The sequence below is a fragment of the Sebastes fasciatus genome, chromosome 4, assembly GCF_043250625.1.
Source record: "Sebastes fasciatus isolate fSebFas1 chromosome 4, fSebFas1.pri, whole genome shotgun sequence".
Classification (NCBI taxonomy): domain Eukaryota; kingdom Metazoa; phylum Chordata; class Actinopteri; order Perciformes; family Sebastidae; genus Sebastes; species Sebastes fasciatus.
Genome location: NC_133798.1, coordinates 6,748,172 through 6,801,636, shown reverse-complemented (window position 1 = coordinate 6,801,636; position 53,465 = coordinate 6,748,172). Strand labels below are relative to the sequence as shown.

General features: G+C 41.0%; 2 protein-coding genes across 3 annotated transcripts; one reads left to right on the top strand and one right to left on the bottom strand.

The window, feature by feature from the left end:
* The first annotated feature begins 1,821 nt into the window (after window positions 1-1,821).
* Window positions 1,822-8,239, top strand: LOC141765606 (uncharacterized). The gene is made up of 6 exons (XM_074631702.1): window positions 1,822-2,023; window positions 3,295-3,402; window positions 4,262-4,401; window positions 5,537-5,633; window positions 6,190-6,314; window positions 7,829-8,239. The coding sequence occupies exons 1-6, from the start codon at window positions 1,939-1,941 to the stop codon at window positions 8,003-8,005; spliced, it is 732 nt and encodes a 243-aa protein (XP_074487803.1). The 5' UTR covers window positions 1,822-1,938; the 3' UTR covers window positions 8,006-8,239.
* A 10,490-nt stretch (window positions 8,240-18,729) lies between these two features.
* On the bottom strand, window positions 18,730-53,222 carry vps9d1 (VPS9 domain containing 1). 2 transcript variants are annotated; one of them, XM_074631701.1, is made up of 17 exons: window positions 53,088-53,222; window positions 51,164-51,236; window positions 47,755-47,964; window positions 47,439-47,604; window positions 45,655-45,766; window positions 42,013-42,075; window positions 40,515-40,567; window positions 39,521-39,608; window positions 39,125-39,210; window positions 37,778-37,926; window positions 36,439-36,801; window positions 36,151-36,280; window positions 33,487-33,692; window positions 31,787-31,871; window positions 26,987-27,091; window positions 22,389-22,505; window positions 18,730-19,252 (listed from the first exon to the last, which is right to left on the bottom strand). In XM_074631701.1, the coding sequence occupies exons 1-16, from the start codon at window positions 53,178-53,180 to the stop codon at window positions 22,394-22,396; spliced, it is 2,094 nt and encodes a 697-aa protein (XP_074487802.1). In that variant the 5' UTR covers window positions 53,181-53,222; the 3' UTR covers window positions 18,730-19,252; window positions 22,389-22,393. The 2 variants fall into 2 exon arrangements, with proteins under 2 accessions (XP_074487802.1, XP_074487801.1); XM_074631700.1 differs by lacking the exon at window positions 53,088-53,222 and adding an exon at window positions 52,041-52,422.
* Window positions 53,223-53,465: the final 243 nt, after the last annotated feature.

Genomic DNA, 53,465 nt, shown 5'->3' with positions numbered 1-53,465 from the left:
TCTAGTGAATGTAGAGTGGACGTTTGTGCAGAAATAAATGCTGCAGCTCCTCCAGACCAACAGAGGTTTTCCGTGTCTTGTGAAGTGACGGGGCTCCTCAACGAGTTACGTTATCGTCTCGTTACCGACCGGGTGCCGGTGTCCTCGGCTGCCGGTTACGGTTGGGAGGCGATAAAGTAACTCGTTGAGGAGCCCCGCTGCTGAAGCCTGCACTGAGCAGGAAAAGCCAACACTGGGATCTGCGATGATTCATGGAGTATTCAGACCCTTTTTCATATTCTGACTGGTCTGCTAACATTACTGCCAAGCAGTTGAAATATAGAGTGATATTGTGGTTTTAGCTGACGTGTGTCACCTCCCTGTTTTGAGCGATGCTCGTTGATGTCTATGTAGAGCGAGCAAGCGCGAGCTCGACGCTGACTTTCGTTGATTTCAAGGCCACAGGTGTCGCTGTTAAGCAGCATTTCTGAATCTTACAAATAGTCCCTTTAAGAACTGTAAATTGCGTATATGAAAACAACCTCGAAAAAATAAAGTATAAAAAAAACTAAATGCTTGATCAGAACTAATTTTAATTGTAGATAAAGGGAAATAGACGGTAACTAGTAATGGTGTTACGAAATTAAGGCTGCAGTGGGTAGAAATGGAGCAAATATGATTAAAAATTATATAAAACAGTCTCTATATCCTGACAGTAGTGCATGAGACAGGTAATCTGAAAAAAAAAATGTTCCTCTGTGTCCTCCAGTGCTCCTAATGGCATCTGCAAGATTTCACAGACCGGAGGAAAACAAGCAGTCAGAGCTGATCTGGAGTCTGCCGTCCAGCTGCCATTTATGAGAGCCGACTGTCAATCACTTGCGAACTCCGATTAAACGGTCAAACTAGATATATATAGATAGATAGATAGATAGATAGATAGATAGATAGATACTTTATTGTCATTGTCATTGAAAACAACGAAAAACAGTTTAGCAGCTCTTTGCAGTGAAAAACAAACATTAAAACATTCAGTCACAGAACAATAAATAAGTGGATCATCATCATAAAGTGCAAATTATTTAAATAATTAAACTAGGCAGCGTTGATCAAATATGAATCAATATTCTGTTACTGTAATGCCTATTTCTCTCCTCAAATGTTTCAGAAACATCTTTTAGTGTACTATTTAGCTTTAAAAGTTTGTGACCCGGCAGCCATATTGAGATCTGTTGAGGAAATACAAGCACCGCCCACCAGCTGGAGCACAGCCAATAGGAACGCTCTCTCTCTCTGAAATGACCTGTGTGACGACCTCTCTCTCTTACTCTACTGACTGAGTGCTTTGCTGCAGCCTATGATTGGTCAAAGTCTCCCGTCACAGGCAAGATTTTTTAAAGCCTGAAAACAGAGCCATGAGGAGGTGCAGAAGTCTAGTTTTCTCTCAGAACACTTGAATTACAATATACTGAAATATTATTATGGAATTTTTGCAAAATGATGCCAAAAATATACTGCCTACTGCCACTTTAATCAATAAAAAAATACCAATTTGCCTGTATGGAGTTTATACCAGCTTTCTCATATTGTCGAAAAGCGCATCATCCGCTAGATGGCAGCATTTCATCTTTGAAGCGCTCTGCTGGCCTCAACGTGATTGCATTGTCGTTAAAGTCAGTTCTAATAAGCGAGTAAACACACACACACACACACACACACACACAGTAGTGAGCCTGTTTTGTTGAGCTGCAGGCGTGGCTTCAGTGACACCGGTAGAAGGGCGGAACTGTGGCCCCTGAGTTTAGTTTAAAGCATCCTGGGTTGGCCAAGATGCTCTGCACAAGTCAGGAGCTTCACTTCCAGCACACACACACACACACACACACACACACTCTCTCGCACACGCAAAGTCATCCTCCATCCTCCATCCTCCAGCAGGCCTGTGCAGCTGCAGCCAGCATGTCTAACTCGGACCGGGTTGTGTTGGCTCTAGGAGGAGCAGGCACAGTGGGCTCTGGGATAGTTAAAGGTCTGCTGGACAAAGGTAAGCTGCCCAGGGGCCACCTGGAGAAACAGAGGAAACCTTTCTACTGCTAAGAGGCTGTTTACCAAAAATGCTCACACTATAGTCTTTGAAGCAGATGAAGTTATTACTCTGACATCCGAATTCATTTGGAGACTGTCTAAACAGTTTTACGCACAGGTGACTGGTGGATTTTACGCAGGGAGAATTCCATCATGATAAACTATATTTGTATGGTATTTTAGTACTTTATGAGCATTTTCTGGCTTTGAATTGTAAGATGACTGACTTTTAATCCGACGTCTATCTGCGTGCGTAAAGTTGTAAATTGTTCCTATAATCCGGAACAGATCCAATAATCAGGTATTTGCTTTGCTGTACATCCTGGTGCGTAATGTGCCGGTTGGATTCTCGAAATCTAACTTTTAAATAATGTTTAATATTTGTGTTTTAAGTGTGTGTTGTGAGTTTATGATAACTTGTGCTTTTTGGTTTGATGTTCCTGCTGGTGGCTTGATCAACAAAGTCCCATACACTCTGATATTACATTACGTCTATTTTTATCTATTTTTATATTTAATGCTTCTAGTTTAACACTTCTGTTTATATTCATTTATTACATCTACTTTACCTGTTGTATTTGCTTTATAACTATGTGTGTTTTACCTGTTATATGTTTTATCTGCCTCCTTTAGTCTTGTCAAGTATTGTTTATTTTAAAGCACTGACCAGAAGTGGCAACTGTGAATCTCGTTGTATTTAATACAATGACAATAAAGCTTTCTATCTATCTATCTATATTAATTGATCCAAGCTCTGGTTTCAGACTCTGTATTATCATCATCTTTTTTCTTCTTCTTTTTTTTATAAATTACATGTTATGGTTGGAGGTAGTTGAGTGTAATTTTGGTTTTACTATCTTCATCCCTGTTTAGAGGCTGTTTCAGTCCCAAAGCTGCAATCTATTTGTCTTATTCATTGTGATCTGCTGCCTCTGCATGAACCAGCGGCGGAGACAGTGCAGGATGCTGCATGTGATGAGAGTGCACTGGTTTGGGATTTACCATGCACGTCCATAGCTTTGCTGCTTGAATTGAGAAGAAATGTACCATCTGCTGCTCTGTGGTGTTTACCCCTCTGATGACCTTGATAAACAGATTTGGACAATGTAGGCCTATTAGTGAATGTTCATTTTCATGTGAAAGGGATTACTCTATGTGTATGTGTTAAAGGTGATGGTTCTGTCTGTCTGCACAGTAGATTAATGTAGTATCTGCTGTGTGTGTGTCAAGGTTTCAAAGTCGCAGTGATCGCCAGGGACAGCAGCCGTCTGGAGAGGCTCCAATCATTGGTCTCTCCCAGCACAAAGGATAACCTCACCACTATAGTGGGGAATGTGGGTAAGTTGGGTTATACGCATCCTCCCATTCATATAAAGCTGTTTGTCATCTATCCATTCATCCACTGAACCCACCAGTCACTTCTGTGAGTGGAGAGGTGGGGGTTGTTTGCTCTTCTCCATCTATTTGAAGCCCTGCTGTCCTCTCGAGCTCCTCTAACAGAGATATAAACATCATCTATTTTGAATTTCACACCAGTCTCACTGAGAGGCTTCACTATTTCAAATTGCCCTCGTGTGAGACTGTAATGGATATGGCAACACACTGTATCATGGCTGCATTGCAAAGTTCATTACATCAATACAAAATTGATGGATCCAATTGTATGAAAAATAAAGATGATTTTACTATGCATTACATTAGCACAGTACCAGTAGTAAAACAAGTGTAGAGACTAAAGTCATGTTCTGCGAGGCTGTACTTTGCAAACATCAGCATACTAACATTCTCACAATGATAATTTTGACATCCTTATATTTAAAGCTTCAGTAGGCGACAAGTTTTTGGCATCATTGGGCAAAAATTCCATGATAACCTTTCAGCATATTGTGATTCGAGTGTTCTGAGAGATAACTAGACTTCTGAACCTAATGACCTTACCTTGACATAATATGTCAAGAGGAAACAGTGAGGTCAGGGGGTCGCCAAACTTGTTATATATCATACTCCAAATTCTATTGGCAAAATATAGCAGCTTAGAGCAAAAACAATCAAAATCAGCCTTTAAAACCCTATATTAGTCGAACCATAGTCACACATATTGATCTAAAATGCTGTTTTGAAGGCCTTTCTACTTACAGTCTAGCTGGACCACCACTGGACAAGCCTTTCTTCTCCTGAATTCTTCTCTCTGTTCCAGGGTCTGAGGAGGGAGCAGAGCAGGCGAAGCAGGCCCTGCTGAAGGCGGTGGGGAAGGTTACGGACATCGTCTCCTCTCTGGGCTTCAGTTGGTGGCAGGGAGGACCCCCACACACCCAGTCTCTCAAAGAACTACACTGGGTGAGCACTCAAACATAAACCAGACATCGGCTAGACCAGGGGTCATCAAACTTTTCTATCAAAAGAGCCATTTTAGGCAAAAAAATAAATAAAAAATCTGTCTGGAGCCGCAAAACATTTGAGCATTGTGATGAAGGTAACACAGTTTAGTCTAAGTATATAGTATATAAGTTTAATGCAGTGAGGACCAATGTGCAAATGTATTACGGAGTATTAGGGCCACATTGAGGGGAAAAAATCTGAGATTTCCAGAATAAAGTCGTAATATTACGAGAAAAAAGTCGTAGTATTATGAGAATAAAGTCATAATATTACGAGGAAAAAGTCATAACTTTACGAGAAAAAACACCGGAATATTACAAGAATAAAGTCATAAATTTATGAGAAAAAAGTCGTAATATTACGAGAATAAAGTCATAACTTTTCGGGAAAAAAAGTCGTAATATTACGAGAATAAAGTCATAACTTTACGTTAAAAAAAGTCGGAATATTATGAGAATAAAGTCATAGCTTTACGTGAAAAAAGTCGGAATATTACAAGAAAAAAGTCATAACTTAACGAGAAAAACAGAAAATAACACATAAAATTACTACTTTAAAATATTATGACTTTATTTTCATACTATTACGACTTTTTTTCTCGTAAACCTATGACTTTATTCTCAAAATATTACGACTTTATTCTCGAAATCTCAGATTAATTTTTTTCCCCCCGATACTCCGTCGTACCGTTGTACCATAGACCTACAACAATGATAAATAAAAATAAAATTGTAAACAAAAAACAGTTATTCACTTCCATTTTTAAAAATCCACAGGGAGCCACTGGAGAGGGGCTAAAGAGCCACATGTGGCTCCGGAGCCGCAGGTTGCTGACCCCTGGGTTAGACCAATACATGAGACCGCTATTTGATTAAACATTGATTTTTCTTATATTCAGGAAAGCATATTCACATTTTATTACTTGTAATAGTTATACTGGTGACAGTAATGACAGTTGTAAGAGTAGTCTTAGTAGTTGTGATAAGCATGTCCTGGTTCTCCTGTGACATCGTGTCTGAATGTTGTTGCAGAAGCTTTTCCTCTGTTGCAAGAATGAAATTCTGATTCTTTTCATCTCCCATCAACTCTCCAGGTAATTGAGACATTACTTTTCAGCACCTTTGTGTCATGGAAGGCCTTCTTCCCCCTGGTGAGGGACGACTCCAACTGTACCTACACCTTCATAACAGGTGACTCCTTTAGCAAGTTATTTCTACTAATAGCAGAGCCTCTGTCAAGTGTGTGTAATGTGGTATAGGAGGTGAGAAACACTGAGAGAACTGAACTGCTGTTTGGTTTTTCTACATACAGAAGCCAGATACAAAGATGCAGAGTGAGGGGGCAATCCATAGCCAGTATAGTTTAGGCTACTAATAATAAGCAGGTAGCATATGTTAAGGCCACCTGGGGACAACCGCCATATTTTTTTATGCCTCCACGCACACGAGCCATGAGGAGGTGCAGAAGTCTAGTTTTCTATCAGAACACTCAAGTTACAATATGCTGAAAGGTTATTATGGAATTTTTGCCCACTGATGCCAAAAAAGTGTTGCCAATTTAAGTCTTCATAACAACATAAATAATACTAATTTTTACTTCTTTCTCCGACAAAAAACAAGAACAATTTTTCATAGTCAATAAGTAGGAGTGTGTTGTGGCCTCTAGTCACCTCAACCACAACCCCAGCACACTCTGCCCAGCTGTGTATTGATATAGTTGTATGCCCTCTGCTGCTCTGTGCCACAGGAGGAGCAGGTGAGAAGCTGCTGATGCCTGGTACTGGCTTTCTGACAGTAGGAGCTGCCAGCACCCTGGCCTTCTGCCAGGTACTACGAGAGGAGTATCCCGAGGTGCCCTGCAAACTCAACCAGGTGAGACTTTAATGGGATTACACAGCAAGAGTTCAATTAATAAAGCACCGAAGCTAATGTAAGATATCTACCTGACCGCCGGCAGATAGCCTCAGACCTGTTTATTTAGGTTTCGCAGCCCAGTACGAGATCATAAAAGAAATCCTTCCGATTTCATTTGTGGTTCTCCCACAGAGGCTTTAAATAAGGAATTCAGACCTTTTAAAAACATGACATTTGCTAGATAATTGCTGATTTGTCTTTTCACATAATGCAAGTTGTAAAGGACTTCTCTAAACACTTAAAGTCCATCTGAAATTAAAGGAGACATATTATGTTCAATTTCAGGTTCATACTTGTATTTTGGGTTTCTACTAAAACATGTTTACATGCTTTAATGCTCAAAAAACACTTTATTTCTCTCATACTGTCTGTCTATATATGCCTTTATTCAGCCACTGTCTGAAACGCTCCGTTTTAGCGCCTGTCTCTTTAAGACCCCCTCCTTAAAAAGCCCGGTCTGCTCTGATTGGTCAGCGTTTCTGGTCTTCTGTGCTGTCGCCATCATCACCATAGACATATATACATAGACGTTGCATTGACTCCTGGGTTGTACGTCAACGTGGCGCCAAATTGGACCAGGCAAGACTGGCCCGTAAACACATGCAAGTGAACGGGGAAGCTGCCGTTTTTCTGGATAAAAAGCACTATAACGTCTAAATTTCTCAACCGATTTCAACGAGTCGTTTTATATTCAAACATTTATGATCTACGAGGAGTAACGTTAAGTTAACGTTACGATTTCTTTTTCTTTTCCCAAAGATTTTGGTGAAAAACTCATAAATACGTTAACGGTTCATGGATCAGCAGTCTGTCCTTCGATATGGTGGGATTCAATCAATTATTAGGTCATTATTAAAAACTAGTACTATCATATCACATTTTCCTTTAATCATATTTCACATAATCAACTGTTCAAGTTAACGTTACATCTTTACAAAACATTTGCTTCTGTAACATCAGATAAGAGCTAGCTAACGTTCCTTATTGTTAGCTAATCGATATCAGTTAATGTTAGCTTATTGATGTTCATATCTAACATTTTATAGGTGTTTAAAACATGAAATGTACGATACGTATTAAAAACAATATGTGTCTAATATTGCAAACAATAAAACTGATGGCATGTCTTGGTTAACAATTACGCTATTAGATTATTTAGTTTTTTATAATTGCTGTATTATCACCATTATTTCAATAAATTCATATAACTAATATTATTATACTAATATTTATTATTACCATTATTTTTTTATGTAGTAATATTTGCCTATTATTCTGATTGCTCTTATTAGTAAGGAAGACATTTCATTTTATTATATTATATTATTTCATAAAGGGACCTGTCTACAAGTATTAGCCTTAAACAAGGAAAATAAGCCAAAGCCATACAAACTTGAGTTTTAACAATTCCTTCTGATAAATGAATTATTTTCTATCACGTCAGTAACTCCTTTATTGATTGGTCCTGGCAGGTGAAAATCAACACAGGTGTAGCCACTCCAGAGCGCATGGCACCTGGTTACCTGAACCACCTGGACCTGGGCGAGGCTGTTGCCACCCTTGTGGAAAGACGAAACACGTCCCACACTGTCTTCACCGTCAGCTGCCCTGCAGACTTAAAAACTGTCCTTCTGGAGGGGAACCTTTAGATTTGGAAACCCCTTGCTCCGGCCCTACCTTGTTGTCACAGGGACACATCTACACGCCCTCTGCTCCTATACTCTTACTGAACACATGTACCCCATTCATGCCCAACTTTATGTAAATTATCTGTTGTTTCAACTAATACCGTATATTAAGCTGCCTGTTCTCAGATTGTTAGCGACTGTTTTCTCTGCATGTGCTGTTGTCTGTAAAAACATGCATACAGGATTTACAATACACACCTTCTCATTGTTGCCTGCTTCTGTACAAAAATGATCGCGCAGTTCTGTTCTATCGTCGGAAGACATTATACCCAATGTAATGCCACCAATTTTCCATGGATCTGCTAAATACTGTATACTTGGTATAAAACTAGATCTCTTAAAGGACTACTTTACCCCAAAATGACAATTTTTATATCAATTACTCAGCCCGTGTAACCCTGAATTTGTGAAGAAAACATAGTTTTTCTGGCATGCCTCCACAGTGAACGAAGAGTAAAACAACAGAGAAAAGTCTTGATGAATTGAAGTAAATGGGGGCCGCGTTTAACAACAGCAAAACTATATCAGAACCTCTGTTTACGAACTCTCACACAACCTGTGCAGCATAATCCAAAGTCTCATTTATCCAGTCATATGCTCACTACTTCCCAAACACATGCGTCTTTGCTAAAACCTCACTATTTAAAACACTTTGTACAGTGTGATCACTCAGGTCAAGGCTGATGATCAGACCATACAGTGTGATCACTCAGGTCAAGGCTGATGATCGGACCGTACAGTGTGATCACTCAGGTCGCGGCTGACGATCGGACCGTACAGTGTAATCACTCAGGTCGTGACTGCAGATCGGACCGTACAGTGTGAGCACATAAATCGGGAGCTTTGGCTTCACATCCCAAACAATCTACAGTAGGAGTAGGAAGTACACAACAACATGTCTAAAATTGTACAGTGTATGCCCAGCTTAAGTGTAACTGTGTTTACAAGACAACTCCATGGGGTACCTTTAACATGTTGGCATAAAGTGCAACATGGTTGAAGAGTGTAGGAACACTTTGTGGCCCGAGATGATTAGGACTTTGAGATACTGGGGATGTAGCTGATGGGGAACTTGTACGTTGAGGATTTGACATTTTTTGAGTCCTGAGATGTTGCAGACTTGAAATGTCTTAAAAAGTTGGAGATGATGTGGAGTGTGCATTCTTTAAGGACCTGACATGTCAGGAAAACAGACATTTGCAACCTTCTGTATTGGGGACATTGAAATGTTAGGGAAATGATGAATTCATTTCACATCCTGTTACCTTTTATGGTTGCAGTATGCTTGAAACGAACACATTTGCTCGATGGCGTCGTCCAATTTGCTTACACCTGATCTGAAGGTCACACTCAATGGCAGAGCAAAAAAAAAAGCCTGCCATCATAGCCTCCACTGGCTGCATCCCACTGCCTCCCCAGTCTCTCTCCAAGAACTCTGTGGCTTCAGCGAATCTGTCTGAACTCTATAAATTGGGTTGTCTCACAGTCTCTCCTTGAAGACATTCATGGTGCTGCAAAAAACGTTACACTTTGTTGAAGAGTGGGGGTTTCAGATACTCTCAGACGAGCACTTCCTTTAACTGACCCCTCACGGATGGAGACCATGGCTCTGAATAGTGAGAATCGTTGTCATGGCATGACTCATTACGGATATAAAGGTAACACAGCATGTTCACTGCTCATTTTAGCCTCTTTGTAGAGCTTTCACATGCAGTGTTTTCACATTCAAATACCAATAAAAAAGATATGTGCCACGTTTTTGATCCTGTGTGTTCATTTGGCAGGAAATGTGTCATTTTAGCAATGTTAAAGACAAGGTTATCTGTCTCTACGGGGACATTGCAGCACTGAAATGAAAATAATTCAAATAATACAGAGCAAGGTTTATCTTTGGGGCGGGGTGGGTTTGCATACTTGCCAACTCTCTCGATTTTTCCATGAGACTCGCACCTTTTTTTTCTTTTCGTTATCTCAACCTGTTTCTGGCTCTGTACAGCGTGTATAAGCTCTACTGTTTCCACCCAGACGACAATACAGCTACACCTAATGCTGTTCCTCGGTGGAAGAGAGCTGTTTGCAACACAACACAGTTTGACACACATCACAGCGCGCAGCACCCAAAGTTGGGCTTTGATCGACGCAGTGAAAAGCAGAAATAACAGGTTTGAGACACTTACCTCTCACGTTGTGTCTGAAAGGACCTTCAGTGAGTGAGAGAAGGAGAGATAAATGGAGAGTACTAAGAGAAAGAAATACTAAAGCAGGGGCAAAACAAATAATAAAAAATGATGAATATTAGTTTATGCCAGAGATTCACACAAGTTCTCACCAGAGGGGACAAATTATTCAGTTTTCTTTCCTGAGAATTAAAAGTAAAATTAAAAGTTGGCCTATTTGACATAAAAATGCTGTTGCAGTGTACTTAATATTTTGTTATTTTCATTCTTTAAAATTCACCAGAACGCAGGAAACAAAGTCTCTGAAACTCTCATTTTCCTGTGGGATGACCCCCGGACCCCCTCTCAAGGTTGGCAAGTATGCGGGTTTGACACATTTACCGTACATCCCCCTAGCGTGACTCTCTGTCCCGTTCACAAGCACCGACCCCCTATAGGCCCCTTTATCTGCCGCCCGTTATTTGGGCCAGCATGTCCCTTAGATAAACTAAACAGAAGTTTGGAGGCCACAGCAGACTGCTGTATCAGAAGGGGCATTGTTGTCTTGTATACTGTCTGGTTAATCCATACATGCTGCTACAACAAGAATGTAAATTTGTCATGAAGATGCCTATCAGGGGCCGTACAAGACATAATTCATTCTTGCACTCACACACACATACATTCTCCTTTCACGTACATACATTCTCCTTTCACGTACATATATTTTCACTCGCACATACATTCTTCTTTCACACACATACTGTATATTCTCCTTTCACATACATATATTTTCACTCGCACATACATACATTCTCCTTTCACATACATATATTCTCCTTTCACATACATATATACTTTACTTTTCAACACATACATATATTTTCACTCTCACATACACATATTTACACTTACACACATGTATTCTTTATTCTCACCAGTGGTGGCTGGTGACTCAAATATATATAATACATATATTCTTCTCACACATACTTATATTCTTCTCACACATACATATATTCTTCTCACACATACATATATTCTTTTGCGAGTGAAAATATATGTACGTGAAAGGAGAATGTATGTGTGTGTGAGTGCAAGAATGAATTATGTCTTGTACGGCCCCTCATAGATGCCTGTACTGAAGATTTGGGCTTCATTTGGTCCCTAGAGGATGATGACTGGGATCAGACAAGAAATCAAGAGTGGGGAAAGGGAGAGTAGTGGTAGTACGGGGGGGTTGTCAGTCACAGTTTTTGTTTTGAACTTGTCGCCTGACAGCTCAATTAGGCCAAATTATAATTAAACCGCGAGGGAGAACCCATTGGGCCCCACTTTCTCTTCCTCTTCATTGCCTCCTCCTTCTCCCTCCCTTTCTCTCCCCCTGAAAAGGACGGAAACAGGCAAACACACCCACACAAACGGCCATGCTCGCCCTCTGATGATGACTCATCTCATTCTAATAGGAAAAGAAAACTGGCTTTTGTTTAAGAGGGATCGAGGGGCCAAGGTCTTCTAAACGAGACTCAGTGGAGTGGGGATCAGTCAGAAAGGACATGTGGATGAACAAATTAAATGAAATGAGAGAAAAACATTGTGAAACATTGGCTTTGATGTAGGAACAGGAGAGCAGTGTGGGTCTCCTGGCAGTTTCGGGTGTAGCTAAGGTGTGTGATGTGACGACACGGAGAGGCGACTGTTCGTTCCAAACAACAATGGCGGCTCCTAAAGAGATTATTGTAGATGCTGCAATAGCATCGGTTATATCAGAACTGGAGAGTATTTCTTCATTGAAGGAAGAGCAAAGAACGGCACAAAAGGCTTTTCTCAATGGAAATCTTTTTTTCGCTCTTCTCCCGAGTTTGGTTGGCGGACAGTTCATCCAGTCACCTGCCAAGTATTTTTTGCAAATTGTCTGCTTTTTTCCAAACAGTTTCCAATTACGGCTTCTCAGATGGTTCTGTGAAACAAACCGTCTGGTGGGTCGGGTTATACTAGCTCCACCATGTGATATTTTAGTTTTTTAGTGAAATGTCTTGCCAACTTTTTGATGGATTGTCATGAAATTGTGTTCAGATATTCTTGTTCCCCTGAGGATGGATTGTAATCACTCTGACTTTCCATCTAGCGCCATCATCAGGTCAAATTTTGAAGTTTTGAAGTTCAAAACTGATGACATTGACATCAGCCTCAGTTGTATTTTGTGTTTGGTGCTAAATATCAAACGTTAGCACTAAAATGGTCCAGTCCTGCTCTTCACCTGATGATACAACAGATTATTGTTCGAACACGTAAATGATAGCAACGAGGGAGGAAGAGCGGTTCAAGAGGTGGGTGTCAAATAGCTCCTCTGCTTTTGATTAAAAGCTGGAGTAGCTGAGACGAGACGGATTAAAATTTTAAACTAGATGGAAAAACAAGCTGTGATTTTGGCAGTATGGCGCTCTGCCTTTCGTGAGAAAGCAGCGAGACCTCACCAAAGCTGTGATGAAGCTTTCAGTTTCTGGAAAACCGACACACCACATATTGACTCACCAGGCCACACCACAAGACGCAGTCTGACAGGCTGATTGACAGATGGTTTAGTTAGAGAGGCGGGGCAGGCGTTTATAGCATTGTGGAAAAAGGGGATAGAAAGTCGATCAGCCCATAAATGTATAGTATCTATTTCATAACAGCTGGCTGCACGCTTGTTGCTTTGGAAATGATTGATATAGGCTTACACACTCCAGAGGCTTTTGTCATATCAGCGGCCAGCTTTGAGGTCAGGGAAGCCGAGTCAGAACTCTCAAGTCACGCTATCTCTACCAGGGTGTGTCCCACAATCCCCGACACTGCAGTAAAACACAACATAAACACAGATGTATGCCAGCACACAGAGTAACTCAATTCTAAACTAATTGGTTCAAAATGTGATCTTGTAAATTGGATTACACGGTATGACAACAGGGTGAGAGAACATTTTACTGCACCTGCCATGTTTGGAGGAGCAAAAGTGGAGCATTTGTTCCTTTCGCCATGTTTCACATTTCTATCAGGACAGAAAGGTTTTAAAAAAAAACATATGTTCCCACTTCTGTAAGTCCACTCTTGTCTCTTATATAAAGATCTAAGTTGGGGTTTAACATGGAATTTAAAGGCCCTAATAAATAAGCACAAGCAGCAGGAGGGACAGAAGCAGAGAAGCTGTAATCATAGCCAGGCCATTTTAAATATAAACAATGTAACTTTTGCAGACTTAAAGGGAAAATTCGCCACCTTCTATGTGGATGTCCAATCAGTGCTGATGGTAAATGTAGTCCACGGAAGAAATAAATTCCCGGGAAAGCTGATCTCTCTCGCTGCGGAGCCGTGCCGACTGTGCATACATGTACCAGGATGCATTGCGTGCGAGCGACAGGTTCAAGAGAGAGAGAGAGAGAGACAGCAGTTGTGGACAAGCAAGCTATAGAGTGACTAAAGTGAGGGAGCGGCGTTAGTGAGAACAAAGCAGTAAATCAGAGAAACAAAGCTTCATTTTCTGTTTAAAATGTTATTTTTTGACTGTAACGTTCTAAAGCACAAATAAACACTCGCACACCTCCAAACACCTCCGCTCACCCCTGCGGGAAGGTGCCGCGTTACCGGATTTTGAATGAATGCAGCCGAAGGGCAGGCTTCATCCACATACAGCAAACCTGTTCTCATCCATCAAATACGGCCGCTTTGCATCTGATAGAGCTAAAGGGGACCTTCTGACTCAGGATCAGGCATCAAGGGGCGTGACAAAGTGGCGGTATTTGACATCCTGAACGGGATGCACACCCTGCACGCTGTTATTGGTTGGGGTTTACACCGCCAGGTGGGGCCCCAAAGGCTCTTTGCTTATGCCCAGGAGCGTCGTGCAAAATAATAAGAAAAGAGAAAATGTAAAAAGGTGTTTAGCTATAGTTGTTACTACTAAATATACAGCTAATATAATTGAAACTGTTCACTGTATGCTAGTTGTGTAAACCTGAAGCAGGAGGCGATGACCCCGCTGACCTGGAATGGACCCAAGGAACTCTGAAACTGCATTTCAGTTGGTACGCGGGTGACAAGGTAAGTGAACTGGAAAGGGACAAAAAGAACACTCAGTGAGACAGAAAAAGAACATTCATGGAGAGAAGGAGCCAGAGACTGTTGCTCCTGGTGCTGTTCTGACTGATTCAGAGTGGCATGTTGTTTTTTCTTCAAGTTCACAGGCTTCTGCTGCTATTCAGCCATGTGCCCATCACAGCCTCCTGCATCACCCAGGCATCATCCCCACACAGACACCCTAGCAGCTGACAGACGAATAAAAAAACAAAGAAAAACATGTCACATCAGTTCCTGTTAGTAAAGAGTCCGTTTCTTTTCTTTTTTTAAGGATATTGAATTGTTTGTCTCGCTTTACATTTGGTGGAAAATCAAACATGTCCAGTTCCACAATTCTTTTCTCTCAGTAAAGAGCAGACATCCCACGTGATGCCTCTCTGAAGTGCCACTGTAATAATGGTCATCTTCTGTCCGTTCCTACTGAAGGTATCTGAAGCTATTGTCCTTGTTACCAATTAGAAGTAATGAAACCTCAGTGAGGAAGATTTTTATTACCATTGAAAAGAGACCCATACGCCTTTTTCACAAGAGACATTTTATTACGCAGCGCCTACAATGGGCATGTGAGCATCAGAACTGGACCACGGAGCAATGGAAGAAGGTGGCCTGGTGGTCTGATGAATCACGTTTTCTTTTACATCATGTGGATGGCAACGAGTTTGAGGTGTTGACTCGGCCTCCAAATTCTCCAGATCTCGATCCAATCGAGTATCTGTGGGATGTGCTGGACAAACAAGTCCGATCCACGGAGGCCCCACCTCGCAACCTACAGGACTTAAAGGATCTGCTACTGACGGCTTGGTGCTAGATATCACAGCAGACCTTCAGAGGTCTAGTGGAGTCCATGCCTCGACGGGTCATGGCTGTTTTGGCGGCAAAAGGGGGACCTACTCAGTATTAGGCAGGTGGTCATAATAAGACAACCCCATCTGGAGATGAGCCGAGCCGTGGAGCGTCAGGGTGGGAAGTAGTTGACCCTCTTCATCTGGCAGTACTCCTGGATGACATCTGCTTCCATTTCAATCTGCAGAAGAACTTTGTCCCCTAGTTACACCCTCTGTTTTGTGAGCCATGTCCAGGTGACCTCAAGAGACTTTAAGTTGCTGTTCACTACAAATATTTGTAAGGAAACTTGTTTTTAGCTGTGCATATAGGCCTAGATCAAGACTGATGAGTACAGAAAACAAAGAGAGAAAGCTGATTATTAACCAAGGATTCCAAGATTTTAGCCAGGCAACACAATTTGGAGATAGGGAGATAGGTATTGTCTCCACTTTTATGTAAAGGTAATAAACAGTTTTCTATGTTGTGGGGATTATTCCAGAGGAGATGGCCAAGTTGAAGATATGAGATGCATTCTGCCATCAGTGGCACTGAGATGTTTAGGTAAAACAGCATCCAAATGATCAGATTTCTAGTATCAGTAGTAAGAAGAGCATGGGTAACTTCCCTAAGACTAAAAGAGGACATACTGAAGTTTTGTGGAGAAGTATTACCCTGTAGTTCAGTCTGTGGTTGGTGGTTATTCAACTCACTGTTCTCAAAAAGATGCTCAGAGGCAACACATGACTGCAAATGTCTTTCGGGTCTGTCAATAGACCAGTTTTGTCATTGACATGAGTTCGAAAGGAGCTAATATTGATTTAACAAACTTCCAAATTTCACTTTGATCATGAGAGTAGGTATATTCAGACTTACTTTGTTTCTCAGCGCAGCAGGACAAGTTGGAGGGTTTTTGGACCGTCTAGCTCGAGCCCAGGCTCTGTTTCGAAAATTAAAAAGATCAGCTGGTGTAAACCATGGACTGGACCTAGCTTTTATCCTAACTTTCTTAAAAGGAGCATGTTTATCAACAATTACATTAAAAAAATGTATAAAATAAGTGATACAAATCATGTAAAAAAAAAGTTTCAGTTTCCTACTAGTTTTCCCATGGAGGTTACTTTCTTGATGACATATCCCTGGGTCAAATACACCACTTAAAATCTATTTATCCGGTTTATTACATAGAATCGCAGGTTCGAATCCCTTCTGTGTGGAGTTTGCATGTTCTCCCCGTGTTAGCGTGGGCTTTCTCCGGGTTCTCAGGTTTCCTCCCACAGTCCAAAGACATGCAGGTTAGGTTCATTGTTGACACTAAATGTCCCGTAGGTGTGAATATGAGTGTGAATGGTTGTCTGTCTCTATGTGTCAGCCCTGTGATAGTCTGGAGACCTATCCAGGGCATGAAAACATCTGAGGAGAGAAATAGGCATTACAGTAACAGAATATTGATTCATATTTGAACAGCGCTTCGAAATCTTGCAGATGCCATTAGGAGCACCGGAGGACACAGATGCACATGATTTTTTCAGATTACCTGTCTCATGCACTACTGTCAGGATATAGTGACCTGTTAACTTGGTTATCCTTGTATGAAGATCAGGGCGTAGCTCTGTGAGACCAGTGATCCAGGATCATCAATGTTCAGTTTAGTAAGACATGTACCTCAGAGACAGCCTCACTATGTTGGACTCACAGGCCCCAGGCTGAAGTCAGAAGTTGAGTCAGACCACAACAGACATGAATTGATTTAAATATTCTTTATTCTCTTTACTGCCCCATCTCTCATACACACATTCATCATTCTTATTCTTACATTCTCAACCTTTCACAGTAAAACAGTTCAATAATGATATAACACATTCATATTCAGTTTTCAAAAGCAATGCAAAATGTACAATAAATCATTTACATGTATATAGTGGCTTTAATCCACTTTGCAAAATATCACAGCAACCTGTTATTTTGATGATAATTACATAACAACTTATTACATAGACATGAATCTGTTTTTGGTGTTAATGTCACAAAAAGTAAGTAGTAAATCCAAAACAGTTCTCAGGACATCTTTTCAAATCTTTTGGACCCATGCAAAATAAAAATAAGTTCTTAAATATTAAATCCAAGCAAACAAACTAAATAAAATGACAATTTATAAAACTGTATTTTTTCAGTCCATGACACTGTCTGCTTCAGGTGTGTCTTCAAAACACAAAACAAACAATCATTTTGCATATTTTAGCTGCCCATTTATTACATCATCTACTGGAGGATACCATGATTAAAGCTATCTGAATGCACAAGAATGCACCACAACGGGCACACTTTAAATATATATTTTGATGTTTCACTGCATCCATAACACAACTTGGACACAAATAGGGACCAATTCGAAGAAAAGTTTCCAGAATTTGCAAGTTGATTTGTACACCATGGTAGAATGAATGGAAACCAATGGCTGCCTGGTAGGGACATATGCACACTTAAGACTCAAAGGGTAAAAAAACAAAACAGCACGCATTAAAGAACGGTCACTCAAGTCAACATGATTTGCAGGTAACGGGATAAAAAAATTAGAAGAACGCCACCAGAACCTTTCAGGGTACCAGGTGTATTTCAAACCAAACACGCCGTACGTATAATGTATATAGGTGGCCATTTTGCTCCCATTCTATGGTTGTGAATTTGGGGCAACTGTAGGCGTCGAGGGAAGCGCTGGGGAACGGGTGAAAAGTAGAACATAAGCTGTGAAAATGAGTTTACCTTTCAGTTTTCCTTGAGCGTTTGTTGATTTTGAACCTTGGCGTTAAAAGACAGATGCCCTGTGGCATGGCTTTTAAATAAAATAAAAATTGGACCAACTAGTAACAAAGTGCAACTAATGTTAGTAAGTACTAACTAACCATATTACTGTATGGCTAACTTAAAATGTTAACCAACATGCTGTTACATGCATACACTACAAACTGGACTTTTCACCCCACAGCAGTTATTCCGGTGCTCCTTCAGCCTCTCACATTGTTGTTAGATGGCATCTCTGAAAATTTCTCTCCCAGAGGCAAGTCTGTCTGCCAACAGATCTACTGTCTGAACTCAAAGCCATCATCCAGCGGAGCCTCACAGAAACGCTTCAACACCCAAAGTGCATAAATTCATATTTTTGGGCTGGACAGCAGAGGGCCAGCCCTACAAACGCTAACGTCTCTCACTGAGTGAGTGACTGAGTGATGAAGTTATGCAATTGGTCGGCCAAGTGTTGGAGTTTCCTCACTGGCCGTTGCTCTTTCAAAATGAAAAAACGGGTACAGTCCTTAATGCAAATGAGCCCGTCCAGCGTGACGCGTCCGGCTCACGAAACTTGGACCGAGCTGTGAAACTCTGCGATCTAGTTCTAAGATGAAACCAGATTCAGCAGCGGCATAGAGAGCCGAAGTCCCGCTCCCTTCCGGTGGACAACCATGGGACCTTATTTTGGAAAAAATATGAACGGTAGTCAACGATCACGCGCGCACGCACGCGCGCACACACGCACACACCGTCCACATTAAGAGTTTGTATGTTTTTTGTTAAAAAAAAAAAAAAAGACATTGTCTTCCAGAAGATTTCCTAAAAATGAAATACTATGACCCTACACTAAGGAAGACAGATATCAGTCAAAGCACACATGGTTGACTTTTTCCACACGGAAAAAAATCTTAGGACCCACAATATGGTTTACAAATATATTCCATCGTTAGTAAACCAAATTGCAGGTTTTCCTCTGTAAGCATTCATATTATCAATGGCTTCACTTCCAAAGGTTCCCTAAGACAACTCCAATCTCAACCACATACAGTCCCTTTAACAATCCAGTGTTAGTTAATGCAGCGAAGCTTTACAGTTTGAGAACACATGCTTAGAGGTCCCAGCAAAGCCCAGTTTCGGATTCAGTTAGTAACAACTCACAGGCACTGGTTCAGTCCTCGGTTGGAAACAGAGCAAAAGGAACTATAAATATAGAGTATGTCTCTAACATGCATCTGCTCAACTCGCAGGGAGCTGCAGGTTCAGCTGTGGTTTCTCTGTAGCACAGCGGGGATGAACCATCAGGAGGGTCTCTTGTGACTGCAGCATCCTGCAACACAAAATGGAATATATTATTCCCTGCACTGGCAATATATTTAAAAAAAAACATGTATTCATGGTTAGGTTGTGCTGATTTTGTCTTTTTATTAAAAAGGAGAAGGCCACGATCATTCTATATTTTTTCCCTCTGCTCTTTTCTAATCTCATGAAAAGACCAAAACCAACAATAATATCTGTCTCTCAACACTTTGACTTAAAGCTTCAGTAGGCAACAAGTTTTTGTCATCATTGGGCAACAATACCATAATAACCTTTCAGCATATTGTAATTCAAGTGTTCTGAGAGAAAACTAGACTTCTGCACCTCCTCATGGCTCTGTTTCAGGCTTTAAAAAAATCGAGCCTGTGACGGGAGACTCAGAGAGAGAGCGTTCTTATTGGCTGTGCTCCGGCTGGTGGGCGGTGCTTGGTGTTTCCTCAACTGATCTCAACATGGTTGCCGAGTCACAAACTTTCTCATTTTACAGCTAAACAGTACACTACAAGATGATTCTGAAAACATCTGGGGAGAGAAATAGGCATTACAGTAACAGAATATTGATTAATATTTGATCAGCGCTGCCTAGTTTGACCGTTTGGTCGGAGTTTGCGAGTGATTCATAGACAGCAGCTGGACGGCAGACTCCAGATCAGCTTTGATTGGTTGTTTTCCTCCGGTCTGTGAAATCTTGCAGATGCCGTTAGGAGCACCGGACGACACAGAGGCACATTTTTTTTCCAGATTACCTGTCTCATGCACTACTGTCAGGATATAGCGACCGTTTTATACAAATAATTTTTTTTAAATCATATTTGCTTCATTTCTACCCACTGCAGCTTTAAGGATTCATCTGCATCAGTTACATTTCTCCAATTATTCATTCAGCTTTTTCCTTTAATTTATCACCTGTCTGTATATATTCTGTTCAAACATTAATTAATTTAACTTAAGGATTGTTTTTTACCCTGAATGACTTCAAAGATTTCTGACGCTCTGCTAGTTATCAACAGCCTTATTAGATATGAATGTGGTCCAGATCTATTTTGCCGTCTACATTTTGTATAAACCAGACCTTTAAAACTATATCTGTTCATCCAGTATGAAATACTCAGAATGCTTCCACGTCTCCATCTAGCCACCTGACAGATGAGGAACAGCTCTATGGAGCATAGCGATCTGCAAAGTTAAATATTTGGCTGTAGTGGAATCATTGTGTCACTGGGAGTTTCGGGGAATGCCAGTTGAGGATGTCACATGTTATAACATAGAATGTCATCACACCGCGTTCCGCCGAGTAGCAGTGTAGAAACATCACCTTGGGCGCCAGACAAGCCATTCAGCGACACACTCATCCCTCAGCGTAATGCATCAATCTCAGTCTACTTCACTCCATCCACAGGTCATCGTGTCAAGTCATTTTAAAAAAGAGCACATCAGTCTAAACCAAATATGTATTCATTTAGTCACCTCCATGTCAGCTGTGTCGACATTGTAATTTGTAAAAAATAAAACACTGGGGAGTTTGGGAGATGGCTGAGATGGAGCCACAGATGAAAACTATTAATAGCTCAGAAAAAAAATGCACCAATTATCCCTCAAATTTGTAAAAACAGCTTGTGGAGGAGCAAAAAGTCCAAAGTTATAACACCAGGGCACACTGCCTCCATGAATGGGTGATCATGTGTTCTAGAATCTAGAGCAGGGGTTCTCAACCTTTTGTTACTTGAGGCCCACTTCTGATTGTTAAAAAATTTCAGAGGACCACCTCCCCAAATAAATGACAAGCTGGGCTATAAATATGTGTTATGCCACTGTCATGTGTAATGACCCGCATAATTATTCAGCTTACCCTCACCTCATCACTGCCTGCCATTATGAATCCAAACTATTCAGGTTCATATTTCCTCACCACACACTTTGGAGCTTTTACTGGTGCAGGGTTGTCTCCAACATAATTTTTTCCATTTTGTGTCACTGCATCCGAGACATATATGTCTGTAAAGGGGAGACTCGTTGGTACCCACAGAACCCATTTTCATTCAGGTATCTTGAGGTCAGAGGTCAAGGGACCCCTTTGATAATTGCCATGACAGTTTTTCCTCGCCAAACTTTAGCATAACTTTGGAGCGTTATTTAGCCTCCTTCCCAACAAGCTAGTATGACGTGGTTGGTACCAATGGATTCATGTAGTTTTTGTAGTTTCATATGATACCAGTATCTTCAGTATCTAGCTTTAAAACTGAGCCCGCTTCAACCTCTGAAAGACAGAATAGTGGTTGTCGGATTTTGAAACGTTAATCTAACCATTTGGCAGTACCTCCGCGGCCCACTAGGTGACGCTCTGAGGCCCGCAGGTGGGCCCCGGCCCAGTGGTTGAGAATAGCTGATCTAGAGCATATTAATCTGTCTGAAGACATTAAAGTGGCGGTACGCAGTATATTTTTGGCACCATTGGGCAAAAGTTCCATAATAACCTTTCAGCATATTGTAACTCAAGTGTTCTGAGAGAAAACTAGACTTCTGCTCCTCCTCATGGCTCTGTTTTCAGGCTTTAGAAAATCTAGCCCGTGACGGGAGAATTTGACCAATCACAGGATATTTCAGAGAGAGCGTTCCTATTGGCTGTGCTCCGGCTGGTGGGCGGTGCTTGGTATTTCCTGAGCTGATCTCAACATGGCTCCCGGGTCACAAACTTTCTCATTTTACAGCTAAACAGTACACTACAAGATGATTCTGAAAACATTTGAGGAGAGAAATAGGCATTACAGTAACAGAATATTGATTCATATTTGATCAGCGCTGCCTAGTTTGACCATTTGATCAGAGTTTGTGAGTGATTGACAGCCGGCTCTCATAGACTCTTTTAATTTGTCAGAATGTGCCATAATGACAAATGCCGGTTCAGCCTGTTTGCATCAAATCAAACCGGTTAAAGCTCGTACACCAGATCGGACAAACTGAAAATAGACCTCACTCTATATGGGCACATCATTTTTGAAAATCACTGTTATTGTTTTAATAATATTTTTATATGCAAGTTTTCATCACTGATTTTCTTTCCATCCTAATACTATATTTTCTTGGTTTTCATACCCTTTCAGCTAACTTTACACAAAAGAGAGAGTCATGTTTGGACTTTCCTTTACCTTTTTCAAAAGAGTTTGCCTGCAGGAAGGGGAGCTTCTCCTCCGTGTAATGACTCAACATAGGCCAAGGCACTCTGCAAGGAGGTCAGACAGTAGCCTTCCTCTCCTATCAAATAGCTGAAAAAGAGAAGCGAATGTTAGCTGATAACAAGACAACTTTAAGTTAAAGCAATAAACATGGTGGTAAGTTCTTCCATTTACTTGAACTTTTTTGATGTCAAAGAAAAATGTAAGAAGTCAAATAAGGACACAAACTGAAAACCTTTTTCATTTTAACAGAACTTAACAAAACAAGGCATGACTGCCCACAAAAATCCCAAACATCCGAGCGCAGAATAGAGATCCAATTTAGTCATTTTGCTGAAATTTCAACATCAACATTTTCCAATAGTGAGTAAAGGACCAAACATCTCTGCTAAACCTTGAACACATTAGTTAGCGGAAGAGATCTGCCTTTTGTTTCCTCCACTTTTAGTGTCGGTACACATGTCTTAAAAGGTTGGGCAGCATGAGGAAAGAGGGGAGCGTCGGATGGAGGGTTGATACGTGAGAAGAACAAGTGATAAAGGAGGAGACAGCAGAGTAGAGACAGAAGGGGGCTGGAGAGCAAGTCAACTCCGACTGACCCTTGACTAACGAGAGCGAGACACGAGAGCGACTGCAGCCAGGATGCTGCACGGCACGGATGGACACAAAGAGTGAGGGATTCAGAAAGTAAAGGAGATAAGAAGATGCTTATCCTTTGACTGGTCTGGAGATTGTGAATAAAACAGCTAATGTGGTGTTAGCTTGGCACAATACCAGAATGTTTGTGCCAAGTTTAATATATAAAAATGCTACTACAAACCTAAACAAGCAACCGTCAAGCATTGTCGCTGATACAATCTTCATTTCATCAACAAAAACTATGACGAAAAATATTTGTTGGCAACATTTCTTCCCCCAAAAAAAACATGACATAAACTTAAAAAGAAAAAGAAAAAAAAGTACAACGAAAATTAGAGTAAAATTTCACTGAAGTATACGATACTTCCATACTAGACTAAAATGTTGCTTCTGTTGGTTAAAGCCAGACTAAAAGTAAGTAATTATCTAACTCTACTAATGATTAAAGCTGCAGTGGGTAGAAATGGAGCAAATCTGATTTAAAAAAAGTTATTTGTATAAAACGGTCAGTATATCCTGACAGTAGTGTATGAGACAGGTAATCTGTCCTCTGGTGTCCTCCGGTGCTCCTAATGGCATCTGCAGGATTTCACAGACCGGAGGAAAACAACCAATCAGAGCTGATCTGGAGTCTGCCGTCCAGCTGCCGTCTATGAAAGCCGGCTGTCAATCACTCGCGAACTCCGATCAAATATGAATCAATATTCTGTTACTGTAATGCCTATTTCTCTCCTCAAATGTTCCCAGAATCATCTTGTAGTGTACCGTTTAGCTGTAAAATGAGAAAGTTTGTGACCTGGCAGCCATGTTGAGATCAGTTGAGGAAATACCAAGCACCGGCCACCAGCCGGAGCACAGCCAATAGGAACGCTCTCTCTCTCTGAAATGACCTGTGATTGGTTAAAGTCTCCCGTCACGGGATAGATGTTCTAAAGCCTGAAAACAGAGCCATGAGGAGGAGCAGAAGTCTAGTTTTCTCTCAGAACACTTGAATTACAAAATGCTGAAAGGTTATTATGGAACTTTTGCACAATGATGCCAAAAACATACTGCCTACTGCCACTTTAAATGAATAAACATTTTATCAACAGACAAACAAAATCACATCAGGTGTCAACATAAACAGTGGTTTGATGTTGTACTGAGGGGCTTGACAACGGCTGGTCCACCTCAGTTGATCTACAGTGAATTTCACTACTGGCATAAGTTTTGTTGACCAAGCATGGTAGGAACGAGAAGCAGAAAAAGCAAAAGGTGCTTTTATTTGAAGGGCTTTCAATTTGACATAATACTCAAAGGATAAGAATAAAAAAGAATATCAAAGTAAAATGAAACGTTATACTCCATTCAATCTCACTAGGTTCATTTATTTTGTATCATATCAAATAAAGTTTTTTAAAATAAATGTTTTGTCCTAGCTTACTTAATTAATGTACTTTTTAACACCCTGAGACCCGTGATAATCACATGCAGTTTTTTTTCATGCAGTATAAATGTGTCATTTTCTCCTATTCTAAAATGGTAAATAAATTGGGTATCACTGTAAAGCTGAGACTCTTGTGGATGCAATGAGCCCAACTGTATTCATGTGTGATGATGTTAGTCCCCATGGTAGACATTTCATTGTAGTGAGACCATTTTTTTTTAACTTGACCTCACTGTATAAAATGACCTGTGGTGACCTCTAGGATAATCACAGCCTCATGAAACTTTACAGCCACAAACTAGAGACCTAGAGCATTCAGAAGATGGATGGCTTTCCTAGCTAGATTAATAAGGGGGTTTCTGAGCAGTGCTCGCCATCCAATCGTCGAAAAATGCAATTCTTGCAGAAATCTCCAAATGTTAAAAGTTTTTTTATCCCAAATCGCAGCATGGCTTTTCTATGGTGTTCCTCAAGGTCTTGGTGTCTTAATGTGGTATTTTGGTTTTTATTGATCATTTTAATCAATTCTCAAGTGGTAAAAAAGGTTACATTTAGCACCAAATCTGTGTAACAAATGGTATCAACCCAAAAATTGCAGCAACAACTTATGAGACATAATAGAGCATGAAGATGACCATCATATACTTCTATCATAATGTTCTAAACCCTTATACACTTTCAAAATGTATTCATTCATTCATGTTTATTTCTGATTTATGACTAGAAGAACTTGACACACAGCATGTCACTGCATCTTAAATTAATCTTCAGGTTCTCAGCTTTCAGATGATGTACACCACTTCTATGTGACATCTACTGTTGACCTGCTATCTCCCCCTAAAGACCCCCTGTACCCCCCTAAAAAAAAAGAGACTAAAACGGGTCTATTGTGGGGGTTAAAGGCTTTATACCTTGACTGGTTTATGTGCAAACTGTAGTCATGACATTATAATTCTTGGAGATAAAATCTCAAATCCATTGACTGCCAGGCGACTCAACCTCTCATTTTAAAGACTCTTGCTATCTCATTCACAGCCTGTGGTGAATAAGAACATATCCACCCTCTCATAGCTTTGTGGTTGGTTTTGGTTCCTCCGCTCCCTTCACTTGAACCTTTCCAACCCACTGAACTACATAAACATCAAGTGGGACTTTATTTGTATTTTTATAGAGACGAAAAACCAAATCCCAAATGTCCTGACATTCCTCGGTCACTGCCAATCTAACCAGCTGGCTTTTACAACCCACTGTTTTTATGGCCATGAGTAGACTTCTTGGGTGTGGTCTGAACTCACACGCAATGATACTCCGTATGTAGTATCTCAACTCAAGACCACCAACCCTCCCCAACTGTCCTACTTGACAGCATATACTGTATATATACTGTATATATACTGTATATATACAGTAGAACTCCCCAATCCACAGACAGAGAGAGACTGGGGCAGTGATTTTGATAAACTAGCAAGAATATACTAGATTTTTTAAAATGATCTGACCGAAAAACTGAGCTCGGTGTTGCCAACTTTTCCAATGAGCACTAGCTACAAAAGTCGCTAAATCTAGCGAGGAAGTCGCCAAGTCAGCAATACTGACAGTCCGTCACTTCAGACCTCCCTCCAATGCCGCTCCTCCACAATTATCATTATGAACATAAACATACAGTATAATGAACGTGAACAGCGAACATGGCTATTGTTAGTACCCACAGCTGTCAAGGTAGCAGCTTGTGGAAGACTACGGTGATGCGCAATGAGTGCACGAGCAGATTGTTTGCAGGCAGACAAGCAGGTTTATTATTACAGTCCTGCGACAGCCACAGATACCGGATTTCAAAGTTAATCTTCAGGTTCCCAGCTTTCAGATGATGTACACCACTTCTATGTGACATTTACTGTTGACCTGCTATCTCCCCCCGAAGGATCCCCTGTACCCCCCTAAAAAAAAGACTAAAACGGGTCTATTGTGGGTCTCAGAGGGTTAACCTTTCTGAGGCTTTCACCAAGATGTTGCTGCAGCACAATAAGGTGGTTGACTGAAAGCACGAGTTATTCTCAAATTTGTATTAACAGTAATAGTCTGATTATTTACACCAAAATAGGCTATATATCATGATTTATTGGGAGAAACTACGCAATTCTATGTAAAATCAGACATCCAGCACCCCCCATATAGCCAGAATGGAATGATCCTTTGTTTCATCGCCACTGCAACGATTCAACTGTGAGTATGGCAGTTAAATCAGGCTCCTCAGATCGAATCATCAAATAGTCGACTATTCGGGGTCACCCCTAAATTTGTATTTTGCAAGCTGGCTGAGACTTCTATTAGTTTAACTTTACGCATGTTCACTCTCAGTACAAGGCCATTTGTAAACTTCTTCGACATGGGGTGGGGGGTACACATTCCTTCAAAATTGTGACAAATCTACTCGAGACAAAGTTTTGTGTATTTGGTGCAAACAAAGATCGTCATTCACCATCTTTTTTCCATCATGACGACTCACCCTTCATGAATGAACTCCTCCAAAGCAGCGCATTCAGACACCAGCTGAGGACACTGGGACCGCAGAGCCACGTAGGACAGGATGGGCAACAGGTCATCTGCACCGCTGTCAGAAGAAAGAAGGGAGGAGGCAGTGAGATCAAGTAGAACAGGAAAACAGATGTAAATAAGTACATCAGAAAGGGGAAAAAATAGAGAGTAACATTTACAGAGTATGATGGCTTGTGCTCCCAAGGGGACTGGACGGAAACTAAATAAAATGTAGCTCTTAATGGGATGCGTGTTCAGGGATGGAAATGATAAAGCTTTTTTTTTTCTCTCCCTGAGATCTGTTGGGAGGACAAATTGCAATCTTGGAAATGATGACAGCCTGATAGCATTCTCCCTGTGTGCAGACAGTGACCATTTGTTTATCGGGACTCACACGCAGGGCCAACTGCTTGCTTGCTAGTTTGCGTGAGAAGGCAGGTTGCTGGCCCTCGACTGACCCGGCCGCATGCAACTGGATACTCTCCTCCTGCAGGATTCTGGAAGGTGTGGACAGGCTCATGTAACCACTGAGAGCCGGACCTCACACACACACAATCGCAACCCTGAATTATAATCTTCTGAGTTCACCGCTGTAAACACAGACATTGATCCTCTAAAACACTAAAACTGGTGTCCCTGCATTCCGAGGATACAATGTACTACGTAAATACTGATTTCAGTGAGAAGATTAGGCTCCATTGTGGGTTTGCAATGCATTCCAATTCAGTGGAGGATGAAACAAGTCAAAGTGGTGACCAATTTAGCAGCACAATAGAAGAGAGAAAAGAAAGGGATATGGACAAAAGCGCACAAGAGAACAAATGAGCTCCCAGTTGGTCAAGGACAAAGAACTGACGAAAATGGAAATGCTGTTGAATGAATAAAAGAGGGCAGCGAGTACAATAAAGTGTGTTTTGTGTGTGTGTGTGTGAGACTGTAAATCAGAAACTAAAGTGAAAGGGTGCGGCAAGAAAATAAGGAGAGCTGGATATGCAATGTAAATACAAAATACACTAATTCCTGCCCAAATGTGACGGGCTTGTCTGTCAGCAGAACACTGTAGCACAAAATCACTTTCCGTAGGTCACAGTGCCACACAGAAACCTGTACTTAGATGTACTAAAAAAAGCAGTCACATATGAGCCACAATCAGGAGAGAAAAAATGTTCACTGGCAGATTGGAGGCAGGCGAGTACACGGTCCAAATTCACCCTCTTCAAGGAGCCTGGATCAAGTTTAGAGGCAACATTTTAAGTTCACTTCGTTAAGAGCCGATGAGCTTTTGAAAGTTGTATTGAGTTAGAGCTGCCAGTGGCTACTGGCCAGAGTTTGCCATTTAAAAACAGCTGTTCCTTTGAAATACTTTTGAATTCTGGCCAAGCTGCAATGATTTTCACCAAAGATGATTGCAGATGAGATCCGGAGATGTCAGACATGATTGCATTCTCGGTCTCTACAATATAAACAAGAAGAAATGAAGCATCGCCTCGCATTCCTTCCTGGGTTTGGCCACAGTGTATTTTGACTGATGTTTCCAGGTAACGAAACAAAATCCACACAGCGTGATTCAGTTTTCACTTCTTGGAACTAGATGTTGTTACCGAGTCGTCTATTTTTAACCATACTGAGAGAACAAACAAAAAATCCTTCAACGTCACAACTTCTTGGGGTAAAAAGCTTTGAGAAGAGCAGTGCCCGGTCAACTCTTCTACTCTGCTGTCTCTGATCATTTCACACATACTCCAATACAAAGAGACAGATATGGAGCAGGAGACATAGCCTCAGCCGTTCTTGAAAATGATTAGTGGATCCAACAAAAGAGAAAAAGGGATGAGGTCAAGAGTTTATGAAAAAGGACCAGATATCAGAGAACTCTTTGGGGAAGGAACAGGACTTTCTGTATGTTTTGTTCCCTGATACTGGGTGTTTGTGGGCTGCACTACAGAGGACTTTTACAAGCTTTAAAGCCCCCCCTCCAGTGTATTTTGGCTTTTCTATGATATTTCATGTTTTTTGTAGTCATTTCCTAACTAAGTTGATTAGCCACACTGTTTGCCAATTTTTTTTTGACGAATAACTTAATTTTGTGCTCGAAGTTAAAAAAAGAAGGTTGTTGCTAAAATGTGATATGACGTCTGACTATAGTAGAAGCTGCAGGTCAAAGGTCATCCTCCAAGCTGCAGGCGTTCTCATGATCGTTTGAGTCTGAGCAGCAAACTGATAAATCTGTTTATCTGTCAGTTTGTCTTTCTAGTTAGTTAACTGGTTAGGTTTAGTTAGTTAGCCCAACGTGTTGCATTAGCTAACTGAAGGGTTTCCTTTTATTGTTTAGTTTCCTCCACCTTAATTTAGTGTGTTTATTTTCACCATGGCATTTGTGTGTGCGGTGAACGGGTGCAATAAACACAGTGGATTACACAAAATCCCTGCGGCAGAATTAATACAACACACTGACTGTCTCTCTCACTCGCTCTCTTCTTTACCGTCTCCTCTTGCTGGAGATAAATTAAAGGAAAGCAGCCGATGCCGGACGTTTGCGGGCCTCTAACAGGTCCGAACGACGGGGAGCACAACTTTCAGCTCAAAAGAAAACCATAGAAAAGTCCTGTTAGAGAAATAAATGAATCACAGTGCAGCCCGGTGCGGTGTCGGTGCTGGAGCTGAGTAGAGAGCAGCGGGTGCTGGTGGACGGTACACCTCCAAAACATCCCAAAACTGCATTTCAAACGGCGGACCTCAGTAACATGTCTAACCGTCCTCCGGTACACTGTGGGTGTTTCGGCTCTTCGGAGACGGTGAAGAAGAGAGCGGGTGAGAGAGAGTCGGCGTGTTGCGCTAATTCTGGTCTCATTTGTGGTCTGATAAACAGTAAATTCATCTAAATTGGGTTGAAAAATTATGTAATCATGGTAATGAATTACGTCTGTCTATCAACCACACCCCGATTCTCTGTTTGAGAGAGAACGTTAACCAAAACACAGGAAATGACACTGGCTGGAGGGGGGCAGTAATGATGTGCACATATACACACATAAAACCCTTTGATGATGGTGACACATCCCATTTGCTTTATGGTAACTCTTTCAATCCCTATTGAAAAAGTGTCTTACCTTAACTTGAGACTGGCTCTGCAAACAACCCAGTAAAAGATACAATTCTAGACCTAAAACCCACATCCACCTTGGAAAACATATTGTCTCTCAGTTTGTTTACTAGTATGTTTACTGGAAGTCTCGATCTCTGCTTGTACGATATTGATGTAAAAGTATTTTCCGCCCACTAACATAAAGATGAGAGTTATACTAGACAGTGATGAGGTTGATCATAAGCACATCCCTGCTTTCTCTCCTGGATGTGGTTCACAGGATACTGTCAAGCCACAACGAGAAGATCCACATTGGAACACACATAAATGGATGCAGAGGAAACTGTTTTTAGTCAAACGTTGTCTACACAAACCAATTTAAACGGAGTTCACAACGCACTGAATGTTCTTCACAATAGGTGCTACAACGCACTGAGCCTTTGTCTGACTCTCCGTGCATCATCATGTATTCCCCAAAACTCCATCTCTTTTCTTCTCTTCCCCGAGCCCCTTGTTGGGCCCTGGGTCTGTTCCAAACCCAGACCGGACGACCCACTTTTAGGCCTGGTCAGGAAGAGGCACTCTATAGGGGGGCAACAGACCTAGAAGAGCCCACGCTGTGCCAGACTTAACAGAGCGCTGATGAGACCTGACAGGGCAGCTACCAAGGCAGAGAGTCCTTAAATGATGTTTGTGTACTTCCACTGGTCTTTCCCTCCCTATAAGCATGGAGTCAATGGAGAAAGGGCTCTTATTTTGAAGTTTAATGAGGTGTACTTGGAGGAATTCAACTAAAAGGATAACACAACCCCTAACAGTACTACACTGTTCTGTACAATGTTCTTACACTTTAAAGCAGCAGTGGGTAGAAATGGAGCAAATATGATTAAAAAAAAGTTATTTTTATAAAACGGTCACTATATCCTGACAGTAGTGCATGAGACAGGTAATCTGAAAAATATCATGTTCCCCTGTGTCCTACGGTGCTCCTAACGGCATCTGCAAGATTTCACAGACCGGAGGAAAACAACCAGTCAGAGCTGATCTGGAGTCTGCCGTCCAGCTGCCGTCTATGAGAGCCGTCTGTCAATCACTCGCAAACTCCGACCAAACAGTCAAACTAGGCAGCGCTGATCAAATATGAATCAATATTCTGTTACTGTAATGCCTATTTCTCTCCTCAAATGTTCTCAGAAACATCTTGTAGTGTACTGTTTAGCTGTGAAATGAGAAGGTTTGTGACCCGGCAGCCATGTTGAGATCTGTTGAGGAAATACCAAGCACCGCTCTCCAGCCGGAGCACAGCCAATAGGAACGCTCTCTCTCTGAAATGACCTGTGATTGGTCAAAATCTCCCGTCACAGGCTAGATTTTTTAAAGCCTGAAAACAGAGCCATGAGTAGGTGCAGAAGTCTAGTTTTCTCTCAGAACACTTGAATTACAATATGTTGAAAGGTTATTATGGAATTTTTGCCCAATGATGCAAAAAATATACTGCCTACTGCAGGTTTAATCATCAAAATGTTGTATTCTATTGTATCAGTTTTAATGTTATGAGTCTTATTTTTACTGTTTTTTTTCCATTTCTCAGTAAAAATCCCTCAGGGAGTGATTTTACATTTGCTGCAGTGTCAAACACCAAAGCCTCAAAGAGTTGGCACTTGTTGAAGCTGATGATTTACTCACATGGCGGCTGTTTTTGGTGTGGAGTCCAAATCATGAAGACACCTGTAATCCTCAGCGCAGGCACAGATCAGTCGTAATGTCCTAACTGTAACAAAACATAGCAGAAGCAATAAATACAAACCATGTAAAACCCCAGTCCAAGGAAACAAATTTACAATATGCAGATACAGACAAAAAAATGATGGTCTGCAGCTGAGCAATGTAGAAAAATGGCTAGCTGTAATTAAAAACACTACTACAAAATGAACTGGTTCCAAATGACGGAGGAAAGGACTGGATTGATTGAGGTAATCTGTTCAATCAAATATCAAATGAATCATTTGCTCTCTGCCCACACCAACCAATGATCCATGTTTTTTCAATAAATGGCAAATTAAAGCAGTCAGAGGTCCATGGAATGGATGCACCAGATGTGATGGCTAATGTTTTTAAAATGTTGTATACAAAGCAGCCACCGCCACGAAGAAAAGAACACCAAAGACAGAAACGTTTTTATCAGCAATCCAAGGAAGGGGTTGACACTGACTTAGGGATCAGAATTGGTTTAGTTGACAAAACTGAAAATATGGTTGCCATTTTTAGTAATCTTAAATTTTGAGTAATTAAGATACTATGCAGTTATACGTCAGCTTAACCCTCTTAACCAGCTTAACCTGAATGAAAATGGGTTCTATGGGTACCCATGAGTCTTCCTTTTACAGACATGCCCACTTTATGATAATCACATGCAGTTTGTGGCAAAAAACATGCAGTTTTTTTAATGCAGTATAAATGCGCTATTTTCGCTTATTCTAAAATGGTGTGTTTGAATATTTCTGCATACTGGGGTCCCTATACTGTCTTAGAATTGCATAAATTGGGTATGTCCTTGACCTCATTGTATAAAATGACCTGTTGTGTCGTTTCCACATGCGTCTCCAGTGACCACTCTTGATCAGATCTCACTTCCCCGCTCTATATGCAAATAAACACGTAGTAAACACACGGCTAATACAGCAGACGTTGTGACGTAATATTACAGGAATGTCAGTAGTAATATCCTACATGTTCGCGAATTTGGGTACATTTTATTAACAGGTTAGTAACATCAAAATAAAAGGTTATTGTACTGGCGATCCCCGGGGACCTCCGCGCCGCCGGCACCGCTGCCTTTGCAAGACAACAGCAGGTACAGAGCTTCAGAGAGCCGGGGAGGAGAGAGAGGGCGAGCGGGCGGTATGACCTCCGTTCAAAGCACTGGAACAAAAACACAGACACATCTCCTACAATATGATAATAATGCACTTCCTGTGCCTTGTCTGATATTCTGTAGATATGTAGCCTATAGATAAGATATATTTTAATAAAATACAGTTGTACCGACAGGATACAGTAGAGCACAGAGGCTGTTTCCATGCTGCAAGGCTGACAAGCGCTCACGTCTGTCTGTTTATTCACATGAGGAGCGCAGTGAGACCCAACGGATCCCAGCGGGACGTCAGTTGAGTAGGCAGTTGTTAATGTGGCCCAGGACACATTCACTACACACTGCTAAAAGAACGTGGCCATATGTGGCCCAGACCACCTCTGAATGTGGTCTGAAAGATCCGATCTCAATGTGTCTTGAGTGTACTTAGAGCTGTCCACTTGTGATCGGCTCACTGAGGACGCATGTTAATACCAGGTCTGAACAGAGCCTCAAACGACACAATCTGACTCACCAATACATTCCAACTTCCTCTGTGGACAGCAGTCTTTGATGAGTAGCTTAAGCTCCTGAACAGCAGACTCGTAGGGGTAGGAACCCTGCAGTGCGCCAGGGTCTTGGGGAAACAGTTTCAAGGGAACACCAACATCTGCAGGTGAAACCTCCCCGTACAGCTTCATACTTGTCTCAAAGGCCTGCTCCCTTTCCTTGTGGACCCTCCTGAGAAAGAAAGACACAAGGTTACCAGACTGAAAAGCCAGACAGGGAAAACATTTCAACGATGGACGTTTGTAAGTGAGGAACCGTACCAGGCATTTAGGAAGAAGAATGGTATTTGTGATGAACTTACAGTGACTGACTAGGCCTATTAATTTTGAAGAATTTCATGGGTGCAGAGGAGTCGAGCATTCCACATTTTATTTTTTGGCAAGATGAAAAAGCATCCGTAGCAATTTGATCGGATCTGATTTTAAAAAAAAGAAGAAAAAGATATCTTCTACATTTACACGTTACATCACATCTGTCTACATGCGTTACATCAACGCACATATTTGGGTCTATATCTCTGTACATTGCGTATTATTTTTATACTTTGTACTGGGAACCTTTGCACATTCCTTGGACAATTTGGCACATTCCTGCACAAAACCACCACTTCTAAAAACTGCACAGCTCTTCCATTTTTAATTTAGATATGTTTTCAGATTTTATTGTATTTTCTTCTATTCTATATTTATGCGTCTTGATTTGTGTCTTGAATACTTGATTTTATTCTTAATTTTGATTTCTCTTACTGTTTGTATTTCGTGCACCAATTCATCATAGCAAATTCTGTGTATGTGAAAACTTACTTGGCAATAAATTGGACTCTGAATGGAAGCTGGGAAGAGGCTGACATACTTGGAGTAGCACTGCCACATGCTGGTCATGACCCATACTGTATTTCTAGCAAACAGTTCATGACAACCCTAAATATTTGCTTTAAATGCAGTATAAAAAAAAAGAAACCTTAGTAATACTAAATGCCTGAAGCCTCTGACGTCCTCCAAGTCCACCATGAATATGTTAGTGCTGTCATCATAACACACACTTAATTTGAATTTATTTGAACACATCCCACATCCTGTAGATTCATTTCCAATCTATCAGCAGCCACTGGTGTGAGCTCATTTCTTAATTCTTGTAACCAGCTGTGACAGCGACCCTGGTATTGTTTTCACCTTGTGAGCCTGTGTTTGATCATCACGGCAAAAGGTGGTCCAGGAGACACCGACTGTAGCGTGAACTACCAGCTCATTGACTGCAGTTTACTTTTGCTGCTGGATCCTGGAAATACACTGCCAAAACTACATGGATGCTGGATAACGTTACAACCAAATGAGCATGAGCGCATAGCCTACAGGAACAGTGCCACTCTGCCATTGCAACTCAAAGTTTTTGCCATACTAACTCATAACTTCACCGCTGGCAAAACACCTCCACTCATTAAATCCATGCTCTACTTTATTACCTCCGCCTAGGAAGGAGGTTATGTTTTCACCGGCGTTGGTTTGTTTGTTGGTTGGATGATTACTCCAAAAGTCCACGATGGATTTGAATGAAATGTTTTGGAGGGGTGGGGTTTGGCACAATGAACAATCTATTCGATTTTGTTTGCAATCCGGATCATGATCCATCTTCGGGACTTTTTTTCAATAACTCCGCTCAGCCTGTGCATTAACACCACAGGCTTCAAGACATGCGCAGTGTAACTGATGATGCGTTCATGACGCGTCACCCAGCCTCTTTCCTTCAGAAAGAGAGAGACAGAGAGAGAGCGGGGGGTGGAGGGAGGGGGGGTACAACTGTAGAATCTGCGTTTTTTCACATTAAACTCTGTGAAATTACAGTTGAGTTCGACCAAAGCCCACTTGCTGATTGTTGGAAAGAGTAACGACGACGGTTTAGGTGAGTTTTATTTTGTTTCTGTCCAGTTTGAATGAAGTGTTTTATGATGGTCCGCTACAAACAGCTGATCTCAACATAAACAAAAATACACGTGGATGATGGTGCAAGCTGAAAGGAGAGGGGGGCGGAGGTCTGCGCTCTCCGAGTGCCATTCTAGTAATTCAATTCAATTCAATTTATTTTTATGAAGCGTCAAATCATAACAGAAGTCATCTCGAGACGGTTTTTATATAGAGCAGGTCTAAACCGCATTCTATAAATTAGAGACCCAAAAAGAGATCCCCCTTGAGCATTGCATTGTGATGGTAATGCGTTGTGGCAAGGAAAAACTCTCCGTTTAGCGGGTAGAAACCTCGAGCAGAACCGGGCTCTGGGTGGGCCCAACCGGTCGAGGCAGATGGCCTCGACCGGTTGGGTTTTGAGAGAGAGAGAGAGACGGAGAAAGAGAGAGACAGAAAGAGAGAGAGAGAGAGAGAGAGAGAGAGAGAGAGAGAGAGAGAGAGAGAGAGAGAGAGAGAGAGAGAGAGAGAGAAAGACCGCAGTGGTTATGTCAAAGCAAGCGACTAATATGCCTATTTGGAAATTAATACCTGCGCTAAGTGTATTTCAACGATTTTGCAGCTAGTACTACTTGGGTGTGTTTTTCCCATAGAAATAGAATAGGAGTAGAACAGACATACACAAAAATATGAAGACATGTTTTAGGTCACAAGGATTTAAGCTGCAGTACCTGAAAAGGGCAACCAGGGCGCTCCACAGCGGTGTGAAGAAGGCTTCCTCTATGCTGGCGAGGCACAGGTCTTTAGAGTTGGCGGTGTTTAGACACTCAAAGGATAGCAAACACAGTGACAGAAGTCGATCTGAAACATAAAGAAACAACTTTTACATTTGATCGGTTAAAATGCAAAATTCAGCCTTTAACATTTTCAACAGCAACAGGATATTGTTGCTGAAAATCAACATAGTAAGACATTTTCTAAGCATGCAAACACAAACCGTCCTCTATCATCGAGCTCACCAATTGCAATATGAATGTCTTTGACAACGGCCTTCAGGTGTTCCGTCAGCGCTCTCATTTCCAGCTCCTGAATGCTTCCATCGTCCTGCTCCGACTGCATCGAGGGATCACTGGTCAGCTCTGAATCCGAGCCAGGGTCGTCTGTGCTGCCGTGGAGCGGGGCCCAGTCCAACTGGGTCAGGAACTGCTCCAGGTCCTCAAACGAGTTTTCCCGATCCACCGTCATCTGTGCGTGAGGCTCCTCCCCTTCCTCGTCGTCGTAGTTGGAGTGGAGGTCGTGAGAGAGTGAGGGGGAGAGCGACGAGCCCGTGCTGAAGTTCAGGCCACCATCGCTACCGCCTCTGGTTGGCCTAGTCGGGGTCTCTGTATGATCAATAACATTTTCACATAAGCACATGTAATAATGCTAACGTAGCACTCATTAGTGATTTGATCTATAGCTACGCGTGGCTACAGCATGGCTCCTTTGCTATTACTTGTGCATTTACAATAGTATCATGAATCCTAGCCATGTGAAAAGACAACAGGCACTTATATACAAATGACGATTTTGAGATTGGTTGGAAATTACTGAGTATGGTCCGATCTAGGTTTGTTTTTTTGATCAGAGGTTGGATAACAGCATGCTTGAAGGAAGAACCGTTTAGCGGTATCTTCAGTTTAACGAGAAGATACCGAGATAGATGTTGAACTCCCTTCGTAGTACAGGCCTCTGGTCAAAATCTCATCATTCTTTTAAAAAACAACAGAAAGCTCCAACGCTGTCCTCAATCAGGAGGTTGATAGTGAAAGAGATGAGCATTATAGTGATGATCAGACCAATCAAAGGATGGTGATGACGATGATGAGGAGGATGATCAGGCAGTAAGAGTTGCTGATCTGTGTGTGTGATCTGGCTTTATGGCTTTTATATTCTCTAAATAAATATGCATTGTGGATATTTCCCTTTATGTGAATCTATGCCCCTTAAAATGTTTGGGTGAAGCAGACAAGATTTAGCTTTTTCAAGAAAAGTGGCAACACTGTAGAAGCTAGTGTACGAGTGAGTGAATAAGTGAGTGTCATTTTCAATAACCATAACAGTACAAATAATTGACATGGAAATCACTCAATAAATAATATACAGTATTTACCTTAATAGTGGGAGATTACTGAGCTACAAAAACTGATTAAGTGAAAACTGCATCATTGTTTTCTTTTTTCATGGGGAAGGACCCCCGTGCTCTAATTGTATATTCACTTGACATCCGAACGGAAACAGCGGTAATAACTACATTTCAGTCATGGTACAATCTACTGGCAGGTCAACCCACCTCACAACACCTGGCTCTGGCCCTACCTGGATGAAGCAGGCTGTGAATGCTGCGAGACGGCCTCAGTGGCAGGGCAGGACTGTGGGGGAGGCCTTTACTGATGATGGGATAGAGCATGTTGTAAACCCGGTACTGATGTTTCCTCAGCAGCTTCACCACCGGGTGGTCAGACCGGCTGAGGACACAAGTTAGTCACAATGTGCAAATATTAGTCAATCCTCATTTGGCCTGAAAATGTTGAATGTTACAATTAGCGTGATGACAGGGTGATGACAGCATTCCAGAGCTACTGTATGCAAATTCCAATCAGATGTATAGTAAGAGACAACAATTAGGGCAATTTAGGGGATATAGGTTGATGTTTTTTCCCCATTTATATATAATTGATAGCTTATTATAATATATTGTAAATCATAACAATTTCCAGTCCTCTTCATATACAGAGGGGAAGTACCGCCCCCTTCCGGTGGACCACCATGGGACGATATTCAACAGCGAGAGACAAATATTTTTTTGATCCCATTTGAATTGTGCCATGAATCACACATATGATGTTTGATGCAAGTCAAGAAAGTCTCGGTTCGTCATAGTATCATTTACACGGTCATTCAGAGTGTGAATGGTTGTCTGTCTCTCTGTGTCAGTCCTGTGGTAGTCTGGCGACCTGTCCAGGGCGTACCCCGCCTTCACCCAATGTCAGCTGGGATCGGCTCCCGCGACCCCGGAGGGAATAAGCGGTTACGGATAATGAATGAATGAATTACGCTTAACAAAGTTAAATCTTACTTACTTACATTTAAATCAAAGCGTTACTGATGTTACAGAGTTGCCCGCCATATCTGTTATGAACATTGTCTTCACTACAGCATTGCATTGTGGGTTATTTATGCCTCCGTAGTGTCCAGCGTTGCATACTGTAATATTTCACCGGAAGTAGTATGTAATTCGCGTACTACTGGTTTCCTACTAAGGTTTCGAACATATTAAAATATCTCACATTCTGTTTTAGCGTACTGAATATCATGTTAGTGTGGAATTTCTGACGCAACCATAGTGCACTGTTTAGCTGTATTATGAGAAAGTGTGCTCCGGCTGGTGGGCGGTGTTTGGTATTTCCTCAGCAGATCTCAACATGGTTGCCGGGTCACAAACGTTCTCATTTTACAGCTAAATAGTACACTACAAGATGATTCTGAAAACATCTGAGGAGAGAAAAAGGCATTACAGTAACAGAATATTGATTAATTTATTAATTTGTTTTATAAAAATAACTTTTTTTTAAAATCATATTTGCTCCATTTCTACCCACTGCAGCTTTAAGCACAAATATAACCGTAAACTCCATTTAAAATGCTCATGTTGCAGTCAGTTACCTGAGCAGGTAGGAGACTAGACCTGACACTAATGTGACATCATCAGGATTCGTCCTCATGTTGGCTTTCCACAGTTTGGGCCAATCCTAAAGTGACAAAAAAATAAATAAATAAATGACTTGTTGGCAACTATATCTATAATTTCATACAATGCTGATTAGTGGATTCATTTTAAACCAACCGATTAAATTGTTCAATACCAAATTTGACAGTTGTTTTCTCCAGTTGTGCAAGAACAGAATTTATTAGAAGCACATAAGCATAGAGCTGTTCGCCTTTTTTCATATAAACATATACTGAATACTCCAGGTCCAGGCATCACTTTGTGCTCTGGTAACTTCTAATGGCATCTTCCATTAGTTTTGACATTTTATGGGATTTACATTGCAAACTTACATGGTCTTGCTCATATTCCAGTACATTGGTATAGAGAATACGCTGCTCTTGTTCGTCTGCAGTCATTGCCCCAGATGCTGCAAATCTCCTGTAATGACAAACACACATTTACAGTATGTACAGTACATCCATACTTGCTGGCACACTGAATTTGCCAAACTTGGAAGCATCACCCTCATAAATGTATGAATATATCAAGAGTCACTGATGGGTTTTTTTGCCTTCAGTGAGGACCCACAGTATGAAACCTGCACCTTTGTGGATTGATTTAGTGTAGAAAGACAATTTATCTCAAATTACATCAATACGTGGGTTAATTTGAATATATGTTTTTAATAAATTGGTTATAAGTCATACAGTATGTTTACTGCTTTGACCGCTGAACTATATACACAAATAACAGAGGAAGGACATGCTGATTTATTTCACACATCTGTGTTGATGCAAAATTAAATGCCACATACAGTACATGTCCTATACCATCATATCTCACTTCCCATCCAACTTAAGTCGTTGTTACAATACCGATCATAATTTGAAGATGTCAGAGTTTTCCCTCTCTCCGGGTGTGTGTTTTTTGGTGAAATACCAAAAGAGACTGTAAACCATCTTTAAAATTGTGTGGCTCTAAATGATTTCCAAAACTGACTTAACCCTTTCCAAGAATTTATTGAGTGCTTTCCCCTCAGATAACAACACAAACAGATAATAACACGGGGTCTGTAGGGGACACTAAGAGGGTGTAAGCACATCAATTTAATTTCAAAGTTTAAGAGACGCTGGGAGGAACTAATTTGAGACAGGCTTTTGAGGAAAAATTAGAGGAAAAGAACCTGATAATTCTGTATGATCTTTTATAGATTGAATATAACTACAGCATTTGCAATATTTGTAGAATTATACATCTCAACTGGTTAAAGAATAAAGGCAGAAGCTAAAAACAAACTTATGTTTTAACCTAATTCAGTGTGTTTGTTTGAAAATTGTGATGTACCTGTTGGCCTCTTCCTGTAGCCTTAGTCTTCTCTCCTCCATCTTTCGCTGGAGCTAATGTCACAGCAAACATTAAGGAAACCTCCAAACATCATAGTCTTCACATGGATCAGCTATAAGCAGGGTCTGAAATTAGCACCCGCCACATGCGGGTAAATTGTTGGCAGTGGTGGGTCAAATTGTCAGGCCATCCGCCACTTTGGCAGGCAGGGAAAACCCTGGGGATGGGAATAGAACCGGTCCCTAGCTGTCTGACTCCTTGGCATCTCATGCCTCCGGGAATATCGAGTCCTCTGTATTGATGTTTTCCGACAGTTACGCATGCACAATCATGTTCATGTTCATCATGTTTCAGTTTGTTTTGGACTAGAGCCACGGCGGAGAGAAAAAAAAACGCTCAAAAGCGTGGCGTTACTACTACTAAACCTGAGGGGACGCACCCTATTTTGTCCCTGATAATGCTTCACTGTGAACAACAAATCTATATTGAAATCAGCAGGAGGAGAGTTAGTAACGTTAGTCACGGAGATGCCGTTGAGTTACATTAAAGATACGTTCAAGCTCTGTTCAGTAAAAATGACTGCTGGGTTAAGGTAAATTATAACGTTATCATGATGTGTTCAAATGTAATCTTGTAAAATTTTGCTTTTTGGCGAGGAACTTGAATAAATCCAGATGTTTGAAGGAGATGTTTTCACATCAATATAAAATAGATAAATTATTAAAGAGGAAATTATGACCTGTTTTAACTTCCTAACACTAGCTCTAAACAGCTTATAATACCTCTTTTAAACTACCAATGTCAAGATAAATATATTAAATAGCAAATTTTTAATAATCATAATCATGTTAATTGTGTTTTTATGCAAATAACCAGAATAGATGACAATAACAACGTACAGTACAGTACTGTGTACAGTATCCTCCCTCCCCCCTGAAAATAGGGCTCCCCCAGAAGCTACGGTGTAATTCGAACTCTGGAATTTACCATGTAAATAATGTTTTCTATGTAAAATATATCAAACATTGAATGACACCAGATCTCAAATGTTCAATGTTTCAAAAGTGGCAGAAAAAAAAAAATACTTGACTGCCACAGTGGCAGGAAGTGAAAAAAGTTAATTTCAGACCCTGCCTTTAAGTGAGGATACCTTTGAGTTAAAGGACCAGCAAGCATAAACATTCCATTCTGTAAATATCAATATTTCACAGCCAGATATGATCATTTACAATCGTTATTGCAAGCTGATCACTGGGTCATCACCTGTTTAATGTTTGCTATATGCCCAATTCTCCACACAGCTCACCACTCTGATTAACAGGACTTGGAAAGCTGGGAAAATGTTATCGATTAGGACAAATCAAGTCAAAAACGATATGTGAATAATGCATCACACGTTGCCTTAAAGAAAAACATTTAGATTTGTAAAGCTAGCCTTCACCGGTCCAGCAACAAAGACAGAGACTTAGTGAGAACAAGGCTGACATTAGAAGGATACAGCATCCTGCCTGGCTTTGGCTATGATGAGGTTCTCCATCATCTGTCGCTGGAGAGAGAGCGTCTGCGTTGGAGAAGAGGAGAGGAAATTACTTTAAATACATGCAAAATATGACCAAGGAAATTATTACGTAAAGTTTGAAGTGTGAATTGTTATGCTTAGAAACTATCTTATGGCCAATTTCTGAATATTACCAGGGGAAACAAGAAGTCAGGCAGTTAACACCAACATACTGAGGTAAAAGTGAAAGAAGTGAAATGTGAAGCCACTAAGTCATGGCCCATCTCAATTCCCATCAGGAAATGTACACAATCTATTAACAAAGTTAGTAAATTATGTCACTGAAAAAGAACCACCACCATGTTACAACCTGCACAGCAACATGGACAGGGACAACACACGGTCCAGAAGCCTAAATTATACTGTCAGCCATTACTACAAGACTGCATTAAACCTGCAGTAGGCACAATATTTTTGGCATCATTGGGCAAAAAATCCATAATAAACTTTCAGCATATTGTAATTCAAGTGTTCTGAGAGAAAACTAGACTTCTGCACCTCCTCATGACTCTGTTTTCAGGCTTTAGAAAATCTAGTCAGTGACGGGAGACTTTGACCAATCACAGGTCATTTCAGAGAGAAAGCGTTCCTATTGGTTGTTCATTCAACAGACGCAGCTGTCAATCACTCACAAACTCCAATCAAACGGTCAAACTAGGCAGCACTGATCATATATGAGTCAATATTCTGTTACTGTAATGCCTATTTCTCGCCTCACATGTTTTCAAAATCATCTTGTAGTGTACTGTTTAGCTGTAAAATGAGAAAGTGTGCTCCAGCTAGTGAGCGGTGCTTGGTATTTCCTCAACTGATCTCAACATGGCTGCCGGGTCACAAACTTTCTCATTTTACAGCTAAACAGTACACTACAAGATGTTTCTGAAAACATTTGAGGAGAGAAATAGGCATTACAGTAATAGAATATTGATTCATTCAGTCTTGTGAAGGGCTCATTGCATGGGTGGAAAAAAGTACAAAATGCAAGTCTCCCTCAAAAATAATCCAAGACACACTGTAGTGTTTGAACAAAATTAAAATGCCTTTATTTTACATGGCAATAATTGTTTAAAATGACCAACGCGTTGCGACCAACATAGGTCTTCATCAGGGTCACTGTGAGCATTCAGCAGTAGCTTGCACACCTATATTGTGTATACTAATCAGTAGAGTGGGAGGGTGGTTCTCTATCCATCAATGAGCAAGCCTAGGCTCCACCCATGCAATGAGCGCTTCACAAGACTGAATGAGCCCAATACACCCGAAAGATCCAAAGAGCACCTGTATGTGATTACCACAGAGACCCAGCAGCGCTTCTACTCCACCGTCTTCAGACTATTGATTCATATTTGATCAGAGCTGCCTGGTTTGACCGTCTGGTCAGAGTTTGATAGTGATTGACAGCCGTCTCTCATAGATGGCAGCTGGACGGCAGACTCCAGATCAGCTCTGACTGCTTGTTTTCCTTGATTTTTTTCAGATTACCTGTCTCATGTACTACTGTCAGGATATAGTGACCGTTTATGACCGTTGTTGTTGTTGTTGTTGTTGTTGTTGTTGTTGTTGTTGTTGTTGTTGTTGTTGTTGTCTCGAGTTATTGTTGCCACTTCCTTTTCTGGCTAGAGTGATTCTAGTTCACTGGCTTGTCCTTTGCTCTATCAGATGTTTATGTGTGTTTTGTTTTTGTTTTTTCTGCACTATTTGTAGGTTGCTTGTACTGCACTATTTGTTTTCATGTTGTCCACTTGTATCGCACTTTAACTTAAAAAGTAATTGAAAAAAAATAAAAAATCATAAATCATATTTGCTCCAAGCCTCCCCACTGTTGCTTTAAGTCTATAGTGATGTCTGCTACAGTAGTTTGCATCACCATGAACGTTTCCAAACTTCCAGATAACACACATAAAGGTTAGTGTGAATGCAACACATGTCATGTACTGCTGTTCATCCCTTGGTGACCGTTCAGAGTCACTAAATCCACTTCAACAGGCTAAGCCTCCTCCAGTCTGTGCTTTTACTTCTGCTTATATGAAAACATGCATGTTGCGTTACAGCTCGTGTCACTGATGGATGCTGGCGTTGACGTTTCTCCTCTACAGAGTGACTTTTAGTATTTTAAAGGTCTTGGTTGTGACGTTAGCTGCTAACTTTACCTTTAAATACGTCTTTAGTTTCCTCCAGGAAGCTCGGAGCTCCACCTGACGCCGCCGAAACATTTTACGTATCTGAATGACAAGTTAACATTAATGTAAAAACCTCCAACACAACACAGAGCTGATATTGGAATAAAATAGGTCTTACAAAATGTCTAACGTTCAGAATTAAATGTCTCTCGCTTACCATCTTGTTTTCTGACTGGAGGTAGTTTTCACCAGAGATGAATAGGAGGAGCAGAGCAAGTTGAGCTTTTTAACTGAGACGTTATCTAAGCTGAGATAACTCTGTCCAGAGATCTGTACACAGCCCTCCTTCACGCTACTCATTCAGCATCAACCACATGTGTCAAGCTGTCTGACGTAGATAACAGACCGGAAGTACTACGAGAAATACAAAATAAAAGCACACACGACGTCGCTATTGCGAAACATGCATCACATCTAGGTTTAAAGCAGCAGTGGGTAGAAATGGAGCAAATATGATTAAAAACAGTTATTTTTCTAAAACGGTCCCTATATCCTGACAGTAGTGCATGAGACAGGTAATCTGAAAAAAATCATGTTCCTTCGTGTTCTGTGTCCTCCATTGCTCCCAGTGGCATCTGCAAGATTTCACAGACCGGAGGAAAACAAGCAGTCAGAGCTGATCTGGAGTCTGCCGTCCAGCTCAAGCCCCCAGGAAGAGCGCCGGTCGTTGATGCCAATTTCCGTAGCGGCCAAACCATGGATGTATTAAGAGAACTGGATACAGCGTTGGAGGCGGGGCCCCGTTCATTCCTATGAAAGTTGCTCAGTGGCGCATGAAGACAAAACGGCTCGACTTCCACCTGGAAAAGTACCCGGATCTTGGGTACATGGAACATGCACAGTAGCGTCCGCTCGGTCACGGGGTCCTAACGTTACCTCGTCGTCACAGCTTGCGCTGTTGTCACAGTCTGGGTCTAATTCACATGAACGGAGGAGGGAAAATAACTTGTGTTTTACAACTTTTAGGACCTAATGATGTAAATAAGGGCTATTAGAGTGTTCATACTGGGAAGTTGATTCACCTCAAAAAAAATTATCCGCTGATTTTCAGACGTCTCTCTCCCAATGTAAGTCTATGGGACAAAGTATTTTTGGGCCCAATGGCATCACGTGACGGACACGGACGTTGTAGTTCCGCCGTTTGGCCACTACGAAAGTTGGGATTAACGACCGGCGCTCTTCCCGGGGGCTTGGGCCAAACGGTGGTACTACAACTTCCGTGTCCGTCAACGCTGTATCCAGTTGTCTTTATACATCCATGGTCCAGCTTGCAATAAATCGTAATATCGAATCACAATACTTGTAGAATCGCAATACTTAAAAATCGCAATACATATCGAATCGGCTCCCAAGTATCGTGATAGTATCGAATCGGGAGGTAGGTGAATCAACACACACATACCAAAGACGTCTTCTGGTAGGCCTGACCAGGTGTGAGCCTTGCCAGACGAGCTTCAAAATTGACTTTCAACTTCTGGTTCACACGTGCTGCTTCTTCGATGGGTGTCAGCTCCCTGCAGCATACACACACACACACACACACACAAACACAACATACAAACATGCAATATGTCACTTAAGGGGGTGTGTCAAAGGCAAATAAAACAATCTGTCTTTACACCTGTCAGCATGACAGTGTCATTATCTTTAGCCGTTCAGATACTTGCTTTCACTGCTGAATATTTCAAATCAACATGGCTGGCATTCTCATAAAAAGCTCCTACAACCACCAGCAACATTCACATACTGTATGGCAACGACAAGATTCTGTAAATCAAATGTGATATTTTTTGACAGATTACAATTAAGACTCAAAAATTATTCCGAGGCATAAAGAGAACTGAGTGTGAAGAAGGCAGTGAGAGGGAGCAGCTAGCCTTTGTATTTCCAACCAAAGGTCTAAAATTTAGATAAATGAATTTAAGAGTCATCAATGAGTGTAATAATGGTAAATGGTAATTGTACTTATATATAGCGCTTTTCTAGTCTTCTGACCACTCAAAGCGCTTTGCACTACATGTCAGCATTCACCCAGTCACACACACATTCATACACTGATGGCAGAGGCTACCATGCAAGGTGCCAACCTGCCCATCATGATCTAACCTAAAAACTCATTCACACACTGATGGCTCAGCCTTCGGGAGCTATTTGGGGTTCAGTATCTTGCTCAAGGACACTTTGACATGTGGACTGGAGGAGCCGGGGATCGAACTGCCGACCTTCCAATTGGTGGGCGACCCACTCTACCTCTGAGGCCCTGTTCAGACCTGGTATCAACATGCGTCCTAACTCCTGAGTGATCCAAACACAAGTGGACAGCTTCCAGTGCGTCTGTTCACACCTGGCATTAGAATGCCACTTGTGATCCGATCTCACTTCCCCGCTCTATATGCAACTAAACACGTAGTAAACACATGGCTAATACAGCAGACGTTGTGACGTGACATTACGTGAATGTCATAAGTAATATCCCACATATTCGTGGATTTGGCTGCATTTTATTAAAATAAAAAATAAAAGGTTATTGTACCGGCAATTATTATTGTCTCCGACAGTATGATAATAATGCACTTCCTGTGCCTAGTCTGATAGTCAGTAGATATGTAGCCTATAGATAAGGTATATTCTAATAAAATACAGTTGTACCGACAGAATACAGTAGAGCACAGAAGCCCTTTCCATGCTGCGAGGCAGACAAGTTCACGCCTGCCTGTTTATTCACCTGAGGAGAGCAGATCCCAGCGGGACGTTAGTCGAGTAGGCGGTCTTTAATGTGGCCCAGGACACATTCACTACACACTGCTAAAAGAACGTGGCCATATGTGGCTCAGACCACCTCTGAATGTGGTCTGAAAGATCCGATCTCAATGCGTCCTCAATGCGTCTTGAATGCATTCACACCTGTACTTTAAGCTGTCCACTTTTGATTGGATCACTGAGGACGCATGTTAATACCAGGTCTGAACAGGGCCAGAGACACAGCCGCCGAATCTGTTTGCTATTTTGACCTGGTTGGTCAGATCAAAACATTGTGCTCTAAATGGAAACTTGAAGTAACTGGTTCTTGGAAAACTCTGTTATCCCTGGTATCTCTGTGTTGCTTACTTCAGATGATATCTGTCATTGAATGGAGCAATATTTGCCCTCCTTGATAAAAAACAAACAAAAAAAAACGGCCCCTACTTTTTGCTTGTGTCCTGTGACTCCACTGTTTGTAGTCTCTGGAAGACTTCAGGAGGCAGAAAAGGGGAGAGCTTCCTGCTACCATCTGACAACACCCTGCGGTGACCGGTCTTTGTTGGGCTGGTTGCTTTACGCCCTGCGTCGACAGGAGTATCAGATGGAGAGACTGTGCGAGCAGAGGTGAAACAGACAGACAAAAAGTGGCGATTGGCTCAAAGAACAAAATCATGTGGCTGTATGATTTGCGACCCCTGGGGTAGGTTCCAAGTTAGCAGTGACTGAACGGTATGTTAATAAAAGAAATGGAAGTATTCACCAGTGTTTGCAGCAACAGCGGCTGGGAGGACAGCAGTCTGATGGAGCTCTGACTGGCCAGGTGAACAGGAAAAGGAAGCAGAGATGGAGGCAGAAAGGTCAGGGGGGTTAGCTCTCTTCCCTATAAATGACTTGGCTCGCTCCAGACACTGCTCAGCAAGCCTCAACATCCGCTCCACCTCCATCGCCACCGTATCCCTCTCCTCTGAGGCTGGGACAGAAAGAAAGAGAAGACAGAGAAAGTTACTCCTGAATGATGTACTATACTATACTACTATACTGTATAAACAAATATGACATTTGAGATCTGATTCAATTTTGTGCTAACAATCTACTGTATTCGAGTTGATTAGTTCAAGTCTGGTTAGAAGATGAACTATGTCGGCAGGGTTCCGCTTGTCTGAACTGGTCTCATCCACCAATCCATTGACTGATATACTGTATGTTCAAACCTCATAGGCTTTTCTCTTGGTCTATTAATCTCTTATCAGCCTCATGTTCCATGTGAACAAATTTGAATAGTTTAAATATCACAACTTGCAGGTCAATTAAAGATACCCCCACCCTAAAATACAGCATATAACTGGTTATCTGCATAATTACAATATATCAGATGATCATTTGGCATGTGTGATTTCATTACAAATATATACAGTAAAAGCTGCAGTTGGCAGAAATGGAGCAAATATGATTAAAAAAGTTATTTTTATAAAACAGTCACTTTATCCTGACAGTAGTGCATGAGACAGGTAATCTGAAAACAATCATGTGCCTCTGTGTCCTCCGGGCATCTGCAAGATTTCACAAACTGGAGGAAAACAACCAGTCAGAGCTGATCTGGAGTCTGCCGTCCAGCTGCCGTCTCTGAGAGCCGGCTGTCAGTCACTCGCGAACTCCGACCAAACGGTCAAACTAGGCAGCCCTGATCAAATATGAATCAATATTCTGTTACTGTAATAACTATTTCTCTCCTCAAATGTTCTCAGAAACATCTTGTAGTGTACTGTTTAGCTGTAAAATGAGAAAGTTTGTGACCCGGCAGCCATGTTGAGATCTGCTGAGGAAATACCAAGCACTGCTCTCCAGCCGGAGCACAGCCAATAGGAACGCTCTCTCTCTCTGAAATGACCTGTGATTGGTCAAAGTCTCCTGTCACAGGCTAGATTTGTTAAAGTCTGAAACAGAGCCATGAGGAGGTTCAGAGGTCTAGTTTTCTCTCAGAGCACTTGAATTACAATAAGCTGAAGGGTTATTATGGAATTTTTGCACAATAATGCCAAAACATTTCTGCCTACTGCAGCTTTAAGTTGCTCCTTTCTTCCCCTTTATTCTCTCCCCCCCCCCTCCCCCCCCCCCCCCCACACTCCCCCTTTTTTTACTCTATGTACTTTTAATATGTATGTATATACCATACACTTATGTACACCTAGCTAAAACTAACACAGACTAATACAGCCCCGCCATAAATTCTACTTTTCTGAAAGTTATAATCAATTTTGGTTGAATTGTTGATTCAACTATATGATCATTTTGGAGGCTGCAGTTTGTGGTGCTGTTGAATTGTATTGCATTTTACTGAAAGGTGTTTCTATTATTTTGTGCACCCCATTTATATCAATGAGAGTAAGCCAAATAACATAAAACACCTCTCTGTATGATCCAATACAGTTCAACGGCACCACAAATTACATCCTCCAAAATCCAAATCATAAAGTTTGATCAACAACTCTTTAACAGTTTCATAAAAAAAAAAACTGTGTGTATCTATGAATATGCTAGCATATACAGTGTTCATGTATATTTGGGTAAAGTCATCTTAACTGAATCAAAAAGTCAGCGAGATAATTCAGCAGAATGACCCACGTTTAGCAGTATATTTTCATCAAGGTTCAAGGTGAACATACTACTGTGTGCCTGTTTGAAAAGTATTATAATGTTGCAGTTCCTATTGGTTGCCACTAGGGGTTGGTAGAGAGCTGAGAAGTCTTGACGCAGGTTTAATACCACTAATAATCTCTATTGCATTTGCAGCATCTTTCTAACTCAATCAAATGTGAAATGTGAATCAGCGCCATTGAAAAGGGGTCCAAGCTACTTATCCAATGAAAGGGCCCATGTAAGCTATAACTTATAGCAGTGATCTATAAACAAAAGGCCCATTTCACAGTCTCTACAAATGATAGTCCTTACAGTATAAACTCACAATTAAGCAGGTTATGGGCCCTCAAAAGTGAGTTTTTTTTATTAATCTGAAATGTTGCGTGTATTTAAGTCCCATTGGATAATTCAGTACAGTATGCAAAAGTGATTATATCCTCTTAAACCCTAGGGTGCTGGAAGGTGTGGTTCGTCTAGACAGACATACCAAAAATAAATCAAGAATAGCTCCACAACTACCAGGTCTATATGCATGATCTTGGTCTCTATGGATAGGTAAGACCTCAGGGAATTCATCCCCCATAACATTGTGTCTGTTACTATGCCTGAGTAAATTGTGATGAACCAAAGGAAAGATTTACATTTTTATCCTGACCTAAAATGTTTTCTAGATTAGACAGTGAATAACACCATTATACGAATGATGCCATGCACAGAGATGCCACTGAATTCATTCAGCAACTCCTTGACTACAACTGTGCCAAAGCAGATATAAATAACACAAAGTACATAGATTCTATAAAGGTTTTAGTAAAGATAGGACCAGGAGGACTCTCCATTTGGCCTCTTGGATACCCAAAGTGTGCCAAATGGGTTTTCTACCTCTTGAAAGGGAATCTGGCTCTAAAATACTACTGATATCCACTACAGGAGGCTATGTGCACACAATGGAGCCTTTGGCCATGACATGTACCCTGTGCATCATCACATTCTACCATTGTGCACAGTATAAAATCAATAAAAAACAACTAAATTGTATAATTTTGACTCCAAATGGAGTAGTTTTATTATAATAATGAAAAATTGTCATGTAAAACTTAGATATTAACAAATAAGATCAACAACAATGTAAATAAGATAACAAAAAATAATCCTGAGTCAAAAGTATGTACATTCAATATAAAAACGGTCAAAAATATTATAAAGTAAAAATACAATTTCTTGTGCGTTGATTTTGTAACTAAAATATTGAAATAATTTTCATACAAACATTGTTTGGACAAAATCCACTTGGAGTGTTGTTTTAGTAGCGTTAAGGCCTCGTCTTTTAGAAACTATTCAGAATAAAGACCACCACAGCATTTTATGAAGTTTTTAAAGGCAGTGTTTTAACACAGCTCTGCTGAACCCGGTTCATCGGGTAAAAGAGGATATATACTAAAGAGAAAAAAATCATGAGATTAGATATTTATCATAATATATAGTAAAGCATCTCAATATATATCGTTATCATCAGTCTACTCAGATCTTACTTTGTGACCCAGCTTCCTCCAAAAGTGTCTGCGATATGTAGTTGATCGTCCGGAGGTATTCACAGTAAGCTTCCTGTAGAAAGACCATAAGCATGTCATATTTTATTATTATTGTGGTATAGAGTAAACAACATAATAATAATAGCTACTGCCAATGAGACATGGCAATAGTAACAAGTCAGAATTAAAAAATAGCATTAGCCAGTAATAAAGGATGCAGCACCAAATGAGATTTTCATGCAATGCATTAATCAGTTTAGGTGTAGTTTGTATAATGACAACGGTTCGTCAATGTCATGTTTATCAAAAAGTTGTCGGGACACTTATCAGCAAAGAAAATACATTTGACAAAACAGATTTTTACAGAGGCATAATGGTCTCTGTTTAATTTGGTTCCCAACCCAGAAGTATAATAAAATGTCAAAGTTTAGAATTGGCTGATTGTTATTTCCACAATGTTCTTTAACCTTATGGTAGTGTGATAACATTTTTGTGTTGTGTTGCTTGTTGAATTGTCTCAATGCCAGATTTTCTAAAACACACTCTGATGATTATGTCTGGCCATTTCAACATTTATTTCCTACATTTTACAAGTTAATTCAACACCAGATCTAATTTTACTGACTAGTCAGTCACTCTTCTCTCAGGTACCAGTTATGACTTTACTGTTCTTGCAAGTTCTTCCAGTTCTTCATGTATAGATCTGCATTTACGAATTTACTTGACTAGTTTCAAGTTTCAAGTTTATTTGTCATATGCATTTAAAAGTACAGTGTACAGTGAAATGCAATGAAATGCATTTTACCCTGGCTCTCTCTCAGCCCTTAAAATCTATAAATAGTGCAGTTGATAAATACTACAATAAATAAGATATTACCTGAGAATAAAATTAAAATCAGCCTAAAAACATCCAGAAAACAATCCACAGCTCTGCATTCATTTAGTGCTACTGTTCAGTAGTCTGACTGCCTGCCTGGGGGTAAAAACTGTCTCTGAGGCAAGAGGTCTGAGCTCTAATGCTCTGTAGGCGCTTTCCTGAAGGGAGATAAGTGCAGTGAGTGGTGTAAATGTCCTGTAACAGTGGTCATGGTGATCCAATCATTTTAGATGCTGTTTTCACTGTCCTTATCAGGAGTTTGTGGTCATATGATGTATGTTGCCAAACCACACCAGTATGCATCCAGTTAAGATGCTTTCTGTTGTGGACTGGTTGAAGTTGATGAGGGTTTTACACTTACCACTTTACAGCAACTCACCCTATTATATCTGACAGAATTTAGGGAAGTTATATGTATCTGTCTGTATTCTTACTAGCTGTACAAATCTATAGTGATCTAACACTATTATAGTCTGAAATATGTTTTATTATTAAGTTTTAGTATTAAAACTGCGCTCGTGCTTTTGGAATAACCAAAGCTTTCTAAAATGATATTAGTGATATTAACTACAAGAATAGTGAGTAGTCAGTTAAAAAGGTAAAGTTATAAGTGTACAGGTTTAATGATAAGTGAAATTTGTACAATAAACTTAAAAAAACAAATGAAAAGCCTTTGAAAGCCTGTTGTTGTTGTTGAGCTGTGACCCAGCAGTGTGTGTGTGACAGGTTAGCGGATAGCTAGCCCTGACCCAGCAGCAAGGCCTATTGAAGGAGGATAGGACATGGATCATGCGGTATGGACTACGACACATGCGCAGTGTAAGACGAGTGCAGACCAGATTCTATTGCGCATGTGTGGTACCCCGAAGATATGGCGCGTAGATGACGCGTGTCCCAGCCTCCTTCTATAGGCCTTGAGCAGTGAGTGACAGGTTAGCGGTTAGCTAGCTAACGGTCCCGCCCCGCCCCCTGCCCGCCGTCTGTTTACATCACCACACTCTGTCTCCTTTCCTCTCATCCTGCTGTCACACCGTGGAGAAACTCTACCTGGTGTTTGTTCTCTCCGTCCAGCTGTATCGCTACTTTTGCCATTTTCATAGCGTGTTGAAGGGGCTTAGCCCCACTGTCAGCTGAAGCCATCTCCTCTTCTTCTTTCCTCTTTTCCTCCTCCTTCTTCTTTGTCGCCACTCATGGTAGATTGTAAACACATCTAAAGGTGTATACTGCCTCCTACTGTACGGGACTGGCAGAGTCAATGCACTTACTCTTCTGAATACTGTTATTAAAGCTTCAGTAGGCAGTATATTTTTGGCATTATTGGGCAGAAATTCCATAATAACCTTTCAGCATATTGTAATTCAAGTGTTCTGAGAGAAAACTAGACTTCTGCACCTCCTCATGGCTCTGTTTTTAGGCTTTAGAAAA

Bases quoted from the DNA above. Each gene is read 5' to 3' on its own strand.
- LOC141765606 (XM_074631702.1), top strand. From the start codon at position 1,939: ATGTCTAACTCGGACCGGGTTGTGTTGGCTCTAGGAGGAGCAGGCACA. The intron at 3,403-4,261 runs GTAAGTTGGGTT...TCTCTGTTCCAG, and splicing joins CACTATAGTGGGGAATGTGG to GGTCTGAGGAGGGAGCAGAG. The intron at 5,634-6,189 runs GTGACTCCTTTA...TCTGTGCCACAG, and splicing joins TACCTACACCTTCATAACAG to GAGGAGCAGGTGAGAAGCTG.
- vps9d1 (XM_074631701.1), bottom strand. From the start codon at position 53,180: ATGGCTTCAGCTGACAGTGGGGCTAAGCCCCTTCAACACGCTATGAAA. The intron at 37,927-39,124 runs GTAACTGACTGC...TTGTGTCCTCAG, and splicing joins CTAGTCTCCTACCTGCTCAG to CCGGTCTGACCACCCGGTGG. The intron at 36,802-37,777 runs GTAGGGCCAGAG...TTGATCATACAG, and splicing joins TCACAGCCTGCTTCATCCAG to AGACCCCGACTAGGCCAACC.